Consider the following 72,089-nt stretch of genomic DNA (forward strand, 5'->3'; position numbering starts at 1 on the left):
ACAGTTACATTGTTCACAGAACTGTGTTTGTTTGTACTAATACCTAATTCATTCCACAGCTCTGGGGTCCTCGGAGGCGTCTGTTCCTGCGAAACAACAACAACCACCTGTGGCCTTAAGGCTCGCACGGGGAGTGATTTTTCTTCTCTCCGTGTGGAACTTGGGGACAGAGGCCCATATATTCTTCACAACGAGAGAAGTTACGACAAATAGCTTGTTACAATTGAGTTTAAACTCTGACCTGTCGATTGAGTAAAGGGGGGTTGTATTTTGAATAAAGGGGAAGTAGGGAGAAGTGGGTAGGCAGGGATATTTGAACAATTGTTTTTTCTCACACAAATAAAAGATTCCTCCTGAACTCTCATGCATCCAATCCATGGTGCCTGCGTGCTCAGGGTGAATTAAATGCATATATACTTATGGTGAATTGTTTGCTGCTAAAGTTTCTATTTCCATACCTGTGGCATTGAAAATGAAAGTGACTAGTCTGTTGGTGATTTTTTACCATTTGCTTTGTTCTTCTTGTTTATCTGTAATCTGATTCAACCATTTCTATTTGGTTAATAAATAGACCTTATGTGTGTTTCTTGTCCCATAAAGGGAGGGAACTATGAGGAATCAATTCTACAAAATTGGGGTCACAGATTCATAAAAAGAACATTATTAAATAAAGGAGAAATGTGTGTACCTGGTTTGGGGTAGATGGAAATTCCCCTGAATTAGACATCGCCCAGTTACAACATTCCACAACACACTGTCCTGAAAGTGGCCACGTGCTGTGCAGTTCTGCATTTTGATTTGAAATAAATCACAAAGGGCCAGTTTCAGAGGTCCGAGTAAAAATAGAAATGTGTTGTTCAAAGCAGGACAAACACATTTCTTAAAAGCATCCTATTCGGAAAAAGAAATAACGTGCTGTTCTGACATGAGTGTCTAAACTTTTGCATATGTCAGATTTACAGCCTGACAACAGTCCTAGCAACCATCAGTAAGGCAGAGTTTTTTTCCAGCAAAGCCCTAGTTCTGCATTTAAAAAAAAAAGAAGTTCAAATACTGCACACCTTTTTCTTTTATAATAAAGGCATTATTGCTGGAAATAACATTGAGGGGGAAATCAATATTTATTTTTAAAGGCATTATCCAACACTTTCCCCAAATATTCTAGGACTGGAGTTTGTTTATATAATTGCACAAGTCCTAAAATATGTTGGGTGAGAGTGTTTAGTGCCTTTAAAAAATAAAATGAGACGCCCTGAATGTTTTTTCCAATGATAATATTACATCTAACCATTTTATCAGTTTTTACAGCTGGCAAGTACGACATCTCCCTTCCAATCTTTCCACCCACCTCAGAATGGTGTTGCTGTGAAAGCATCATGAAGCAGGTTTCAGAGCTATGACCAATGTCGATCATTTCTAGAACCACAAGATGGTGCCCCTCACATTGTGCACTTTTGGCAAACATGACATGGCGCCCCATGCATCAGGCCAACCAACCTGACTTGGCCAACCAAGCCAGTATCCAGCGTACCTTATGCACAGTTACGCCCCGAGGGAGGAGCTCCCTCATACCCATGTAAGCCACCCCAGGAACACAACGCGTTGCAACTTTCCCCGTTGCTGGTGTAAGGAACTCATGGTGGCAACAGTAAAGACAGAGACAAGTGATCACAGTTCAAGGGTGTTTATTAAACTGTATATGCAGGGTGAAAAAGACGTCAAATAATAATAATAATAAGGCAGTCCTGGTAGCGTCTTGTCAAATAGAAAGGGCCTATACTAAAAAAATCCTATTGCCAATCCTTACCACTAAGTTACAAAAAACGTGTGGGATAATGTTCACCAAAAAAGAAAAAAGTGTTCACAAAATGATAAGTCAGGATGGTATGGCGGGGTCTCCCTTCCCCACCTTTTTAGCACGGGACACAGCGAGACTCCTGAGCACAGCACACTTCTGGGCCTCTCCAGCACAAGATTCACAAGTCTATTTCACGATACCAGAACCTTCAAGGGTCAAGTCTCTTTCCTCAAGGTCTCTTGCCTTAGAAGTCCTGCTGGTTCAAAACAACAAACAAACAAAAGTTCCTTTGGTGGTCTTGCACCTTGGGGTGATTTCTCTTTGCCAGGCTTGCATCCTCTTTGCAAAATGGACCTCCCTTCATCAGGTTTCAAGTATCGCTTGTAACATTCAGGAGCTTAACTGTCTTTTAAAACAAACACCACTGTGGACAACACTCAACTGGGCCGACACACTGTTCCTGGGTGTATGACTCTTCACCCCAACTCGTAGGCCTCCCTCAGCCGGGTTCACGTTTGCCACTTATACTATTCACTTTACTTTATTTCACTGCAGGATTCACTCTTGGTAACTTTCCCCTTGGCATCCCTCTGTCGGGTTCACACTTGCCTTATTCCACATTTCACAATCTTATCAGAAAGCGGGGTTCCCTTCCCCTAGCTTTCTTTATGTAGTGGGTCAGAGACTTTTGATTGTACAGGGGATTTGACATGACCCCCCTTAGGTCCACTCTGACCTCCCACGCCTCCTCTTCCTAGGGCCTTCTGGTGCTTGATTGATATTTTCAACACACAAAGGGGGCCAGCAAGAGTCCTTCGAATGAGCACTCCTGTGGCACCTGACCACTCTGCAGATGGCCCTTGTCTGAGCTTTCCCAAAAGTTCAAACACACACACAAGTTCTTTCTTCTCAAGTTCCTTGCGTTCATGTAATGTTGCCACTTGCAACCTTGGGCTCAACACAGTTCGGTTTTCTATCAGCTTCCTCCGACTCACAGGATGTGTTGAACACGTTTGCATGCATTTATTTATTTATTTATTTATTTGTTTGTTTGTTTGTTTATTTGTATAGCGCCGACCGCCCGCAGGCATCGGGGCGCTCACATAAAGACATGGACAAGACTCAGAGAGAGTCTGTAAAAGTGCAACAGGACAGATACAAGGATACTGATTACCTAATTCAAGTCGGTCTAGACAGAGGGTTACTTAAAAAGCTTGGTTTTGAGCTTTTTACGGAATGCCATAAGATTTGGCTCCAATCTAATGTGCTTCGGTTGGGGAAGCTCTACCCATTCCAAGTTCCTTCTTATGTATCTGGGGAGTCATAAGTCTGTTTGCTTCTGATCTTAATGGCCTGGGGGATGGTAGAAGGTAAGTTTGGACTTCAAATAGGCTGGGGCCTTGCCATATAAGCACTTGTGAGTCAGACACATGGACTTGAATTGGATGCGATCCTCTATTCTCAGCCATTGAAGATCACGTCTAGCTTCACTAATGTGTTCACTTCTTGCTTTCTTTTTTTACCATTCTGATCACATTATTTTGGACCAACTGGAGTTTTTGGATGCTTTGCTTACTAGCTCCTGCCAGGAGGGCATTACCGTAGTCCAAACGCGACATGATGGTACCTCTTGCTATAGAGGCGCAGTTTTTCTCGCTCAGTAGAGGTCTGATAGCTTTAAGAAGCCTGATGTAATAGTTGCAGCTTCTGCTAACATACATAGCCTGAGCATCTGAGTTGAGGGAGGCTTCCAGCGTCATGCCCAGTGTTTTAACTTTGTCTGCCACTGGAATTTGGGTTTCTTTAATTTGAAAGGCCTGATAGTCAGCAGAGAGTTTTGTGCGAGCATGGGTGGAGCCAAAAACCATTAATTCGGTCTTCTTGCCGTTCAGGCACATCCAGTTATTGTCCATCCGATCTTCGATGTTTTCGTATAATGTGTTTAGTGTCATACTATCTTTAGTATGATCTCCACTTAGTTCTAGAACCAGCTGAGTGTCGTCAGCAGAATTGGTAAAGAATATCTGGAGTTTTTGTAGTAGCTCACATAGGAAACGGATGTATAGGTTAAAGAGCAGAGGGGACAGACTGACTCCCTGTAGGATCCCACAAAAGATGTTAAACTCGGATGAGAATTTGTCACCCCAGTGTACTCTGGATATTCTGTTTTCCAGGAATTGATGATAACCAATTTATAGACTCTTTTGAGCAGTTAGCAATCTTCTCGAGTGCTCGCTGTAGGAGTTGGTGGTCTAGCAGGTCAAAGGCAGCGCTAAAATCTAACAATACCAGAAGGCCAGCCTTGCCCTTGTCCATAATTTCCAGCATTCTGGACTGTAAGTCCAGCATAGCAGTCTCGGTGCTGTGAGCTGCTCTAAAGCCAGATTGTTGAGGGAGTAAGATCTCATGGCTTTCCACATACTCCTGGAGTTGGGCTGTTGCTATTTTATCCAGTATTTTGAGAGTAAAATTACAATTAGTAATAGGTCTTAGATTGTTGGGGTCTCGAGGGTCTAGAGTAGGTTTTTTCACTAGCGGTGTGATTGTGACCTTTTTTATGTTGCTAGGCACTACTTGGTCCCGACAAGAAGTGTTAACAATTTTAGTGAAGAGTGGGGCAAAGATTTCGGATGTTGTAAGATGATCTTGGGAGGGAGTCTTGCTTGTCTTGCTTCTGGAGTCAAGGATGGTGATATGTTAGCCAGCGTGCCTCCCCGCCTGTGTTATCAACGCGGGAGGCCCCGTGCACCGTTGACTTCTGCTCCTCCACACGCTAGCAGTAACTCCCTGTCTTATGAATTCCCTTTCGGAGGCTTCACGGGTCTGAATTGCTAAGGGCAAGGGCAGTTCCCCCTTCGTCATCCCTCCGGGTCTCTCCGCCTTCCTCCTCCATTTGAACTGCCGGTCCGGTACAGCTGTGTCCTCATGCGTTCGGCCTTGCTCGTTGGGTGTGCGTGGTCATCCCTACAGGTCTCGCCGCCTTCTTCCTCTGTTTGAACTGCTGATCCGGTACAACTGTGTCCTCATGTGTTCGGCCTTGCTCGTTGGGTGTGTGTCAGGTGTGCGTGGTTATTGTCAATTGCCTGACTCTGCCTGACCCATGTGTTGGGACATGTCAGGTAAATGGCTTTGGTGTTAGTTGCTTAGGTTTGTTTCATCGTGCCCATGCTTTTCCATTCATTCAGCATTCATTTTGGTTTCCCCACAGCCCTCAGGAGCGCCCTGGCTCAAGTGATTTTGCCTCTTCACATCAGATCTTTCTTGGTTTTTGGAGTGTGGGTATGCGAGAACAGCTCTCACCTTCTCTTGCTGTGGTTGGACAGTACCATTCCCCACAAAAAAACAAATACTTATCCCCAGATTGGGTCAGCTTGCATTTTCTGGGATTTGCGGTCAGACCTGCTTTTCTTAACACTCTCATGACTGTGTAAAGGTGTTACAAATGATCTTCTCATGTTTTTCTATGTATCACAATGTCGGCTATATAGGCTCTGCAAAGATCTGAGTATGGCTGTAATATTTGACGGTCAATAGTGTTGACGGTCCAAGAACCACCACATTACCTGAGGATTGGATTCCTTCCTCTGACTAATCCACAACAAAAGGGAATCTTATGACTCAAGAGGTAGTACCTCAGATGTATCACTGCCCACTTGATTGCCAGTGCCTCTAAATCGATGACTGAGTAGTTTTTCATCCGGGGGAACAACTTTCGGCTGATGTTCTAAGTTGGGTGTTCCAAACGTTCGTTATTTTGTGATAAGATGGCTCCAAACCCCTTTAAGGAAGCATCAGTCTGGAGGATGAATTCCTTAGTAAAATCTGCCACTTTCAAAATGGGGCTCTGGCATAGGGCATGTTTCAAGGTCATATAACAGATCTCGTCTTCCTCCTCCCATCTGATCTTTTGGGGCACAGCGTTCTTCAATTTGTCAGTTAACCTTCATGTTTTACTGGGGAAATTTGGAATAAACCTGCAGTAGTAACTGATTAGCCCCAAAAAGGCTGTCTGATCTTTCTTGGTTTTTGGAGTGGGGGTATCGAGAACAGCTTTCACCTTCTCTTGCTGTGATTGGACAGTACCATTACCCACAAAAAAACAAATACTTAACCCCAGATTGGGTCAGCTTGCATTTGCTGGGATTTGCAGTCAGACCTGCTTTTCTTAACAGTCTCATGACTGTGTGCAGGTGTTACAAATTATCTTCTCATGTTTTCGTATGTATCACAATGTCATCTATATAGGCTCTGCAAAGATCTGAGTATGGCTGTAATATTTTATCCATCAACCTCTGAAATATTGCGTTAAATGTTAAACCAAAAGGCAGGACTTTAAAATGAAATAATCCTATGGGAGTGGCAAAGGCAGTTTTCTCTTTATCAGGTCAATACAATGGAACTTGCCAATACCCTTTTGTTAGATCCATTGTTGAAAGGTAGACGCCATTACCCAGCCTGTCAATCAGATCGTCGATACAGGGCATTGGGTAAGTGTCTAAGGCAGAGATGGCATTCACCTTTCTAACGTCTATACAAAACCTCCAACTTCCATCGGGTTTTGCCACCAACACGATAGGGGAGGACCAAGGACGAATAGAAGGTTCGATGATGTTAGCCTCAAGCACGTTTTTAACTTCCTGGATGATGGTATCTTTTCTAGCATCGGGTAATCAGTAAGGTTTTTAATGTATCACTTTGTCTGGGGGAGCGCGGATATGATAAATATCCTTCACTCTTCTGGGCACCTCTCTAAACACCTCAGTAAACTGTCTTATAAGGTCATACAGGTCTTGTTTTGGATTGTTACTGAGATTGGCGGAAATTAAGGCATTGTTGGCCATGTCCTCTGGTAATAGACAGGACAATATTACAGCCTGGGATTCTGAAGGATTTTCCCTCCATTGCTTTAACAAGTTTATATTGTTATTTATTGTATTGTATTTATTAAATGTATAGAGCGCTTTAATCCAAAGCGCTTTACATAGCAACAACAAGATTACATAGAGAAATTGGAAGCATAATTATAAACATGAGACAAACCTTAAAAAAAACAATATGTAGAACAATTTAACTAGGTCTGTAACAGAGAAACAGAGCAGAGAAGGAGTAAGAGGAAAGTAAAGAGGTTAACAGAACGGGGAATGAAGAAGATGAGATTTCAAGGATGACAGAAGGAGGGGTATGAGGAAATGGAGCGAATAGAGAGACGGGGAGAATTCCAGTTTAGGGGGCAAGGAGATGAAATGATCGGAAACAAGAAGGGGAACAGGGAGGCGGGGGTACAGTGAGTAGGAAGAGGTCTGCGGATCGGAGGGGGCGAGAGGGAGTGTAGAATGAGAGGAGAGTGGAAAGGTAGGGGGGCGAGATCGTGGAGAGATTTAAAGACGAGACAAAGGAAGTTAAATTTAAGTTGAGAGTGGAAGGGGAGCCAGTCAAGAACAGAGAAGGAGGAAGAAATGGAATCGTAAGGAGAGAGAAGACAAAGGGTGCGGATAACAGCGTGATAGAGGGATTTGAGGGGAGCAAGATGAGAGGCAGGAAGACCGAAGAGGAGAGAAGAGCAGTAGAAAAGATGAGAGAAGATGAGGGAAGAGATTAACACGTTGATTCATGGAGCAAACGTGCGCCGAAAATCCCAGAACAAGCAGGCGCAAGGTAGCGCAAGCGTGAGAAACGCAGCGCACGCGTGCGATTCAAGGAAGACGCTGCGCGTGTTTCCTGCTGTCCGTGCGCCCAATCCTGCCATGGCGCACGCAGGCACACACGGCGTGCGCTACGCGCACAGCAAAAGCGCACATAGCACAGCGCACACAACCAAAGTGGGTGGAACAGTGGGCATAACACGCGGAATGGGGAATAACGCGTGAAAAAGAAGGCGTAACTGGGGAAGTACTGCAGGGAACTACACAGAACGCCCACACGCACGCCAACAACCCGTATTCATGGATTCGAATACGGGAAACCCGCGCACGGCAAAAGACGCACACAGGCGTCAACGCGTCCGCCACACGAAGGCAGGCGGAAGCGTCCCCGCGCACAGTATAAAAGTGTGCGCAAACAACAAACACGTATATACAGCTACAATGAATGCCCCATTTGTCGCAGCACTGATCGTGGGACACCGCAGGAGGAGGAGAATAGCCAGGGCACGCATTTTCGCACCACGGACAAGCCTTTTTGGGATGCCTGACAACCAGGACTACGGCAGGTATAGGTTTCCACCCCATATCATCCTAGACCTGGTCAGGGAGTGGGAAGATGACCTTACATCCCCCACCCTTTGCTCCCAAGCATTGAGCCCCTTGGAGAAGGTGCTCAATGTCCTGCATTTTTTGGCCACTGGGTCATTTCAGCGGACTACTGCCATAGTGGGGGGGGTCTCACAGGCCACGCAGTCACGCTGCCTACACCAGGTACTGGCAATCATGACAGCGCGCCCCTCAGTCTGCAGGCACATATACATGCCCAGAACACCCGCAGAAAGGCAGGCCGTTGTCCTGGATTTTTTCAGGGTGGCACACTTCCCCAAAGTGCTCGGTGCCATAGATTGCACCCATGTGGCCCTACGTCCACCTAGGGCCACTGAGCACATCTACCGAAACCGCAAGCACTGGCATTCCATCAATGTACAGGTGGTATGCGATGCAAAGGGAATCATCACCTCTGTCTATGCAAACTACCCTGGCTCCACCCATGACAGTTTCATATACAGAATGTCCGCCCTGAGCCGGGCCCTGGAAGCTGGGCAGCATGGCGACACCTGGCTCCTAGGTGAGTACAAATGCCCTTGCACATGCATGCATGTCACACACACACACAAAAATACACAAACCCCAAAAATCACAACCATTTACACCTCCCCAGGGGACAGTGCCTACCCTCTGAGCAACCACATGATGACGCCAATCCGGAACCCCACCACACCACCCCAGGTAAGATACAACACCGCCCATATTGCAACCAGGGCCATAGTGGAGCGCACATTCGGAGTGCTCAAGTCACGTTTCCGCTCCCTTGACCGATCTGGCGGGCAGCTACTCTATGCACCACCAGTAGTGTGCAGGATCATTGTGGGAGCATGTGTCCTGCACAATGTTGCAACACGGCAGGGCGTACCGGTGGACATGGTGGTGCCCCCACATCCCCAACCACAGGCACAGGTGCTGCCCATGGGAGGGGACAGGGCACGTGGCGAGGAAACCCAGACCCAGCTTGTGGCCACATTTTTCACCTAAACTCCCACCCCTGCGGAGTCCACACATTCCTGGCACATACCAGGTGACAATCGATGATGACAAAGAGACAGTCAACTGTCACAACCCTACCACCCTGAGATAGTTGCCATGGAAGTGCCACATTGTCTGCATCCCTAGCTACTTAAACACAAGCTATCCTGTGTGACCAAAAGGCACACATATGACATGACATGATATGGCCTATACACAAGTATTTCAAGGTGCGATGAGGCAGGGAGGGGGGAACAAGGGAAGACAGACAACGATACTACTAGGCCAGGTGTCATTTAGATTGTGCAAGTGCAGGGGTAGGGGGAAGGGAAAAGTGCAAGGGGAAGGCGAGGGGGGGAGTGCAGTACAGGGTAAGTAGACTAAAAAACAAATACATAGGCCAGCTGGTGGCAACTGCAAAGGTAAGTGCAGACAAGTGCTGGGAAGGGGGGGGCTGTAGGGATAGAGAGACAGTCCCGCAGTGCAGGGGTTGCCAGGGAGGCAGTGCAAGTGGAGAATGGCTGGGCCAGGGACCGAGGTCGGTGAGAGTGGCCCAGTTGCAGATCCAGTGCAGTTCCAGTGAAGAATTTTGCAAGGGAGAGGCAGAGAGAAAGCAGAAGCAAAGAGGAAGGTCTTTAGGTGCTTCCCGAACCAGGGATGGTTCTCCTCAAGTTCCAGTGAGGCAGGAAGGCTGTTCCAGAGGGAGGCCCCTGCCGCGGTGAGAGATCTACCCCCAGCTAGTTGCTTTGAGAAGCGGATGACCCTGACATGCAAGGTGTGCATCACACACACCTGCACAACAGGCCATGGCCATCACTGTTATGTCACTCAAACCCTCCCAAACCACAACATGACATGGCAAGCAATACCCATACACCGACACAGTAACAATAAGGTAAACATTGCCATGTCCAAAATGTACAGTGGCATCAGACAATGATGCCTGACATGGAATCAGATGAAATGACTGACCAACAACCTCCCACCCAAAATAAGTCATTTCCAAATGCATTACAAGAGTTAAAGACGTAACATAACAATGAATGCCTGTCTACATGCACATTGTGCATTGCAAAATCAACACTGCAGCTTCTGTGTGCTGTGTCCAACTCCTGCAACACACTGCTCAGCGCACAGCACAGTGAACAGCCATTGTGTGTGATGCACACCCTGAGCATTACATCTAAGCGACAGACCACATCAAAAAGCAAATTAGGCATGTACAGAATCCATAATTGGTCACAGAACATGTGCTGCAGGGACACAGTGGGCACCAGAAGGCAAACAGTGTACACGTGGATATGCAAGGGTGGTTGTACATGTAGTGCATCAGAGTGCAAGTGTGTGGGTCAGTAAGGACATGCACTCAACATATGCATGTGCAATCAAGTGACCATCAGTGTCCTCTACACATCACATGTGAACATTCACCATGTGTACACCCCAGCATGTCAAACCACAACTATCCCCTCACACCTGAAAGGTAAACACAACACATGAACAGGCATTGATCAGCAGAACACAACATGTACATAGGATACCACCATTACAATGTCAGGGTTCCCATCACACTGCAGGGCAAGGCAACTATCAACAACACCCCCCCTCCCTCACAAATGACCATGACCTACTGAACAACTGCACCTGGGTCATGGAGCCTTCAACCCTCAATTCCACCTGGCCACAGGATCACCTTTCCCCTTCGTCACCATCTCCCACCTTGTGTGTAAAAAGGTGCCTGCACCCTCAGGGTCCACACTCATTTCCAAAATCACAAAATACAAGCCAGAAAAACGAACCAGAACACCCTCCAGTAGATGACTTGACGTAGCAGTACCTCACAAAGGCCAAGTACTACCACAATGATGCAACAACCAAGGTAGCACACTAAAACAATGTCACAACAGGATGTGAACCATGTGTGGTGCATAACATAGAATGATGCACCACGAACGGATGTGTACTGTCACAGCTCCCATGTACAGGCGCAGGAGTGGCACGAAACAACCACCCCCACCGTGTCCCGGGTGCCTGCAAGGTCAAACTCACACAGGCCCCTGAGACCCTGGTGGGGAAGGAGGTTCAGGGATATGCAGTCGGGACAGGTGTTGGCACACTGGATAACTGGAATGAGTGGCAGGAGAGGGGAGGAGGAATGACACATGAAAGTAGGGAATGCACGAAAATGTACGACCTGCATGAACACATACACAATCCAAACAAACTTGGACATCATTGTCATGGCCTTCTGTAGTCCAGGCTTAGGAGTGGCACGAACCAACCACCCCCTCTAGGGTTTTGGCGCCTGCAAGTTTTGGGCTTACACAGGCATCCACAACCCCAGCGGGGAAAGAGGGTTAGGGAACGTTGCTTGGATAGGTACAGGAAGCAGGAACACCAGGTAGAGGGTACAGGGTTCAAAATTGCATAGGATTCCGGTTGATTAGGGGGAAAAAACATACCAAATTGAATTACACATTCATCCATGCATTAGTGCACCCCCCAGCAAGCCTATGCAGAGCAGTTTGAAAGAAAAACAACAAGACACTTAGCTCTGGTTTTGAGTGCTGGCCTCCTGCCTGCGCACTCTCAGGTCCGGTTACAGGAGCACTGCAATGCTGCAAAGAAAGCCACAGTCAAAAACCTGTACGTGCCCATTACACAAAAACACACCACCAAACATGCCCCATAGCAACAAACTACTCTACAAACAGACAATCTGGTGTAGATGCTTCATACCCATATATAACATGACCCCTGTGATGGGTCATACACAGTCAATGCAGTAGGTCAGCCGCCGGTGGGTGCGTGGCAAATGGAACACCAATGTGTCACAATTCACACTACATGCAATGTTCCCTGGGTAAGCAGACAGACCCATATAGCAAGGCATGACTTCAGAGCAAGTTGTGTACCACCATGACCGAAACAAAGTTGGCAGTGCATTTATCAAAATGTACATGGAAATGAAATGCACTGCACCCGAGTATGTCCCTTGCTGTATGTCCCTGTGAGCTGCCCCTTTCCATGTCTCGGAAGGCTACATGGTTGATACAAGTGCCTCAATGGACCTTGGTGTACCGGAGGGTATGTGCCACTGCCCCTGCAGGTGTCCCAGACAACCTTACAATCAACAGCCATCAGTCCACCAACACATCTGAGCTGCATTGTGTGCTTCAACACCAATATTCGTCCAAGCTCACCCTCAGTGCTGTGACTAAGCCTGCATGTGCAACTCGCCTGGTGCAAGCTTTGCTGTGTTGTGGCCCCCCCTGTGCTGCTCACCTTGCCTGGAGTTCCTTGGAACACGTCAGCAGTTCTAGGATGTAGGTCTGCAATCCCTGTGCCTCTGCTTGTGCACACATGTGCATGTGGGCACCAACAAACGTGTCCAGAATTCCGACGTCCAATGGGCCATGTCTCCTGCAAAGGTGCTCTGGAGGCTCATCCCCCTGCAGAAAGGGCATAAAACACATGATTAATGCTTTAGAGTCATCTGTGTGTGTCTCTTCAGGCATCTCATTACTTGACCATGTCAGAGAGTTACATCAGAAATCACACCATCAGTCCGTCTTTCACATCCAAAGTGTGGAACACTATCTACGGCATGAATTGCAACAAGCACGTGTACAGTAAAGATAAGAAACATACTACACAATGCATAGCAATGAATGTACACATTAATCATGAAACACCCCATCTAGCAAAAGCTGAACAGTGGACAATAACACCAAAATCATCCCCACTAGGGGTGTAAACACAAGTCACACAGCACCAGACATGCCACAGATATGACAGTCCAAAGCCCTTGTGTAATAGGTTGTGACACCGAACCATCCTTGCGAGCCCATGGATAAGGGAGGCAGGAGTGGCATATGTGAGTCAAGGACCCCAAGCAGCAAACACATACACAAGACAATCCTGAAGGGCCCAGCTGGAACAGACAGTGGATGCCTTCAAAAGCCACAAAGCACCGCACCGTCACATGAAAGCACAATAGACAAGCAATTTTAAACTATATTAACTAATTACACTAACTATGGAAAACCTACATTACCTAATTAAACTAACTATCAAACAGAAACTTAACTAACTAACCTAAAAGAAAAATCAAAAATGGCCACATACGACCCGGGGGGGAGGGGAAGCACCCAGGAGGGGGAAGGTACAGGGTGCTGCTCAACATCCACATGCGATGATGCTGAGTCAAAAAAAAACCTCCATGGGCTCAACGCCTGCACAGCCCGACCTATGTGGGAGATAGATGGTCGTCCGAGTCTGGCTCATCCTGGAAAGGAGGACGTGGCACAGTAGCCTGGCCACGCCTAGCCACAGCTTGCCCCTCGTCGGCAGCAAGTCTGCCGGACGGGTGAGCCTGGTTCTGTGTGGCGATGTGACGCAGGTCTGCATGCAGAACCTCACGTGATACACGTGCTTCCTCTTGCAAGGTAGCACGTGTAACACGGAGTTCCTCGTGAAAGGCCTGGCTGGACAACCGCTGCACCTCCTGGCAAGCCTGTAGCTCAGCCGAGATGGTACGCTCAAGCTGTGCAAACATCTCCTCTGCCCGCTGCCTCTGGGACATCATAAGGACACCCAGAGTGGATTTGAGGGAAGCATATTCCTCCCTCAGGGCATCCATGTGCGCCTCTGCGTGAGCAGCAATTGCTTGACGCAGAGACGACATTTCAGCCTGGCGTGCCCTGTCTGAGGCCACCATGCCCAGCCTGAGCGAGCGGGCCGTGGACCGTGCCGCCTGCTGCAGGGGGAGCACAGATCGGGCCACACGCTCCATGCTCTCAGCGATGTTCTCCATTGCTGCCCCCTGCCGTTCTGAATTGGCAGTCATGTCTTGCTCCCACTCAGAATACTGCAGTTGCGCACGGCGACCGCGTTGCCGGGCTTGACCCCTGCGGGACCCAAGGACCGGGGTCCTCGCTGTGTTGGCACCGCCCGCGGCTGCACGACTACATGCCCCCGTCGACGTGATGTCCCAGGCACATCAGTGACTGGTGTGGAGGGTGACCCTTCGTCCCGATCCACCACGGGCGGAGGAACCAAGACTGTCTGATCCCTCAGTGCAGGTGTCGCAGACAGAGGAGTGTCCACATCAGAATCACTCACCCCTGACACATGGACTTGATTTCACTTGATGTGAAACACACACGTCCTCAACAAACACGCATCAACACTCACTGGACTGGGCATCAAAGTCCAGCATCTCTCCCACTCCTTCGACCAATTCAGGTGGTATGAACTCCGCAACGAGTGCCTCATGCGGAGTGAGCTCTTCTTCCTCTGGTGCAGGCCCACCGCCAGTCACCAGAGTCAAGTTGTAATTAGAGGCACGCTTATCCTTAGTGCTGAGTTTGATGTCATTCCAACGCTTTTTGCACTCTTGAGCCGTGCGCACCTCATGGCCGAATGAACGGACATGTTCCGCAACATGCTTCCAGTGGGTGTCACGTTGGGCAGCCGTAGTCTGACTATTGGCACCCACTAGCATGTCACGGCTGTGGCCCCACATGTAGTCCACGAGGAAGTCCAGTTCCTGCTTGCAGAAAGGCTTCTTCCTCGACATGCAGGAGGTCGTGGCTGTGTGTGGGGTCCCAGCCTGTGCTGCAGGTGCAACCTTCCTCCTCTTGGACTGTGGCGCAGACCCTGGCTGGCTAATGCTGCCCTGACCAGTATGGCCAGTGGGTTCGGTGGATTGAGCCGAGGGAGTGGCAGGTGGAGGGACGACCAAAGGCCTGACTTGTGTCAGTGGCAGCTGGATGCCCTCTAATGGACCCTGCGCAGCAACATCAGCTGTGGCAGGGTCATTGACCGCAACGGTCCTGGTTGGCAGACTCACAACCGGGGTGTTGTTGAGTGCATCTGCCCCTGCACTTGCCAACACCCGGCTGTTCGGGGCAGCAGATGACATGACTGCCGCAGGGACACGTGTCTTGGTCTGAGCAGCCCGGCCTTCCCCTATGGTTTCCCTCCTGGCCTGTTGGAGATCTACCAAGGGCTCCTCAAGTGCCAACGCAGCCTGCGCTGGCAGACCCTGAGCCTGGGTGGCGGTGTCCACAGCTGCACCTGCAGCTACCACTACCCTTGGGCCCGTGGCAGTCGATGGAACGGACTGCCGGGTCACACGGGCGCCAGTGCCAGATGCAGAAGCTGCATCCCCCGGAACCACAGGGGGTGGTGGCATGACTGCACCGACACATGGCACAACATTGTGCTCAAGTGGCGCACCCCTGCCTCTTCCCCCTCTGTGGCCGCCCTGGACACCCTGGAGTCCCCCTACTCCCTGGTCACCATGGCCACGTCCCCGACCACGCCCGCCATAAGGAGTACACCCAGCTGAGGCGCCCCTCACCTTTGGTGGCCTCCCAACCATGGCACAGATGTAGTAGTGCCGGCACAGATGGAGTGGTGCCAATGGGAGGTGTACACCACAATTGACCTGGGCAATTGGGGTGAAGGGGGTGGGAAGCAAGATGTTAACAGCCCCCCTGCACCTGCAACGCTGTATGTGAACCCGGTGATGTAGTGACGGGTCACGCAACGCTCAGGCACCCCAAAACTGCAGTAAAACCGTACACGCACCCTGCAGCCTACGTGCGTGGATTCAACCTCCCGCAGTACGCGGTGGCACCCAGTAACACGAATAACGCGTACGCGTGGGACACGCAGGCTACTATGACATCGAAAATGGGTGCGATACACAGGGGCACCCGCAGTGGGAAAAAGAGCGTGTGCGACTCACCGTCTGACTAGCGCGATGCAGAAAAACACGCGTAGCCAATACCCCCGCCAAAAGAAGAGATACGTCCTTGATAGCTGTGAAGTTGTGATGGCGCGCGAAACAACAGGAAGCAGCAACACACGTCGGTCTCCACGAAAGGCACGTACAGCGAACTGCTGGGCCCACTCACCTTTAACCCGTGCTTAGGGAAACGCCCGCGCGCGTCACGTCACTTACGCGCATGGGCCCTTTCCTCGGATTACACGCGGACGTGCAGTTTTTCACGCGTGCTGAAATGCCATGCGCGCCTGCGCGCGTAACGTCACAGGGGCGCTTGCGCTTGAGGGGCCTTCTGTCCAATGACGCGCTAAGGGCCTTTCCTCGAATTACACGCTGACGTGCATACTTTTCACGTGCCAAATCACTCCGTATCAAGCTGGCCACGCGTAAGCACACAGAAGACCACGCTCCTGCCCAGAAGGCTGAATTACTGCCCCCCAGAGCCCCGAGCACGCTCCCACCTGCCATCTGCTGCTGCCTGACTGCCTGCTGCCCACTTGCCCTGCCATTTGCTGCCTGCACATCAGTCAGGGGTGCTGTTGCTGTGACCACCCCTGCTGGAACCGAAGACTCCCGACTGGGATTCCATCGCTCCACAGCCCAGCCCCAGGACCCAGTTGCCCACCCACTCCTGCCTCTGGGGTTGTCATGTCGGGCACTGCAACATCTGGCACCACTGACAACCCCCGGCCACAGAGGCAGAGGGGCACCAGCTTCAGTGCCAGGGAAGTTGGTGTCCTGGTGGAGCAAGTCCTGGGGCAGTATGATGCCCTCTTCGGAAGTTCCCACGCCTACAAGGAAGGACGGACTCGGATCTGGACGGACATCGTGACTGCCATCAACGCGGAGGGGGTGGCAGTCTGTGACTTCCAACATGTCAAGAAGCGCTGGGAGGACTTCAGGTCCAGGACCCCGAACAAGGCCCGGCGCCTCTTGTAGGCAGCGGATGCTAAGGGGCACCGGGGCCACTTGTCGGAAGATCAGATGAGGGTCCTGGAATGCATATCCCCAGCACTCCACGTCCAGGTCCTTGAGAGGCAGACCCGTCTCGAGTCGCGCGGTAAGTGTACATGCATCCTGATTGTGAGCTGTGCGTGTGGTGATGTTTCAGTAGTGTGCAGGTTGCACATGTGTTTGTATGGGGTCGAGTATGGGTGGGGGTGTACAGGGCCGTGAGGCTAACACATGCGAGGGCTGTAATGTGTGAGACATGGATGGTGCTTATGTGTGTAGGCTTGCATGCCAAATGCAGTTGTGTGGGCACACATGTTTGGATGAATGTGTATGTAAGTAGACATGTTCGTGATGTCACGCATGTATGTTGTTTTCAGCTGCATGTATCAGCACTGTGTACATGTGCATGTGTGTGTATTTGACAAGGGTGCAACAGTGATGCAACATGGATGCATGTGACAGCTGGATGTGGAAGCCTGATTGGCAGATGTGACATGGATGCCCATCTGAACACTGCGACACTTGGCAGAGGTGTACACATGCATGCAAGTGTGGTGGTGTGTGTACATGTGTAGTGCACTCCCTGTGTTGCATGTGATGTCTGGCTCACCATTGCCTGCTCATGCTGTTGTATGTGTATGGATGGTGCTGGCAGTTGCGATATGGCTGTGGTATGGCTCATGTGTGCAAGTTGAAATGACATGTGTGTTGGGGATTGTGATGGCATGTCTGAGGTTTGCCAATGCCACTCATGTACAACTGTCATGTGTGTATGTGTCCATTGTACAGTGCCCTGATGCCTGTGTTTTATTTCTCCCTGTCTGCAGCGTCAACTGATGAAGAGGGCGGAGAAGGTGCTGTGGAGCACAGCAGCGGGGATCCCACCGCCAGCCGGAGACGCAAGGCCCGGCTCCCCTCCCAGGTTGTGATCTCGTCGGGGAGTGAGGAGTCCGGTGCCGCTTCCCAGGCCGCAGCTGCCGGGGGGAGATCCAAGAGGCGGAGGTTGGAGTTAGACTCCTCGGCAGCAGAAGGGGCAGCTGGGACCCCACAGGGCCCAACGGGGGAAGATATCACGGAGTCATCCAGGTTGGTGGGGGGTTTGGTGGAGGAGGAGGCCGTGCAAGCAACAGAGACGGGGTCTGGAGGTGGGGATTCCACTGGTGCTAGTGGTGCAGTGCAGGACCTGGGACAGGAGGTAGCACAGGCCGCCGCGGAGGTGCCTGTGTGCAATCCTGTCCCTGATCCTGTCCCTGCATCATCTTGCACCAGCAGGGATGCCTACGTCCAGACCCGTTTTCAGGCAGGGGATGAGCTCACGACAACTGGCCTTCCTCTGCCTGCGGACGTGGCTATCCGGGTCCGGGTTGAGCCTGTCCTGACTGGTGTGGCGTTGCGTCAACGGGCCATGCGAGGTGACCTGCAGTCTTTTCATGAGGAGACTGCACGTCATTTCGAATGGCTCGTTGACCGCGTCGGCCTACTGGGACAGGTCACCCAGGCCGGATTCCTCCGTTTGATGGGGCTTGCTACGACCCCCTCCTCAACTGAACCCCCTATGCGCCAGTCGTCCTCCGTGCCATCTTCCCACCCATCAGTCACCTGGGTGCCCTGTGGAGCTGCCTCTGACGGTGCGGCCAGGCTGGTGGAGGAGGCATCCCTGCCACAGTCGGGAGTCGGACGTCCAGCAGGGGTGGCCACATCAACGACTGCACCCCAGCCAGCGGAGGATGTGCAGGCAGCAGGAGGCAGTGCACGGGCAGAGGCACAGCAGCAGCAGCAACGTGGTGGGAGCCATGATGGCTCGGGGCCTTTGACATCGGAGGGGCAGGCATCAGCCGGAGGGCAGGAGGACCCAGGACAGAAAGTGTCTTCCGTGTGGCAGCGGTTGGGCCACGCCATAGATGCGGAGCGGCAGCGGGCGGAAGAGGCACGGCTCAGGATGGTCAGGGCGGAGAACTCCATGCGGAGGGCCCTGAGGCGGGCCGAGTGCCTCGAGGCAATCCACAGGGGGTTGGAGGTGGACACGTCGACGGCCCTGCGGACCCTCGGGGCCATGGAGGAGGACCGCCTCCGGGACATTGAACAGGAGTTCGATGATGCCCTGGACCGGGACATCAAAAAGTGAGCCGTCGGACTAGCCTGCTGCCCTTTTAAATAGTTCTGTAGTTAGTGTTAGGTTTCCTTTGGTTTTGCATTTTTTTTGGACCTTTTGGACAATGGGCCACATTTTTGTATATAGTTTTTTTTTATTAGGTAGTGTTATTAGATAGGTTTCATTTCTTCTGTTGGGATCATGGACCCTGGCTTGTTCATCTGTATATAGTTGACTGTTGGATTTTTATTTTTTTTTACAATTTACCCATGGAGCAATTGCTTTCAATTATAATTTTCCATTGATTTTCTTTTGTGGACTGTGACTTTGGACACCATTCCTTTGGATTATGATTTTTGGTTTTGCATTATTTCACGGACATGCTGCTTTTTATTTTTTTAAATTCCCATTTCTGTTTGTTTATTTTTGATTCAATTTAAGTTTCCTTTAATACATATTTTTTTATCACACTTCAATGTGTAGTATCATCTCATCGGTTTCATGCATATCATGATATGGGTTTTGAGATTCACTGACACCCATTGGGTGTATGTGAGGGACATGTGTTTGTTTCCAAACTTGCAATTGGTGTTCTGTCATGTAATTGCCATTTCTGAGTGGGTGGATGCAATACTCAGGTGGGTGTTTGGCATTTGGAGGCTGACCATAGGGACCAGGGATCTAGATTGTGATGACATGTTGGCTGGGGAACATGAGTTGGGGCCTGGTGGAGGGTGCCCCACAGTGCTGGGGGGTGGGGGTGCAGGGGAACATGAGTTGGGGGCCTGGTGGAGGGTGCCCCACAGTGCTGGGGGGTGGGGGTGCAGGGGGACATGAGTTGGACATGAGTGGGGGCCTGCTGGCAGGTGCCCCACAGTGCTGGGGGGTGGGGGTGCAGGGGAACATGAGTTGGGGGCCTGCTGGCAGGTGCCCCACAGTGCTGGGGGGTGGGGGTGCAGGGGAACATGAGTTGGGGGCCTGGTGGAGGGTGCCCCACAGTGCTGGGGGGTGCGGGTGCAGGGGGACATGAGTTGGACATGAGTGGGGGCCTGGTGGAGGGTGCCCCACAGTGCTGGGGGGTGGGGGTGCAGGGGGACATGAGTTGGGGGCCTGGTGGAGGGTGCCCCACAGTGCTGGGGGGTGGGGGTGCTCGGGGACATGAGTGGGGGTGCAGGCTAGTCCCCCGTGGTGTGGGCTGCCTGCAGGGGCCGTGGACGTTGTGGAGCGAACACCTGGGAGGACCCACACGGCCAATTCACATGTGGTACTCCACGGAACCCCTGAAATACACGTACCCTGCTGATATCGCGTGTGAAACTTCCCGCGCACCCCAAGATACACGTACCCAGGACATTCACGTGTGGAACTTCCAGCGCACCCCAGTAATACATGTACCCTGCTGATATCGCGTGTGAAACTTCCCGCGCACCCCAAGATACACGTACCCAGGACATTTGCGTGTGAAACTTCCCGCGCACCCCAAGATACACGTACCCAGGACATTCGCGTGTGGAACTTCCAGCGCAACCCTGAAATACACATACCCTGCTGATATCGCGTGTGAAACTTCCCGCGCACCCCAAGATACACATACCCAGGACATTCGTGTGTGAAACTTCCCGCGCACCCCAAGATGCACATACCCAGGACATTCGCGTGTGGAACTTCCAGCGCACCCCTGAAATACACGTACCCTGCTGATATCGCGTGTGAAACTTCCCGCGCACCCCAAGATACACGTACCCAGGACATTCGCGTGTGGAACTTCCAGCGCACCCCTGATATACACGTACCCTGATGGAATCGCATGTGAAACTTCCCGCGCACCCCAGTAATACCGGTACCCTGCTGAATTCACGTGTGTGAGTTTCTGCGCACCCCGAAATACACGTACCCAGGACATTCGCGTGTGGAACTTCCAGCGCACCCCTGATATACATGTACCCTGCTGAATTCACGTGTGAAACTTCCCGCGCACCCCTAATGTACACGTACCCTGATGGAATCGCGTGTAGAACTTCCCGCGCACCCCTGAAATACACGTACCCAGCTGAAATAACATGATGTACTTCTCGCGCACCCCAGTGATACACGTACCCCGCTTGCCGTGCTGGTGCAGGGTTAGCGCAGCCCTTTGCGCTGGATTGGGGATTTTGATGCCTTTTCCCTGCACAAGGGGCGTTCTTGGGGGTGTAACTGGCGCTGCTGCAGGGTCGCTGCGCCACTGTGCGCCACGGCTGCTTTTGGTGGCTGGAATCCATGAATACGCTGTGCACGGAAATGTATTTTGGCGCACGCGGCTGGCGCAGGGATTCGCACGCGCACACTGTGCGCCAGCCGCGTGCGCCACTTGTGCGCTAAATTCTATGAATTACCCCCTAAGAGTTTAGTGGCATAAAAGGTGATAGAGGAACGGATTTTATGAACATTGAAAAGGTTGGTAGCGACTGGAGCAGGAGGTGAGAGAGATATGGTGGTTAAAGGATAGGGCACTTGTATATGGTAGACTTGGGTTTTAAGGCAGCGGTCTGGTTGTGGGATCTTATAATTACACAGGCCCATTTCTTCCAGTACCTCATATGGGCCATGCCACTTAGATATAAGTTTATTTTCATAAGTGGGCAATAGTGTCAGCCCCTTATGACCTATGTAAAAGGATCTTAAAGAAACCTTTTTATCATAGGAGGTCTTTTGTTGTTCCTGTGCTTTAACCATGTGAGTCTGTAATAAAGATCAAACAGCCGACATATGTTCTTTAAGCTTAGTTGCAGTTTGGGAGAGTGGAATTGAGGTTTCCTCTCTCTCATCCCATGTTTCCCTCAACATATCCAAGGCTTTCCAGGGTTTCCAAGGAATTCAAACGGGGAAAATCCTGTAGATGCCTGAGGGGTTTTCCTAACTGCAAACAAAGCCCATGGTATTATTTGATCACAGTTTCTACCATCCTGTTCCACTGATATTCGTATTATAGTCTTTAGAGTTTTATTAAATCTATCCACAAAGCCATCTGTCTGGGGATGATACACTGATGTTCGTAGTGTGGTGATATGCAACAGTTGTTTAACTTCCCCCATCAGCTTGCTCATGAAAGTAGAGCCCTGGTCAGTACATTTTCCTTCATAAACTCTACTCAGAAAAATAAAAGGAGTAAATGTTTCAGGACTTGTTGTGTTGTGTTGGCTCTCAGGAGGAAGGCCTCGGGATATCGTGTAGCGTAGTCTACAATGACCAGAATGTATTTATTTCCCAGTTTGGAAGTTACCAGTAGTTCTACCATGTCCATACCAATCCGGGAGAATGGAATCTCAATTATTGGTAGCAGATTTAAGGGAACTGCTGGTGGTATATGAGTGCTAGTTTTCTGGCAGATTTGCCATTAAAATGTATTTGGTATTTGAGCCTGAGTTTTGCACTGTCCCAAATGGCCCCCCATTAACTGTGAATGGGCTATCTCTAAGACCACCTGCGTGTGACTTTTAGTGATCTCCAAATGTGTTTTCACCAAGCACTCTAAAGTGGTGTCTCCTCTATATAAGAGTTCATGTTTCAAAAAGAAAAAAGGTCCCCCTTTCTCACGACCCTCAGGCTCAGATAGGACTTGTAAAAATGCTTCAGTTAATAAGGGATAGTTTGTTTGGGCAAAGGCTAGGTCTGGCAGTGTCTCGGGTTCATCCTCTTTAGCTTTTTTGTGTTCAGGGTTGGCAGGACCAGCAGATGTGTCATCCGCCTCTCCAAAGCCTCAAGTTCCTCTATCTGCTTTATCTTTCATGGATTCTTTCTTAACCCTAGGGAACATTGCTTTCTCAAGCACCCCTTGAGCAATTGTATCCCATTGACGAATATCCAATGGGTTCTTCCAGTGATTTTGTAACAACACCTTAACATCACCTCTAAAGTCTGGGTCTATAACTCCAGCTAATACATCAATACCAAACCTCAATGCCAGCTCAGATTTGGGTGCTAGTCTGATGTATCTATCAGGGGATGGAATTAGTATCAAATCAGTGGGTATCAGTCTTCTTTCACCTGGAGAAATAGTATCATCCCTACTGCTACAAATATCAAACCCAGTAGAGCCCTTGTGGCCACTCAGGGCCTGATCCTCTGACACTTAGCTTTTAAATTTGTGTGTACCCCAACTTGTATCGGTTCAGCGGCATTCCACTCCTGATACAATTTGTGAAGGCATCATGAAGCAAGACACAAACTGTTTCAAAGTTTAAACAGAATTGTTTTATTAACTCAAATGTCAGGATGGATCTTGCCCTATACTAAGGTGGGATTTCCTTACCTAAAGAAACTAAGGAAAGTGTGAGTCAGAAAGTTCAACTTACAAGTCTGTCCGTGTCCAAAACCTATACTTGCCCTCACAGCTAAAGCTAGACAATGTGTAAGCATGACAGCAATAAAAAAACAGTGTTCAAAATAAAGTTCTGAGCTTCTTCCAGCTTCCAGCTTACTTTTCAGCTCCCCTTCCACAAGTTCAAGAAAGTCCCACAAATGTCTCGGGATTACCTTTACCAAGTTCAAGATAGTTCCACAAATCCTCAGGGTTCTCTTCCCCAAGTTCAAAGACAGTTCCACAAAACTTCAGGGTTCTCTTCCCCAAGTTCAAGACAGTCAACTTGTGCTTATTCTCAATCTTTCAATGTTCAAAACAGCTCCAGATCAACTTTACACTCATTCTGGTTTCTTAATAGTTCAATCAGAGTACTCTCGCAATCTTCCACACTTGCTTTCTTCTGTTTTTCATATGGTTCGTACTTTGCTTTCCAATAGGCAATACCTGAATTTCACATACACTTAGGTCATGGTTTTGCTAAAAGCTTTCATTTAGTTCGGTATTCAATGTCTGTGATCTTTTACTCTGCCACTTGCACATTATATTGTCCTTAATTTTCTCTTAACCCGTGGCTTTGGGTTTGTTTCATGTTACACATACTATTCCATTCATTCAGCATTTATTTCGGTTTCCCCACAGCCCTCAGGAGCGCCCTGGCTTGAGTGATTTTTCTTCTTCACTCACAGGTCCCTGGCGTCTCATCCGGGCATCTGTGCTTTCCGTTTCGACTCCGCCTGCACGTTTTCCTACAACCGCGAGCCCCGCTCGCACTTCAGTCTCTCTCGTTATCCCGCCTGCAGCTCAGCTTTCTATCCACAGATGCTGTCAGTCATTTTGCTTCTTTCTTCTGTGTCCGCAGCTCTGGCCGCGCACCTCCGACCATTGAGCTCTCACACCTGTGGACTTCTCGTGGCCCGCCTGGCCCAGGGCTTCACAGTTCCTTGGGGTCATCTGCCGGCGTCCTGGCTCTCCTTCAGGACCCGCCTCGGCTGCCCCCTAACATACAGGATTCCCTGCTGGTCCCTTTGCTGCTGGTCTCCTTCCTTCTTATACATCTGCAACCACTTGACAGGTTGCAGGTGTGAGTCCCAAATTATATAATTGCCTGGTTGCAATTAGTGGAACAACTGGGGAATGCCTGACATTTACAACACTCTGCAGGCCTCTTCCTCGTCTCAGTACTTGTCATGATGCCTACCCCCGGGCATCCGGATCAAGCCCATCAGCCCCGGGAGCAGGCATCCAGGTATTTAATAAAAGCCCAGCAGCCCCGGTTGGGGGCTGTCTGGGTTCAGTCCTGGCGCCTTAGGCGCCAGGCTCATAATAGAAATCAGTCCTGGCGCCATAGGCACCAGGCTCATAGACTTTATTCACCTCCTGTCAGACCATGCTGCAAATTAATCCAAGCCAATGTGAGGCCTGGATGGGACTATTTTTCTACAGGGACTATTTTTCACTCGGGTGTGGTTCTAGGGACTTCTTACCTGGAACTACTTTGGAGGCTTTTTAAACCACGCCCTGAACAGCAGCACATGCTTTGTGTCATTCTACATCCAGCAGCGTAACGCTCACCGTGCCTGCAGTCAGCATCCAGTCTTCAGCCACGCCCGTCTCGAATCCAGAGCTCCTAGCAATAGAAGAAAGAAGAAGGAAAGGTTAGAAAACAGATATTATTTCAATCCTTACCTGAATTCCAGATCCATCACGTCTTCGAACTTGAAAAGGACATTATTCTACACACGTCGCATCGCCAGCTGCAGCGCCGCGCCATACTCACCAGTCCTCACAGCATTTTTTGATCCTGCACAGCCTCCATCATTTTCTCTGCCAAATTCCACCATCTAGGGGACAAAAGAAACATAAGGTGAGCCGAGAGAGCCAACAAATACAACCTCTCCACCATAGACTTACCTGATTAACAACCAGAGGCATTATTCTGTAACAAACCGCAACTTCTTATGCCTCATCTGTAAGGAGAGAGAAACCAGCAATTTAAACACACGCATCTTTTGCCGGACAGTGTTGGGTAATACAGACTCTTACCTGAACACCATCAGCTGCCACAAGACAATCTTCCCTTGGACCCAGATGCAACACAAGAAAGGAATGTACAAGAGTGAACATCGGACATATTGAACTCTTTGAACTTTATACTTACGGGTTCTCGCCTGGAACCTTGGAGACAATATTCATCCAGAACTCTTCCAACGCCCTCAAACCAGTGAAGTAACTGGTATCTACGCGGCCCTGCATTCCACGCAGGATGGAGAGCTCATCATTTACAAACATAAGTTGAGCTTACATAAAGTGAATATCGGTGGTGATTAGTGGAGAGAACAGTGGGGTGCCATTACCAAAATCCACGGGTGGCTAAATCCCTTTCTCCACTTGCAGGAGAATATTTCTATGGGTCAAGCAGACAAGATTAGGCAGTCCAGTCCAGTCTGTCATCTCTGCATTACGCTTCACGTTGGAGGAGGTTGCAGCTGTCCGGGTCCGATCGACGCCCCTGTGGGAGCCAGGTGAGCGTAACAGTACTACAGTGGTGAAATGGCTTACTAGTGTTCCCTACTCGTAGTTGCCTCTTCCTCGTCCCAGTACTATAGTGGTGAAATGGCTTACTAGTTTTCACTACTCGTAGTTGCCTCTTCCTCGTCTCAGTACTAGAGTGGTGAAATGGCTTACTAGTGTTCACTACTCGTAGTTGCCCCTTCCTCGTCCCAGTACTTTAGTGGGTTGAATGAGGGCAAATTAGGAGAGATGTTTTGCAATAGCTCATAAAAGCCGGGGGATGGTTAGGTTGGTCCTCATAAGGGAAAGGGAGATACCATGTCTCACCTGTGGATACCCTCTTTCCAATCCCCAAGGACCCTCCACCCAGGTGATCCTCCATCGCTTCTCTGCCCCAGGGTCAGGATGCAAAAGCTATGGCCTTTCCCTGGCTACCTGAGGAGAGGATCCAAGGGGTGTAAGTGTGAGGGTGCTCTCAGGTTTCTCACAGTGCTTAAAACTGGAGGGGAGAATGTCACCTTCCTACATTGTTTTTCAACCTGAGCTCAGAATTGGTCCCTGGGTGTGCAGTGATCTGGTGCTATGTGTTTTTCTGTGGTATGAATCGCAGTAGTTCTTTGGTTCACTTCACAAGTCTGGAATGGGCCAACAAGAAGGGGTGTGGAGGTAACGGCTCGATTACTCACAGGTAATCTTCATTACTCCTAATCCTACTCTTCTTTGTCCCAGTACTTACGCCCATCTCTATCACTCAACTAGCGATTCGTCCTGATGGGTGTGGACCAGGAATTTTGTGGGTACGTTCCTCCACATTACGGGGAGGAGCACTGAGATGGTGGAGGTTTTTAAAGGGATAGTAGTTGGAAAGATTTGGAGGACAGCGGATGACCTTCATGTGTAAGTGTAAGACCTAGGATGAAGAAGAGTAGGAGTGGGAGTAGCGACGATTACCCATAAGTGTTGCAAAACAGCATGCACATGCTCATTTTTAAATGATAAAAACCTTAAGCTTGTAAATTTGCAGGAATCATCCACTCTTTAAGTACAAGCACACTTAATAAAATATGGGCACCTTGGAATCGGCACTTTCACATGTCCTTGCAACACAGACAAAAAGTTACGCACATGTTCCTGGAACAGGGCTGTCAACTGACCCACGACTCGTGGGTTTCACCTGCAGAAAAGCCACAAACCTTTCAGACCACAGACAGTGTCAGGAAACACATAAGCAGGGCATACTGAGAAGCGCAGTCATCAATTTCTAGAGTGACATACAAAGAGAGCCCTTCCTCTCTGTGCAATGGGTTTACTGCAGTGGTCGAAGCGGTCGAGAGCGGTGCTCCTCTACTTCTTTGGATTAAGTTTTACCTTTCCTATACTTATATTTTAAAAAGAAACCGTTTCAGAATGGTTTTGTTTTAAAAATAAAAGTGTAGGAAGAAGTTGAAACTTGCACTTTCTGCGCACTGCAATGGACGTTCCCTTAAACAGCAGGAACAGGGTTTTGAGGTTTGTATTCTGCATGGGAGGGGGTGTGGCGATGGGGTTTGTGGGGAGCAGTGCAGGCCAGTAGGGACCATAGTTCCACTACTTCTTTTCGTACACTTCGACCACTGCTTTGCTGTGGCCTGCTTCTGCCGGTGACAGAGCTTTCACCTCCTGTGACTGCCAATCTTTTCAGACTTCTCAGCCCAGAAGTGTATAGTCTTGCTGCCACAAAACTTTAAAAAAAGATGTATGTGCTTTGGAGTTAGGCACACAGGTTATTGCTGGGGCTGGGTTGAAAAAGAAAAGTGATTTCTAACAATGAATCATGCACTAATATAAAAGTGTTTACAAATGTGTGCATTGTAAATCCAGAAAATTGTGTTCCTCCGTCACTACATAATTTTATTACTGATGTTTAAACTTGTCAAGGAAGTCACTGTCGGTGAAGACACGTTCTCAGAACAGTTTTGGCCAAGATCACAAGGCACTCCAGTGTATTCCCATCACTTCTCAATGACCTATTAAAGTGTAACTCGAACGTGCAATGCAGTGCACGCTTTAGCTGAGTGATGCAAATAAGATGAAGTGCTTGTCTTTCAAACTAATCACAAATCACAACTAATTGCCACCTTGTTAGGGAGAATTCTCTCTTTAGGCTGAATTTCCTAACCTAGTGAGTCCCCCAGATGCTTTGCTGGATTTCTGGAGTTTGTTTTTTTCCTCCTGCCAAGAGTGAGACTCTTTTCCTCCCACTCTTGGACATGATTAATGGTATTCCTTTGACTGGTAATGTGTTTTATGGGCTATGGGGTCCTTTACTCCATAGGGTCTCATGTGTTTTTCCTATGTGTGTTACACCGCACCCTCCGTGCCGTAACACTGGGGTGTCCTAGAGGATCCCCACCATAGACTCCATACCCTGGGACTGACTACTGTCTCCCAGGGCATGTAAAGTCACCATTGCCTTTACTAGTCCCAAATTATTAACAGAAACCAGTACAAACCATCATATTGTGGACGTACTGGTTGGGGCAATTCGATTGCCCTGGGGTCTGTTAGTCGAGGGGGCACGTCTCCGTCCCCCTGGTCGAGTTTTGGCTGGTGGCAGTGGAAACTACTTTTTATATTCGACCGCGAATATTTCCCCATGGGATTTTTCCATTGTTCGAGGCTACCAACTTTAATTATTTAATTCTCATAGCCTCGAACATACAGCCAGTTTATTTAATTAATATTAATTCTCCGGTTGGTATTTTTTGCCAAGACTCGATTCTAAAATGGCGTTTGTGTTCTCTTCTGTGACTCCAACCCAAGTCGAGCCCTTTGTTCCACTTTTTGGCGGGCTTCTCCACAGAAACCTCCAAAAGTGGTGCCACTCTGTCTGGGTACCACAGGGGGTGTGGGAGGGGGTTTAGGCACCCTGGACTGAGTTACCTTGGTAACTCAAGTCGCACTCTTGTGTGATTGGCCCAAGTGGTGAGCCGGCCGGCTCACCTCTTAGCATGTTTGAGTGACAGCTAGGCTGAGTGAATGGGGGTTTTCTGCATAAAAGCAGGGCTTTGGGGACTGGAACTTCAGAAGTCGCCACAGGACCTGAGAATCCGACGAGGGAGAAGCTGAGCCGACCTACCACGACGACACCACCGGTGGAGCCCTGCTGAACCGTCTCACCACTTCCCGACGACAGAGAAGATCTCCCGGCTGGAGTGATTGCTTTCCCTGACTGGTGGGCACAACCAGTTTTCCTTTCTTTCTTTGCACCCCAGCCTGGTTTGTGGTCGAACTGCCAGTGCCAAGCACCCCGGCGGCCGGATAGCCACTCACCACGGAACCGCGAATCACCGGACCGCTCCTTGTACCTGAGAAACTCCACGGCTGGTTTCTTCCCTGGCAGTGCAACGGGCCCCTGTCTTCCTCCACGACGAGATCCTCTCTTCCCCCGGACGAAGCACCGACTTGCACCCGCTGCCAGGAACAACTGCCCCCGCTGGAGCGTTCTCACCACTTTAAGGTACCGTGTCCGCCAGGCCTCCCTTTCTAAAGATTGCAACAAGGTAATAATAACTCCTTAACCTTCTGGACTGGGCTGGCTGCCTTGACCCTCTAACTGGTCCCTTTCCTTGGTCCAACTCCTTTTTGAACCGTTACAAGACTTTTGTGCATTGCAACCGTGTGACCTTGGACACATTTCGTTTCGATCCTCTTAAAGCGCATCCGGCCTACTGACTCTGAATTCTTTGCCTTCCTCTTGTGTTCTGTTCTTGTAAAAGTGTTGGGATCTGTTTCAAATTGTTCTCTGCTTTTCACTCCCTTTTAAAAATGAACTATTAGAGTGCCATCTACGTTAAGCGCTCACTGCTGTCTGAAAATAAGTGGGGCTTTACTTAAGACTTGTCTGATATTCTTTTAAGGGAGTGTATATCTTTTAGTGACCGTGTTTTTGAATTTCTTACTATTAGTGCCTGTGTGTTTTTCTAGATGTGGTTTTAAATAAATAATGATATCTCTTTTACACCAAGCCCTGGTCAGTGTTTACTTGTTCTATTGTGTGCTCTTGACCTATTGTGAATACTCTGTATACTGCCTAACTCTTCTTGAGGGAAGTCTGACTGCTCAGCCACAGCTACCAAGTGAATCTGTGTGGTACAGACTGCTACCAAGTGGGTTTACTGCCAAGCACCTGTAGTCCTAAATCGTTTGCAGTGGTCCCAGAGGGAACTGCACAGGTTTCTGCCTAACACACCTCTATTGGGGTAAATACACTTATCTATGATATTAAAAACAACTAAAAAAATGTCGATAAAAAGGGAACTGTGCTTGTTTCTAATACTCATGTTATTGTCCTCAATGTGGCGGGTTCACGTGCATTTTGTCCTTTTAGTGGGTGGGCAGAGCTATGCAAATTATGCACATTTTTCGAGTGTGACCAACACATAAGTTGCCCTATAGTTCACTGTGAAAAGTTGGCATCCACGGCTTAGACCTGTGAGTTTCGGCATAGGTTGCCTAGATTCCTGTTGAGTGGCCAGGGCCCCCCTCTAGTGGTGAAATTGTGCAACACAGCGTTGGGATTGTGAGCACTTAGCGTGGGGATGTTTTCCTTTCTTTTCGTGATCTGTATCTGCAGCGCGGCAGCGCCACCTATAGGACGGCAGGATGTTACTGCAAGAACACACACACACTGGACAAGCATTGGCAAAGCCAATTGTCTTTTGTAGAAGCAGGGGATCCGCATTTGCTAGGTACTGCCGTAATGGTACTTACTAGCTAGCCATAAAATGAGAATGACTGGAAAATGGTGTGTTTACCTGTGCATATCATAGCAGCGTCTGGCAAATGCATGTCTTATACCTACACACAAGCCAAAACTGTTCATTTTTTCAGTGCTTGTCTTTAACACGACGTCAGTGCAATTAACATATATTAATGAAGTGTCTGAAGGCACACTTGATGTCGAGATTTTTACTACACCAATAGCGCATTTCAAACTGCAATTAAGCCATCATCAGACTGCATAAAAATCACACTGGCAGGCCAACGTTTGATGTTACTGCTTGATAGAGTTAGTTCAAAGAGATCCCAGGAGGATGTGTTTTGGGTGGGGGGGCCAGGTAGTGAGTTGGAGGGAATAGCTCTAGGGATTAGCATGGCCATGGGTGGGTAAATAACCAAACAACACTTGGCTTAGGGGGCACTTACGCACCACCTAATAGCAAAAAGTGAAAAGGGCGTCGGGAATAAAGTGGAAATAGAATCAGTTTATTCGCTGCACCCACCCTCTTCTGTCATTCCATGCAACTAAGCTTCTCATGTTCCCTTTGCTCATCTTATCTCTTGCTCTGCCATGCTGCTTGGCCTCCCTTCTTCTCACCTGACCCCTCTACGCTCTGTCTTTAATTAGAATATGCGTCTCCTCTTCGGTCTCCCCCCACGGTCTTCTGTTACGCCTTCTCTTCTCGCTGCTTCTTTACTTTGCTTCACTTCCTTTGCCTTGTTTTGAATTGTCTACATGGACCTCGTCCGTCTTATCTTTCTTCTCTAGTCTCTTCTCTCTTCTTACCCCCCCCCCCCACCCGTCCCCTTCGCTCTCTGTCTCTTAGCCTCCTTGTGCCGCTGATGGATGCCACTTCTGCGCTTTGCTCCCCAACACTGGAACTCTTCTCCAGTGGTCGAAGTGTAGGAACAGAAGTAGTGGAATGTTCCCTGCTAGACCGCCCCGCTCCCCACAGACCCCATCACCACGCCCCCTGCCACGCGCCATCCAAAACCCCAAACCAACACACCTGCTGTTTATGGGAATGTTCAGTGCAACTTCTTCCTACACTTTTATTCTAAAATGAAACCATTCACGAATTATTTCTTTTTAAAATAAAAGAATAGGAAAAGTAAAACTTAAAAAAGAAAAGTAGAGGAACATCGCTCCCAACCACTGGCGCCCACTTCCTCTTCCTCCTCTCCCCCATGTCTTTCGGACCCGATTCAAACATCATCTCCTGTCTGTTCTTTCTAATGCTTACACATGTGCTGTCTCTCTTCATGGTCGGCCATCTCGTCCACTGTATTTTGTACCATTGTTTCCTCTGTTTGTAAAGTGCTTTGGCGAAAGCGCTCAACAAATATCAATGAATACAAATAGAAATACACTCTGTCTGAAAATAAAAGAGAGGTTTCTTTTTGCAGCAATGGGAGTAAATTCAAACAAACAATAATGCCTGCATTGATGCCAGGTGGGCTGCTTCCAAAACACAAAAATATCATATCAAAATACTATTTAAATATAAGGAGATACACTGGTACATAGAACATGGGCAGAGAAAAAACTGACTACGCATTGGCACAGCCAACAATTTTGGCGTTTGTGTAGGCATTTGCCAGGTACTCACCTTGAGACAGCTATGGGTATCAGGTGCCCAGATGTTGGCATAAGGTGCTCTCGTGTGTTGACTACCATGCCCCGGCTATTAACATCAACATTGGTGCAGCTGGTGAATTGCTGAAGTGACCAGGGGCGTCATTCTTTCCTGCCACTAGTGAGTTAGGAACCATCCCAGGGTTGTCCAAGGAAGCTACTCTGCCCAAGATCATTTAAAAAATAATGGCTTGAACTGGTACAGTTATAACACAATTTTCACAAAATGGTGCTAAAAGCCGTACAATTTACAATTGGTTCTGTACAATAACCAATTAAATAGATGCCAAGTCACCAACAGGAGCAATTTCCAACTAATTTTTATGATGTTGGTCCCCACAAAATACTACCGCGTACCCACTGTTAAACACCCTTTCATGATGCCTGTGCTCAAAATATATGCCAGCATTGCCAATGTAAAATAAACTTCATGATGCCTGTGCACACCATATATATCAGGAGTGCCCTGTAAAACACATCTGGGGCTCATTGTAAGTTTGCCAATCTGGAAAAAAAGTGCCAGTAATACTGTTTACCGGCACTATTCCAGACCGGAAAACTACATGTAAATCAGGCTGACACCGGCAAAAAAAACGCTGGTATACCGACAAATTTCCTCACAGAGTCCTATGGCACTCCATGGAATGAGGATTTACCAGTATTCTTGCTGCCTCTAATATGCCGGTAATACTGGTATATTAGGCGGTGGGAACGGTTATACCGTTTGCCGGTATCCCATCAAATTTACCGGGAGGATACCAGCAACAGGGACGCAGGGGTAGACTGGGAAGCATCAGGGACCGCGGGCAGAGGCCTACCAGGAAATCTCCAGAGTTCCCTATAGGCCAGTTCAGCCCTGCCCAGGGTGCAGAGGCCTACTGGGAAATCTCCAGAATTCTCTGTAGGCCAGTCCATCCCTTATCCAGGGTGCAGAGGCCTACTGGGAATTCTCCAGAGTTCCCTATAGGCCAGTTCAGCCCTGCCCAGGGTGCAGAGGCCTACTGGGAAATCTCCAGAGTTACCTATAGGCCAGTCCATCCCTTATCCAGGGTGGAGAGGCCTACAGGGAAATCTCCAGAGTTCCGTATAGGGCAGTCCAGACCTGGCGGTGCAGAGGCCTACTGGGAAATCTCCAGAATTCTCTATAGGCCAGTCCATCCCTTATCCATGGTGCAGATGCCTACTGGGAAATCTCCAGAGTTTCCTATAGGACAGTCCAGCCCTGCCCAGGGGGCAGAGGCCTACTGGGAAATCTCCAGAGTTCCCTATAGGCCAGTCCAGCCCTGCTCAGGGTGAAGAGGCCTACCAGGAAATCTCCAGAATTCTCTATAGGCCAGTCCACCCCTTATCCAGGGTGCAGAGGCCTACTGGGAAATCTCCAGAGTTTCCTATAGGACAATCCAGCCCTGCCCAGGGGGCAGAGGCCTACCGGGAAATATCCAGAGTTCCCTATAGACCAGTCCATCTCTTATCCAGGGTGCAGAGGCCTACCAGGAACTCTCCAGACTTCCCTATAGGCCAGTCCATCCCTTATCCAGGGTGCAGAGGCCTACTGGGAAATCTCCAGAGTTTCCTATAGGACAATCCAGCCCTGCCCAGGGGGAAGAGGACTACCGGGAAATCTCCAGAGTTTCCTATAGGACAGTCCATCCCTTATCCAGGGTGCAGAGGCCTACTGGGAAATCTCCAGAGTTCCCTATAGGCCAGTCCAGCCCTGCCCAGGGTGTAAAGGCCTACCAGGAAATGTCTAGAGTTCCCTATAAGCCCGTCCAGCCCTGCTCAGGTGCAGAGGCCTACTGGGAAATCTCCAGAATTACCTATAGGCCAGTCCATCCCTTATCCAGGGTGCAGAGGCCTACAGGGAATTCTCCAGAGTTCCCTATAGGGCAGTCCAGACCTAGCGGGTGCAGGGGCCTACCGGGAAATGTCCAGAGTTCCCTATAGGCCAGTCCAGCTCTGCTCAGGGTGCAGCGGCCTACTGGGAAATCTCCAGAGTTACCTATAGGCCAGTCCACCTCTTATCCAGGGTTCAGAGGCCTACAGGGAAATCTCCAGAGTTCCCTATAGGGCAGTCCAGACCTAGCGGGTGCAGAGGCCTACTGGGAAATCTCCAGAATTCTCTATAGGCCAGTCCATCCCTTATCCATGGTGCAGATGCCTACTGGGAAATCTCCAGAGTTTCCTATAGGACAGTCCAGCCCTGCCCAGTGGGCAGAGGCCTACCGGGAAATCTCCAGAGTTCCCTATAGGCCAGTCCAGCCCGGCTCAGGGTGAAGAGGCCTACCAGGAAATCTCCAGAATTCTCTAGAGGCCAGTCCACCCCTTATCCAGGGTGCAGAGGCCTACTGGGAAATCTCCAGAGTTTTCTATAGGACAATCCAGCCCTGCCCAGGGGGCAAAGGCCTACTGGGAAATCTCCAGAGTTCCCTATAGGCCAGTCCAGCCATGCCCAGGGTTCAGAGGCCTACCGGGAAATGTCATGAGTTCCCTATAGGCCAGTCCAGCCCTGCTCGGGGTGCAGAGGCCTAGTGGGAAATCTCCAGTTACCTATAGGCCAGTCCACCCCTTATCTGGGGTGCAGAGGCCTACCAGGAACTCTCCAGAGTTCCCTATAGGCCAGTCCACCTCTTATCCAGGTGCAGAGGCCTACCAGAAACTCTGCAGAGTTCCCTATAGGCCAGTCCATCCCTTATCCAGGGTGCAGAGGCCTGCCAGGAACTCTCCAGAGTACCCCATAGGCCAGTCCATCCCTTATCCAGGGTGCAGAGGCCTGCCACGAAATCTCCGGAGTTCCCTTTAGGCCAGTCCACCCCTTATCCAGGGTGCAGAGGCCTACCAGGAACTCTCCGGAGTTCCCTATAGGCCAGTTCACCTCTTATCCAGGTGCAGAGGCCTACCAGGAACTCTCCGGAGTTCCCTATAGGCCAGTCCACCTCTAATCCAGGTGCAGAGGCCTGCCACAAAATCTCCAGAGTGCCCTTTAGGACAGTCCACTCCTGCAGGGACGCCATTTCACCAAAATGCCAGGGGTAGCGGAAGTGACGCCACACAACCCTTGACCTCCCTGATGCTATAATCGGAAGGGATGTAATTGTACCCCGTCCCCAAGTGAGATCGCTGGTGAGACTGCACGATCCTGGTCATCGCAGTAGGGTACCTGCCCGGGACATCTCCGGAAGTTCTGTACCACCTCTGATCTCAAATGGGAAACTCAGGGGAGTTTCTGTCTGAAACTCACCTGAATGTTTTGCTCCTTGATTACTACTGTCTAGGTGTCATCTAGTGTCAATCTTGTTTTTATTGCATGTCTTTTATATTGTTATTATTACGTCTCCTAATTCTGTTTAAATCACTTGTCTTTTTGCATGCAAAGGCCCCTCTGGCCGAAAGCTGAAATAAAAATGAAAAACTCATAGGTCCGCCATACCCCCCACCCCCGCGGTCTGCAGCAGCATCGTCCTCATGATGTCCAAGGCCGTCACGCGGAGGGTGCAGGGGGGGCAAACGGCCCCGGGCCTCGAACTTGCGGGGTGCCTCGCGGCCCCCTCTCTTAAGTGGAAGGCAGCACAGTCTCCCGTGTCCATTATTCACACGGGGGACTGTGTTGTCGCCTCTCTGCCCTTGCAATGATTTTTTGTTGGGAAGTCGTTTGGCTCCGCAACAAACAGCAAAATAATGGGAGGCAGAAGGGCTCAGAAGTGGGCTCTGCTGCCTCCCGTCATTCAGCAGACAACGTGGACATGATGCATGACAGGCGATGACTCCTCTCCTGTCAGTCAGTGTGTTCACGTTGCTCAGCGTGACCACGCTGACTGATGGGAGAGGAGTTCTCTCCTGTCAGTCTATGTGTCTCCTGTCAGTCAGTGTGTTCATGTTGTCAGCGTGATCACGCTGACTGATGGGAGAGGACTCCTCTCTTGTCAGTCAGTGTGTTCATGTGGTCAGCGTGTTCACGCTGACTGACGGGAGAGGAGTTCTCTCCTGTCAGTCAGTGTGTTCACGTTGCTCAGCGTGACCACGCTAACTGATGGGAGAGGAGTTCTCTCTTGTCAGTCAGTGTGTTCACGTTGCTCAGAATGACCACACTAACTGACAGGAGAGGACTCCTCTCCTGTCAGTCAGTGTGTTTATGTGGTCAGCGTGATCAAGCTGACTGATGGGAGAGGAGTTCTCTCTTGTCAGTCAGTGTGTTCACGTTCCTCAGCATGACCACGCTGACTGACACGAGAGGAGTTCTCTCCTGTCAGTCAGTGTGTTCACGTTGCTCAGCGTGACCACGCTAACTGATGGGAGAGGAGTTCTCTCTTGTCAGTCAGTGTGTTCACGTTGCTCAGAATGACCACACTAACTGACAGGAGAGGACTCCTCTCCTGTCAGTCAGTGTGTTCATGTGGTCAGTGTGATCAAGCTGACTGATGGGAGAGGAGTTCTCTCTTGTCAGTCAGTGTGTTCACGTTCCTCAGCATGACCACGCTGACTGACACGAGAGGAGTTCTCTCCTGTCAGTCAGTGTGTTCACGTTGCTCAGCGTGACCACGCTAACTGACGGGAGAGGAGTTCTCTCTTGTCAGTCAGTGTGTTCACGTTGCTCAGAATGACCACACTAACTGACAGGAGAGGACTCCTCTCCTGTCAGTCAGTGTGTTCATGTGGTCAGCGTGATCAAGCTGACTGATGGGAGAGGAGTTCTCTCTTGTCAGTCAGTGTGTTCACGTTCCTCAGCATGACCACGCTGACTGACACGAGAGGAGTTCTCTCTTGTCAGTCAGTGTGTTCACGTTGCTCAGCATGACCACGCTGACTGACAGGAGAGGACTCCTCTCCTGTCAGTCAGTGTGTTCATGTTGTCAGCGTGATCACGCTGATGCTGACTGATGAGAGAGGAGTTCTCTCTTGTCAGGCAGCATGTCTACGTGTCGGCTGCATGGATGCTTTTTAAGGGTGCATGGAGGTAAGGTAAGTGTTTTTTATTTTAAATTAAAATTGTATATGTGTATTTAAATTAAATGTGTATGTATATGTGTATGTATGAATGTATGCGTGCATGTTGGTGTTTGTGTCAATGCTGTGTTTGGTTTTATGTATACATGCATGTATGGAGTTGTGTAACTGGTGGATGAATGCATGGGTGAAAGTGTTTTTTGTGAGTGTGTGTTCAGCACCACCCCTAAATGTAGCCGCCCTGGGGGCCACTTCATTAAGGGGTGGGTTCTTGGCATCAGAGGTGCACCTAGGCTAAAATGTCAGGGGGCTGGGGGGACTAACACTTCAAATGTTGAGAGAGGCGCTAACAACACAGGCTGTGTGGAAGGGGCAAACATCCTTGTGTGGGGGCATCTAACATCTTTCCACATTTCGAATGAGACTATTCTGGTGAAGCTTCAATGTTACAAGCAGCTACCTCTTGCCTTCATTTCTGAAACGTCACACTTAAGGACTGCTGTGAGAATGAGATGTCTCATGTGACCACTTCCCTTCTAATCACTCCCCTAGCATGCAAGTGTTAACCCCACATCACGATTTCAATTACCTAAAAATGTATGGATATGAATGAAGGTGCTAAAAATGAAATGACTTCCCATGGCCATGCTGATCCCTATGGCAATTCTCACCCAGTTCCTGCCCTCCCCACCCAAAACACCTCCTCACTGGAACTCTTTAAACATGCCTTGCCATCAAACTTTGCCCTCAATGGGCCAGCAAATGTTTCCTCAAAGGAGTCTTCTGAGAGTCGATGACTTAATTGGAGTTGTAAACATGGAATTGGTGTAATAAAAATGTCTTAATCAGGTCTGCCTTTGGCCTCTCAATTTAAAAACACCCTGCATGTCTTTCACTGAAATTCTTTTAAAAATAAGAATTGGCGAAGCCAACAGTTTTGGCTTGTGGATAAGTATTAGGTATTTACCAGGCACTGCTATTAGCTGCTCAGGTACTCAAACCATTTTGCCCTGGCATAATCAATGGCCAGCTAATACCAATACAGAAGTGCCTTTCCCATGCCTACACGAATGCCCAAACTGTTAGCATTGCCAGCGCTCTTTATGCTTTACCCTTGATGCACAGGACTATGTATCAAGGTTAAAGCAAACATACTACTTGGCTAAATTGGCCCACATTGAACGTAGGCCAATCTAGCCAGTAATAACACTTATGGTACACAGTCAGCCTGGATATACTTTCTGTGGCATGGCATTTTTACTGGCTGGGAGTCCGTACATGGTAATAATGGCATATATTGATGCAGCCTGCATGGACATACATGGGAACAACCAGCATGAATATATTTTTATACTAGCATATCTCGCATGGAAAGGCAGCATGAAATGTATTGGAGAATGTTCCTATGCACAATTTGTGATTTGCAACTATTGAGAATTTCCATGTGCTTCCATACAAAACCAATTGCAAACTGTATGGATTTCTACCCAATTTTGCAAAGAAAGTGCTGTAAAATGCATACTTTTAACCCAATGTTTCAAACATTTTCTTGGGAGTGAGAACCCCCTCAAGCAACCCTTATTTGGTTTGGGCTCCCTCACTGTGCTCTGTTGATCCTGCCTAATTGGCACAAACATGTAAGCCTCTTAAGTTCAGAAGTGTACGTGCCTCCACTGTACATCATTTGTCACTGTGTATGATGTGTGTTTTAATGAGCACACAGGGGCAGGGGGCTCCTTAATGATGATATGGCATTTATAACGTGCCTGTACACAAGTGTTTCTAGTCGTGACAAGGCAAGGAGGGAGAAACAAAAGAGTAGGACAAAATATCTTACTAGGCCTTGTGTCATTCAGATCGCGCAAGAGCAGGGAAGTGGGGAGGGGAGAAGTGCCAAGGGTGGGGTAGGATGCAGAAGTGCAGGAACAAAGGAGAAACAAGAGTGCAGCCAACGGGTGGCAAGTGTGGGTACTCATAAGTGCAGCCAACGGGTGGAGAATAAGTGCAAGAGTGGAGACTATAGGGTTACGGATACAGACGACAAGTGCAGGGGAGCCAAGAGGCAGTGCGGGATTGCAACAGGACAGGCAGGGACATGGGTCCGAATTCAGAGCATGATCAGGTGACCAGTGCATGGATCAGGCATGTGATCAGCAAGGGAGAGGAAGAGAGAAGGCAGAAGCAAAGAGACAGGTGTTGAGATGCTTCCGGAACCGGAGACGGTTCGGCTCACGTTTAAGAGCGGCAGGGAGGCTGTTTCCAGAGGCAGGTCCCAGCTGAAGAAAGAGACCTGCCCTCAACTCTTTGCTTGGGAAAGTGACAGACCCTCAGAGAATTGGAGGTGGCGCAGTGGAGAGCTCATGCCATCTTATATATATTTACTCATATGATACAAAAGTTAGTCCGGCATAAACCTTTCTTCAGTAGAGAAATCTAACTTTGCTGTAGTCGATTTGGAGTTGTAGTAATAAACCATATTTGGGATCCTTCACACAAACTCAAAGGGAGATTTGTCGAGTCTCCTGTTTGCGGAGGTGCCGCCGCTGGCCTAATGCAAAGAATTGTAAGGGGACCTCACGAAATGTTTTGCCCCGGGCCTCACCACATCTTCTGACAGCCCTGCAGGCAATGTGATCCTTAGTTATGAGACAATTAAGACGACTGGATTCCGGAATTACTGTCTAAATGCTGATAGTGTTCCTGACAAGAGACTGTACGGTGCAATCGCACTGCAGTCTGCAGCCATCATTAGAAAGTGTGTCGGCGACAGAAGGCGCGCCACTTTACCCTGGTCTAAATGTACACAGTGTCAAGACACAAACTGTATTTTGCATTAAAGTGCTGGTAAGTGTGGCGACATGCAATGCCACCTTTCAGCACTTCATGACTTGTCAAGCAGCAGCCACCGTTCTCCATCCGGACGCCAGGACACCGTGTGAAACAGCGGTGCTCACCTAAACCTTGGAAGGCCACTGCCGCTGGAGCATGAGTGACTCCTGTCAGCCACTCTCTGTCACTGCTCGTAGAGTAATACACACATTCTCCAACAACTGGCAGCGAGCAAGGTGTCACACTCTAAACACACCGAGAGTCCCAGCGACGCACTCTCTGGCACGTGCGCCACGTCCTACACATGGACCTCGTGTGCTTGCCTCCCACATTTATACTTCTGTGGCCCACAGTGCCAAGATATCTGATCTCAAGACGCTGTAATGGTGCTGGCTCTACGGCTAACAGATGGCTCCAACAGGGCGTCAAGGAAGGAGAATGTTCAGTGCAGTCACCAGTTAGCCTTGTGATCTTGGGCAAACACTGAGCCCTTTCTTCAATCTGAATGCGTTAAACATCATTGATATTTAGCAATATAGAAAATTATAATGCCTAGTCCTGAAATCAACACCATTTTAAACGTGAGTACTGTTCACTCACAAACCCACTCTCATGCCCAGTCTCGGTTTTAGCTTTCTCTTAAAAATGAAGCATTTATTCTGGGCGCACAGGTAGTGCCAGCCTGGCTATCAGCTCCACTGGCAATGTTCTGCCCGAGCCGGTACCTTAATAGTGAAGTCACTCAGTCACTAAGTAACAGTGAAAGCATTAGGACACGACCCCCACACATTGTACCGCAATCACACATCCCCCTATTCACACGCACCTCCCAGCAAACCTTCATCAACTTCTCAAAAAATGTTAGTTCCCATTCAATGGCATCTTCATCCAGCACCTCTGCCTTGCCCTGAAGTTCCCCCTGGGAGGAGGCATGTGTGGTGTCTCTTCATAGCGCCCCCTGTTGTGGAGAGAGCTCCGGTGTCATTAATGTAGCTCTAATGAGACGCGTCACACCAGTGTTAGCGTTAGCCCCGAACTGACGGGCTCCGCCCATCCGGGTCTTTATTGACACGTCACGCCGTGCACGTTGACTTGACGCGAATGCAACATTCCTCTTTTCCTCCAACTAAACAAAACATAGATGCACAATCAACGAATGTCACAGTGTTACTGCTTTCACTAAATTCGAGTCGTTTTAACATACATAGGGCCTCATCACGAGTTGGGCAGTATTGATACCACCGGGCTAATAGCCTTACCGCAAACTGGTCCGGTGCTATTAGTGCCAGATCAAGGGTTGGGCGGTAATGGGTATTCCCCATTCCCTATTATGAGGCATTTTCAGCGCAATTAGAGTTAATTGCATCCAAAAAAGCCATTTTACGTTGGCGTATTTACCCCCATCTGAAAGCTGGGCAGACTCGTGATTGGGCGGACCCTTAAATGCAACGGTAATAGCGTTACAACCACATTTAAGGGCTACCGCCCAACTCGTGATGAGGCCCGTAGTCTCTCAGCTTGCCCGTGGCCCACAGGGTCACCCTCAAGTCATACCCACTGCAACATCGGCAGGGCATGGTGTCCATAGGCACTTCATCTTCTCGCTCGCCTGTCGGAATTGAAACAATATTATGCCTCCTATCGCAGCAATTGTATGTGTATTGGCCTACGCCAAGTTGTCTAAACATCATATGCGAACAGACTCCGCGGCAAGGTCTTGACCTTAGAGAAAGTAATGTAAGTCGCCATCTTGGATTAAGCCGCCATTTTAGGTTCTCTTGTAATGTGGAAGTCACCCTGAACATCAAAATGGAGGTCGAATGACATTCTGAGTAAGATTCTGGCCGTAGTGACCTCCGTATGCACGAATGATTAATATGCCTGCAGGCCACTTGTCGGGGTCGCGAACTGAGACCTTGTCCTATTGTTGACCTATGTGTAAATGTATAACTATATCAGCGAAACTAATCAAAATGCATATATTATAGGATTGACCTGGCTAGGAACGCATAGGCCCGACTCCTAGAATGGTTAACCCGCGAGGGGGTTGGCCAAGGGCTGGATAAAAAGTATAAAAAGCTCAAGTATTCCAATGTACGGTCTCTCTCACTAATGCATCAAACCTTCGTTGAAGTTCATTACGTTACTCTGAGAGCCGAATAGCTATCCGTTTGTCAATTGACTTTGGTAACTGTTGTAGCTTTTGAATAAAGCACTTGTATGTTCTTTGTAACCTGTGTTGGTGTGTTTCTTTCTGGGCATCCTGGCCTCATATTATTTTTCTGTTTCCACAGTTGGCGCCCGAATAGGGACCCTCAAGATTGATGCCGGATCATTGAAGGTTGACGCAGGCTATCGAACCGGGATAGGACGGTGTGATACTGCGGGCCCGACCGAACGAGACGCAATACCTCGGCAGCGCTGCATGATCCGATCCTTGGACGATAGTCGTGTGGTCTGACACGGCATCTTGACGAGGGTCCATTTTTGAGGCGGGCAGATTTGTCGAAACCACCAAACACAAGGTAAAATTCGTTAGGTAAGTTCTTTGGTAAACCGTACGGTCCTCCTTAGGTTTGGTCAGGTGCAGTCGTGACCCGGCTCTTAATTTAACCCTGACAATTTGAATTTGGCGTATTGTATCTGCAGACACAATTATTGACCAGGTAACACCAATTTTTTGTGAAATGCCTGGGAAATTGTCTAGCTGCTTTAGGGCTCTGTTCCGCAGCGATCGACAATCTTTGGAATTTAGCCGCCCGGCACCACAGGAGGGGTCGCCGGCATGTACTATGTACTGTAAGTATGGCATTGGAAGTATAGAATTTAATGATATTTGGCACAGACAAACCAGACATGCCTCCGAATTTCAGTGGCCAATCAACGGTAGTTTCGAGATCCCCCGTATTGAATACCTAGAATCGGTCTTGCTAAAAAAGAAGGCCTGACCTGCAGCATTTGATGTTTTGCAGAATTGGAAAAAAGAAGCATTGCAGCAGCTTAAAAGTAGGGATAAACATGCACGCCGTCACAAGACAAATGCCGAAAAGGCGTTATTATATGATGAAGAAAAACATTTGGAGTCAGTTAGAAATATGGATAGGGCTTTCTCACTAGGTATCCAGAAAATGTATCCCTCTAAAGATTTCCATGTTTCCCGAAGAATTTATTGAAAAATTGTTAAACGAACGCAGGCCTGGTGCCTCCGCGCCACCTCCGTATGAACCTCTCCCGGGTGCCCTGCCCATTCCTGCTGTTATTCCTGCTGTTATTCCTGTTCCCCCTGTGCAACCTATTTTTCCTATTCCTTTAGTTGTTGTTCCTCCACCTATCGCACCACCCCTTCCTCTTACGCCGATCGTTGTACCCCCATTGAATTTGCTCGCACCTTTGCTCCCGAGTGGTTCTGTATTGACTGAAGTTGATCGCGGTGCGGGGTCGAAGATTGCCACTCAAAATACTGTTTCTACAGGCAAGAAACAGGAATTATTTGCATGGGCTAAGCACTGTATGGAGAAAGGTGATCAAGTTAACGTTTTTTCCACATTATCAAATATGGACAATTTTCCCGAGAAAAATGTTTTTATCGAAGGTTTGGGGACTCATTTATGTGTAATGTGGGGTAGATTACAAAATTCGGATCTCCCACAAGGGATGAGGGATCTAAATACTTTAGCGCTTTCGAGGGACACAGAGGAGAAAGTACAAGGTCATGTTGAGAGTTTGTTTGAGTATAGGAGGGACTTCAAAGATTACGAGATGAGGATGAGGAAGACGACAGTATGTATGTACAGAAACGGTTCCTTCTGTGTCGCAGATCGGCACCTGAGGAAGTACGAATTTGTACCAAAGATGCGATTTGATGGATCTCGGATTCATCGATACCGCCAGATGAAGCATATGACACGTATAGTCAGTATACAGTAGAAATGCAGAAGAAGGTGATTCAGGTGATGGTACAATACCTGCAAGATGAATGTGTAAGGAAGAAGGTTAGTTGTCCTATAGAATTATTGAGTATTTGTAAGAGGGCTTTTTCGCCCGACACTTCTTCAGCTGCCTTAGCGCTCGACCTGGCTCTATTGCTTAGTAAGCGGTCAGAGTTACCTACATCTCAGTTGCCTATGAGAGAGGTTCCTCTGACATTTGTCCCCAAGGTTGAGATTCCCGCTAACGCTGGGACTGGTGCACCCGCCCGTGGACATCCCTGCACACTATGTATCGCAATTTGTTCACGTCCCGTTTTCACGACAGGAAGTGAACACTATTAGACAATCAATTCCCAATATTAGAAAGAACCCGACAGGATTCTACAAAGAGATAGAGTCCGTTTTACAGTCCTCTGTGTTCACCTTAAGTGACATTGACTTACTATTCCCTGTACTCCTGCCCGTAGATTTATGGAAGCAGGTTCGAAGAATAGACGATGTGCCAGGGTTAGGAGATACGTGGGCTAACATGACTAGGTTCGATGGGGAAAGACCAGCTGGTGAGAAACCACCTCAGGTAATACTTACTTTGCCTGATAGAATTGTCGCAAAATTGAAAACCATAATTCCTGAGAAAAGAATTATTTGGGAGAAGCTTACGGCCTGTGTTCAAGGGAAAACTGAAGGTGCCACCGAGTTCTTTAATAGATTCGAACAGGTATTCTCCGATTTCAGTGGACAGGACCTGGGCACATAGTCCGGGAAAAGGTTGTTTGTGGACAAATTTGTACGTGGATTGTTGCCCGACATCCAGTCACATATTATGTCCTCTGAGAGCGCTTGGCAGGCGAAATCCCAATCTGAAGTTTTGCACATGGCTCAGTATTATGAGAACCGTGTGAATAATGAAAAAGAGAAAATAGAGAAGAGGAAAGGAGATTTGAAGACTAAAGTATTGTTACAACAAATTGTTAGAAATCCCAGAGGAGGTACGTCACAGACCAGAGGTCAGCATGTCCCAAAAGGAAACGCTCCTTTGGGTTCTGTGAATATTAATCAATGTTCCTATTACCGCCAGGAATGTCATTGGCGAGCACAGTGCCCCGTCCTTCGCCAAAGGTCAAACAATGCATTTGGGAGTATGGGTAGACGACCTAGAGGTCGCCTCGGAGCGGGGGGCCCTGATAGAGGTCAGTTTTCGCAAGATCCTCAGCAACCTTTTCCACGGGAAAATCAGACTTTGAGTGTGGACACAAGAAACATATTTGATCACCCTTCTGCTGCCTACCTTTCTGAAGAGCTTCCTTCCGATGACATCTTGTTTCGTTAGGACTGCCCGAAACAGGGTTTGGAACCTTCACCTATTCCCGTTAATCAGAAAGGTCCCTACGTTGAATTGTTAGTGGGGATTAGGAAACATCAGTTTTTGATAGACACTGGAGCACAGAAGTGCTCCATTGATCATTCCCAGGTTCCAAACATTCCACTGTCAGGGCAAACAAATGTTTCTGTAGGGTTTTCTGGTATACCAATTGTCTGTCCGGTTTCTTCGCCGGTGTCTGTTTCTTTGGGTCCCTTTACGGACCATTGTCCCTTCCTTCTGACTTCGAACTGCGGAGAGAATTTGCTGGGGTTAAATCTGCTGAAAAAATTGAATACAGTAATTCATTGTTCCTCTGATGGAGTACGACTGACGGTTTCACCACAGCAACTTCCCAATTCTCAGTTTTTGACTCGACCATTGCCTCCTGAGTTTAGTGTTGTTCCAGAATGTTTATGGGCGGTTGACGACTATGATGTTGCGGTGCTACAGATTGAGCCCGTTAAAATAGTTTTAAAGCACAGAGTTAAATTACCACGCATTCCGCAATATAAGATATCAGTTGAGGGTGAGCGTGCTTTGAAGTGCATTGTCTCCGATTTTGTGCATCGAGGGGTGATTGAAGAGATTGCAGGTAGTCTATATAACAGCCCGATTTTGCCTGTATACAAGAAAGGCGACAATGCAATCCCATACCGTTTTATAATTGATCTTCGTGCTATTAACAAAGTTGTCGCCCCACAATTTCCAATTGTGCCTGATGTAACAACGACACTAACAATGATCCCTGCTACAGCTACGTATTTTAGTTGTGGACCTAAAGAATGCTTTCTTTAGTATTCCTATACACAAGGAGAGTAGATATTTGTTCGCGTTCACCTTGGGTGGACGTTCATTCACATTTACTCGGGCACCTCAAGGGTATACTGAAAGTCCAAGCATTTATAGTAGAGCGTTGAAAGAGCAGCTTGACACCCTTGAATTGCCACCTACTTGTACACTACTTCAGTATGTCGATTATTTGCTTTTGGCTGCAGATTCTGAAAGTGCTTGTAAAGAAGGCACTGTATTGTTATTTATTCATCTGGCCGAAAACGGTCATAAAGCTTCGCTCAAGAAATTTCAATATTGTTGCCAGGAGGTCGCCTATTTAGGTTACCTCCTGTCAAAGGAGGGGAGAAGATTGACACCTGAAAGAATAAAACACATTTCTGGCATGTCTGTTCCAAATACGCAGAAGGAAGTCAGAGCCTTAATAGGTATGGCTTCCTACTGTAGGTTGTGGATCCCGAACTTTTCACTAGTGATAAAACCGATGTTGGCTTTGACGAAGAAGGGCATTTCTCTTCCACTGCCATGGAAATCGGAACATCAACGATCATTTGAGCTTCTCAAAACCGTGTTATGCTCTGCACTGGTTCTGGGTACTCCAAATTATGACAAGGCCTTTGTGTTGTTTGTGCATGAATGTGATGGATGTGCTTTGGCTGTGTTAACGCAGGAACATGGAGGGGAGAATAGGCCGTGCGGCTACTACTCCTCCGCCCTTGATCCTGTCACATGCGCTTTGCCGAGATGTTTGCGAGCTGTCGCTGCTGCTGCCGCGTCCGTAAAACAGAGTGAGGGACTGGTCCTAGGCCATGATTTAATTTTGATGGTACCTCACTCTGTAGATGTCCTATTGAATAAGACTCAAACGCAACACCTAACCTCTGCACGGCTGACAAGGTATGAATTAATTCTGTTTGCCCCTCACATTCAAATTAAGAGGTGTTGTGTTCTTAATCCGGCTGAACTTCTACCTTTCCCACAAAATACTGTTTGCGGTGACGAAGAATTACATGACTGCCTGTATACCACTGAACAGGAAACGAAGGGCAGGATAGATCTTATAGATATTCCTTTGGGCAATGCAGAAGGGGAGCTGTTTTGTGATGGCTCCTGCTTCAAACTTCCAGATGGTACATCTACAGCTGCTTACGCAGTTACTACGTTAAGTACGGTTGTTGAAACTAAGGGAATTCCGCATGACTCCGCGCAGGACGCAGAGATTATAACGTTGACCCAAGATAGTGAACTCTCCGAAGGGCATACAGTAAACATATATACTGATAGCCAGTACGCCTTTGGGGTGGCTCACAACTTCAGGAGGCTCTGGTCGGAAAGAGGGTTCCTAACCTCACATGGGACCAAGATTCAGCACGGTCCCCTGATAGTGCAATTGCTCTCGGCACTCTCACTTCCTAGGCAGTTAGCGATCATGAAATGTGCAGCACATCGTAAGGTCATAGATGATGTGGGAAAAGGGAACGCTTTTGCTGACCAGATAGCCAGGCAAACGGCTACAGACCTTAGCGCAGACATGTATGCTCTAAGGAAAACAAAAGATGCCTATGTAATGGATGAGGGTATCGGGTCTGTGCGAGATATTCAAACTGATGCCACAATAGAAGAGTCTAAAAAGTGGGCCGAAGGAATGGGGAAACTGGATGACGATGGGTGTTGGGTGTATACATCTGAAGGAAATTGGTTGCTCCCTGATTTATATGTGCTGGCAATGGTTACGATGGCACACGGTCCTACGCATGTGTGTGCTCAGCAGATCACGAAAATGTTAGAACAAGTGTGGGTGAATGATAAAATTTCGAAGATTGCACAGCGCCATGTTCAGAATTGTATGATTTGCTTACAGCACAATGTGGGGAAGGGGACAGTAACTCCAAGGAGAAGCTTTGGGCCCCCTTCTGTTCCCTTCGAGGTCATCCACTTCGATTTTATTGAGATGGAACGGTGTAACAATCTAAAATATGTTCTTGTGATTATTTGTGCTTTTAGTAAATGGGTTGAGGCTTTCCCTGTTAAAGATTCTACTGCCATGACCACTGCAAAGACTATGGTAAAAGAATTCTTTCCACGATTTGGGCTTCCGAGGGTTATTTGGTCGGACAATGGTCCCCATTTTGTTGCAGCAGTAATTTTGCAGATATGCACAGCGTTACACATTGAAAAACGATTTCACTCATCTAGGCATCTTCAAAGTGCTGGGTTGGTAGAGAGACATAACGGCATCCTAAAGAATAAGCTTGCAAAAACATGTGCCGACACCAAACTGAAATGGCCAGATGCCTTACCTATTGTATTGTTAGCCATGCATACCACACCTCAAACTAAGACTGGGCTCTCTCCCTTTGAGGTAGTGATGGGGAGACCTGCTAATATTTGGGGTCTTCCGAGGCCTAAAACATTGAGGGAGGCTGACAATGTATTGCTTGTAGACTACTGTAAACAGTTGACTAAAAATCTGTATTTCATTTACCATCAGGTCCAATCAGCTTTACCTGTACGGTTTACGGGCCCAGGACATGATATTCAGCCTGGAAGTTGGGTCCTAGTGAAGGCCTACGAAAGGTCTTCTTGTCTTGCTCCTCGCTGGAGGGGACCCTACCAGTGTGCTGTTGGTCACCCAGACAGCAGTGCGGGTGGCTGGAAAAAAGCATTGGATCCACGCGACGCATGTCAAGAAACTAACTTCCTCCCCGACGCCACACGTTACAGAAGAAGCAGAACCCCTCGCTGATGCTACAATCTCTGATCCTGGAGTAGCAAACAGCACTGTGAGTGCATCGGAGAATTTCCCTGGGCCCGTGGAGCTTGGGGAACAGTCCATTTCGTCTCTGCACTCTTTGAAAAAGTCACTTCCGGAGAACATTGTTTCAAGTTCTGCGACTTCCATCGCCTCCGATACGTCAGTTCCCTCAGGAAGTGACGTTACCTTGTTTCCAGATCAAACAGTTCTGGGTACCACGAGGTACGACCTTCGACGAAGAAAATAGAACTACCGCACGGGTCTTTCCGTGCATTTGGAAAGAAGAAGTGATTGAAAGTTTTCTCTTGTAAAAGAAAGTTCCTTTCGAACAAAAGGAAAAAAAGGGATTCTGCTGGCTAGGGTTGGGAAGGACTAAGAAGTTGCGCGACCGTAGTGTCGCCAGCAACGAACATTGGGGTCGTCGATTGAGAAACTACGATGCTTGCCACCTCCACCGCTGCTCCCCACACTGGACTTGTAAATAAGGGGGTGACCAACTCAGACAACGAACAATGTGCCTGGGCCCCGAAAACGTATTGCTGTGTTGTGTTAATAATAATTGGAATTTGTGTAATTACTGCTGTGGGACTTTGGTACTTCGAAGAAATGTACCCTCTAAAACCTCTACTGCCAATTGAGATTGTACCGACTGCTTTGACTCCCTCTGTACACCTTCACACCTTGTCACCTAGAGACTCCCAGCATAGACGAAAGTATCATAATAACACTTTAATGATAGTAATGAATGCAGCGCATGCCATTTTTAATAAGAGTAATTGCTGGATTTGCACCCATTTACCGCAACATGGGAACAAGGGGCTAGGATGGTATATTCACCCTTTACCTTTAACGACTGCTTGCTATGCTTTTCTTAGAGCACTATTCTTTGGGCGTTGGAATGATAGCGTCTCAGGGAACTTTGATGGAACTAATCTAAATGATTTTGAGAAACGTGAATTGACTCCCCTGGGATGCTTGCTTTTTGCAAATAGAAGTAGACCTAATGTCGCTTCTATTAGGCCATCTGATAAACTATCTCTTCCTTTCCAAACTCTAATTTCCTTTAAAATGGCTCAGATAGGCAATAAGGACGCTGTGCCCCCTTCCTACTCTATTAACCATTGCCCCAATTCAGTCCCCTTTTGTGTACAAAGAAATGGCACTCGGCCAATGGGAGATTTTGAAGGTTGTGTGAACATTGTAAATTTGACTGGGGAGAACAGACCTCTGTATGTAGGGGGGCCTGTTTATTTTGTTTGTGGTAGTTCAGCATTTCCCTGGTTGCCCAAGGATTGGCAGGGAACCTGTTATTTAGGAATCCTGTTACCTGGGGTATTTGTAGCTAGTACATTGGACGTTTCTAAGGCTCGCCCACGACGGGACGAAAACGGAGATACCCCAGGGCAAGTATTGGGAGTATAGCGAAATCAGTTGTGCCCTTTTGGGGACAGATAGCAAACTCTGAAAACATTAGGGGGCTAGCAAGAGTACTGGATAGAACCATCAACCGGACCACGGATATACTCTACAATATGACACTAGAACAAAAGGCAATAAGGTTGGTAGCACTCCAAATCGGATGGCATTAGATGTCATCCTGGCAGAACGTGGTGGAGTATGCAAATTAGTGGGGTCCGCTTGCTGTGTTTTCGTACCAGATTCCTCACCGACAATTTTCTAAGCAATACAGAACTTGCACATCCTTAGTTCTGAGGTGCATGTTCCTGTGGGAGATTTGAATATTCGCGTCTAATTCTGGGATTCTCTATGATCCTGGGGTTGGAAGGTGCTTTCTGTCATCCTGGTTATTTTGGGAATCCTGCTATTCCTTTGTTGCAGTTTCCACTGTCTACCCAGTATATGTGCAATGCTAGGGGGGTGTTGTGCTCAAGCGGTGAGCACAGTAGGGCACAAAATGTACGCCCCAGATACAGCATCTAAAGAGTTTGTGTTACAAGAGGTTCTGATGAATGACCTAATGGCTATAGACATTACAGATAATGATTGAGGATGTATAGACGACAATGCATGGAGTTATTTACAGAAGTATTAGAAATATTAGCACTTGGCATAGGCCAAAAGGAGGGTTTGTCGGAATTGAAACAATATTATGCCCCCTATCGCAGCAATTGTATGTGTATTGGCCTACGCCAAGTTGTCTAAACATCATATGCGAACAAACTCTGCGGCAAGGTCTTGACCTTAGAGAAAGTAATGTAAGTCGCCACCTTGGATTAAGCCGCCATTTTAGGTTCTCTTGTAATGTGGAAGTCACCCTGAACATCAAAATGGAGGCCGAATGACATTCTGAGTAAGATTCTGGCCGTAGTGACCTCCGTATGCACGAATAATTAATATGCCTGCAGGCCACTTGTCGGGGTCGCGAACTGAGACCTTGTCCTATTGTTGACCTATGTGTAAATGTTTAACTATATCAGCGAAACTAATCAAAATGCATATATTATAGGATTGACCTGGCTAGGAACCCATAGGCCCGATTTCTAGAATGATTAACCCGCGAGGGGGTTGGCCAAGGGCTGGATAAAAAGTATAAAAAGCCCAAGTATTCCAATGTACGGTCTCTCTCACTAATGCATCGAACCTTCGTTGAAGTTCGTTACGTTACTCTGAGAGCCGAATAGCTATCCGTTTGTCAATTGACTTTGGTAACTGTTGTAGCTTTTGAATAAAGCACTTGTATGTTCTTTGTAACCTGTGTTGGTGTGTTTCTTTCTGGGCTTCCCGTTCTCATATTATTTTTCTGTTTCCACACGCCCTCCTGGCTCGGCGGCGTTTCCTCTGCGTCTGACTGGTTACTGAGATCAAGACCTCGCTCGTCTTCTTTCTCATCGTGTTGCCGCTGGGTGGGTGATATGCCTTTGCTCCCCCTTTGTGGCTGGTTCTGTTATTCTATCCACATGCCATTGGAACTCGCTTGAACCATGATGCATTCCTTGTGATGGTCTCTTGTCCCAGGCTGGCAGTTATCATAGTTCCTTCCCTACGGACCACCCTCCAGGGTGTAAGGTCATAGCAGGTTGATAACTTTGACTTTGATGCGTTTCTCAACAATAGTACCTGGTCCCCACCTTGAACCTTGATTCCTTTGAGTGTCGTCTGGTGCTCATGTGCTTGTTGGCTGCTCCTCGCTTAGCATGAGTGCGCTCCATGTCCAATTCCTTCACCGTCCTGCTGTGATGGTGCGGTATTGACAAATTCAATAGTGTCCCATGCATTAGCTCTGCCGGGGGTATGTCCGTTGACCCGTGCGGGGTCAGCCAATAGTTTTGCAGGAACCGGTACAAATCAACTCTCAATGGACTGTTCTGAGCTTCGCTTATGTGCAACAATTTGTTTATCGTTCTCGTAAAACGTTCCACGTCTCCGTTGGTTTGTGGCCACCTTGTAGTGATGTGGTGGTCATCCATGTATTTTGTCAGTTTTTTCCTTGAAACGTTGGCCCATTGTCGCTGTTGATGTACTTTGGTAGTCCATGTGTGGCGAACATCTTTTCTAGTGCTGGGATCACTGTCTCTGCTGCTTTTGATGATATGATTTCCACTTCGGGTTATTGTGAGTAATCGTCAATTCCCACTAGAAGTTAGGTACCTTCCTGCACTGTGTAGAAGTCGATGCTGATTGCCTCCCACCATGCTGTGCCCCTTTTCAAGGACTGTATTGGTTCCGGTCTCTGCTGTGCCCCAGTTACTTGGCACGGATGGCATGACTCAATGCTTTCTATTTTTGCGTCGATCTGGGGAAACCACACCCTGTTTTGTATCCTTGCTTTTGTTCTAAACATTCCCTGGTGACCCTTGTGTGCTAAACTGACGATGCAGTCCTGTAGGCTGGTGGGGATGAGGATGCGTGAGCCTGTTAAATTCAGCCCCTCGCTTGTGATAGACAGTTCCTGGTGAACCAGGAATATCCGTGTGAGGAAGACTTTGGTGGCGGCGGCCGTGCAATTGTGGACATTGCGGAGGAATTACTTCCACTCTCCAGCCAGCACTGTATTTTTTATCATGTCACAGCATGGGTCAGCTTGAGTTACTTCTAGAATGTGGGCAACGCTCACGATATGGAAAATGTGATCCTCGGTCTCCCTCGACTCTTTTACCTCTCCTGGAGTGGCTGCTCTCGGGTGTCTGGACAGGAAGTACACCAAGTCAAAGTCATATTGTTGGAAGCGGAGAAGCCATTTTCCAATTCTGGCTGGTGGGTGCGGGGGGCGATCCTGTGAAGATTGGTAGTAGAGGCTTGTGATCGGTGTATGCCTTGTTTCTCCCATAGAGATGCAGATGGAAATGTCTACAGCACCATAGGACTGCAATGGCTTCCTTCTTGATGTGTGAATATCGCTATTCGGTCGATGTCAGAGCCTGTGAAGTGTATGCCATTGGCTTCACCTCTCCCGTGTGCAATGGCTGTACTAAGGTGGCTCCCAATCTGCCGGGGCTGGCGTCTACATATAGTTCCGTGTGTAGCATGGTGTCGTAGTAAGCCATGGTGGTGTCCACTGATAACGATGCCTTGGTTTGTTCGAAGGCGTCATGGCAATGGGCATCCCAGTCCCACTTGGTATTCAACCTGGTCAGCTCCCTCAGAGGTTCCGAAATGGTGGCCAGATTTGGGATAAACCTGCCACACTAGGTCGCTGTGACTAGGAAGCTGTGCACCTCCATGGGTGTGGTGGGATGTGAGGCTCCTTTGACATCTGCCACTTTGAGGGGGTCAGCGGATATGCCATTGCTGTTGAACACAAACCCAACAAAGTAATTTCTTCCTTCAGGAATTCACACTTTTCTCTGTGAGTAATGAGTCTGGCTGCTTCTAGCCTATCGAGTACCATTTCCAGTCTGCGTAGGTGCTGCTCTTTGCTGCTGGTGTGTACGAGGATGTAATTGTTGACATTCAGCACTCCTGGTGTTCCTTGGATGACTTCTTGGATTGCTTGCTGGAACACTTCCGCTGCAGAAGATATCCCGAAGCTCAGTCTTTTGTAGCATCTCAGGCCCAGATGTGTTGAAAACGTTGTGATGTATCTTGAATCACGGTATAGCTTCAACTGGTGATATTCAGCGTTGAGGTCAAGCTTTGAGAAGAAACGGGATCCTATGAGGTCTGACACGATTTCTTACAGGGTTGGAGTTATGTGCCATTCTCTTCTTATGGCCGCATTGGGTAGGCGCATATCGATACAGATCCGCACTTTCCCTGGTTGCTTGTGCTTCTTCGTGATAACCATGGGGGATACCCATGGTGTAGGACCTGATACTGGTTCAATTATGTCTGCCTTCTCAACTTCGCGCAGCTCCTTGGCAACTAGCTCTCGCATGTGGAATGGCATCCTCCTGTGTCGCACTGCTCTAGTATGTACTGTCGGGTCAATGTGCAGCTTAATCAATTTGCCGTTCAGGCACCCTATACCTTGCAGGAGGCTGGGTTGTCTTGTGAGTAGATCACTGATGTCCGTGGAGTCGGTGACATCACAGATTAACTTGATTAGTCCCAATTGTTCTTCCGAGTCCCAATTTAGTAGGAATTTCTTGCCCGCATTTATGACGTACATTTTGGATCGGATCTCTTTGTCCCCTCTTCTCAGTGTTGTTCAGAACTGTCCCACGACAGGTAATGGAGTTTTGCAGCCATATGCGATTAGTAGTGTGTCCATGTGTTTCAGCTCCGGCTGCAGTTGCATTTGTTTGAAAGTCTCGACTGGAATTACGTTCACCAACACTCCTGTATATATCGTCATTACGGTTTGCTGGTCTTGTATGTGGATAAGGCACCTGGGTCTCCTTGTTTTCTGTGGTGTCCTACCTTGTTTCAGTGCTGAAATAAGGTGGATCTTGCCTTTCCTTCTTGTGCGCCCGGACTCGACCGCTGCCGCCACCCCATTGTGGCCATCCCCGGATTTGTCCGTCTATGAGTTGTCCTCAGCCATGACAAGCTGTGTGTCTGCTTGTTTCTTTTTCTTGGACTGTTTCCTTGGCAGTTGAGTTTGAGCTCACTGTGGTGGACCTGATGACCGACACACTTGTGCGTAGTGATCTCGGCGGCCGTATGCACCACACGTGGTACCCTGGGCTGGGCAGTTTCTTTTCCCGTGGCGCACGTCTCCACACCACCCGCATTCGTTCGGTCCAGGTGTCCTTGGCTGCCATCATGGGGCTGAGTGAGGTTCATTGTTCTCATCTCTGGCCGCTGGATGGTTAGTGATTTGTGCCACCATGGTTGGTGGGGCGAGTTGTAGTTTTTGCAGTGTGGTGTCCATCTGAGCGGCTCTGGTGTGCGATAGTTCCAGCTGGCGTCCATAATCCAGTATTTTTGCTAGTGGGATTCCCTTCTCACTCAGGACTATTGATCGTAGTTTTTCAGAGTTCATGACTTCCTTTTGTACATCCTCAAATGCATCCTCAAACTCACAGGATAGAGCCAATCGCTGGAGTCTCGTGTGGTAGGCGTCAAGTGTTTCTTTGTCTGTCTGGACTGTGGTTCAAAAGTTAAATGTCTCATAGTCTGGGTTTAGTTGCGGCATGAAATGTGCCGTCAGAGCATCCTTTGTAGACCGATATATGTCTGTGCCATCTCTTACAGTCAGGGGAGTGAAAATGTGCAGTACATCATCCCCCACATTTAGTAGCAGGTGTGCCCTCATCTTCCTCGCCTTCGTCACATCTTTGCAGTCCATGGCCATCTCAAACTTTTGTATCCAGATCATTCACCTGGTGTCATGATTCGACATTTCAGTCCCTTTTGGACTACATGGTCCATAAGACACTGCTACATTCTGTCCAAGGTACAACCAACATGGCCGATGCTAGAGCATCACAACCGCTCTAGTGGTTCCAGGAGCTCGCCAGATCCTTGAAAAGAGACACGCCCCGCGGCGTGGCGCATCTCATCGCTAACTTTATGAACTTCGGCAAGTGTGTTGTACTTTCGCTCGCGCTTAGTACTTCCTCCTTCCAGGTTTAATTCAAGCCCCCAATTCCTCGTAGCCCTCTAGCGCTCACCCATCCTTGGGCCTTGTTGCCCTTAGTGCTATTCCTTTCTGCCTTGCTTCCGTCCTGGTTCGTTCCTGGTTCCCCCTTTTCCCGAGACTCTGCATAACATTGCTTCCTTCCTGGAGCTGAACGCCCACTCTCTTCGCGCGGATCCACCTGCACGCTGGCGACGGAGGATACGCGACCGTGTCTCTACAAGACCCGAGCTGTCCAGAAAAAAGAAAAACCGCTGACCAAGTCTTCAAAAGATAAACAGGTGAGATTCCAGGCAAAGTGTGACAGTTTGAGACGCCAAGGAATTAATATTGATTCTACTATGGAAGCAGCCGTTCAGGACCTCATGAGGGGTATGCAAGAACTGACAACTGAAGTACAAAATTTAAAAGCCGAAAATGCAGCATTAAAACAACTTGTTCTATCTAGGGATTCGGCGTTCCAGGAAAGTGCCATAGTAGGGGGTATTGTGGACAAATATGATGGAACCGCCAAAACACTGCATTCCTTCCTTGACTCATGTTTAGTACACTTTACCTTCAAACCCTACTATTTCTCAACACCCAGGGCTAAAGTAGGATTAATAATCTCCCACCTTTCAGGAAACTCCTTGCCTGGGCAACGCCCTTAGTAAACGCTGGGGACGCACTCCTGGACAATTATGAGGGATTTGTGGATGCCTTTAAAACTATGTTTGATTGACCAGAACAGGTATACAGTGCCCAAGAGAAATTATTGGAGTTTCAATAAGGTTCTCAGGATATATTGTCATACGTCAACCGTTTCAAACAATTGGCCAAGGAGGCTGACTGGGTTCTAGAAGCATGTTTCACTCTGTTTCGCCGTGGATTGAATGACGAGATCAAAGATGAACTCGCCAGGGTGGCCCGTCCAAGTTCCTTCCAGGCTTTACTGGATTTGTCCTTGCAAATAGATTTCTGTATCCAGGAAAGGAAGGCTGAAAAGAAAAAGAACCGTTCCTTGTCAGCAAGGGCTCCCTTGGATTGTTCTAGTCCGAATGGGACAGTGTCTAACTCTCCGCCGGATCCTGAGCCAATGCAACTTGGCTCCATACGGGGACCCATTTCTTCTCAAGAAAGAACTCGAAGAATCAATACCGGACTCTGCATGTATTGTGCATCTAACAAACACCTTGTAAGAAATTGCCCCCTAACTCCGCCTAGGCGTTCGGGGAAACGCCAGCTCCCGATCTTGAATGGAGCCTGTTAGACAGAATCCTGTGCAGTGCCCTTATGGACCACTACCCACAATTAAGACCACAGGTGGCAATACAAGTTTACCTTTGGTACAAGCCTGTACTACTAAGTTATAGTGGTAGCAGTAGCAAAGCAGCCAGGCTTATCTCAAGAGTATATGAGCAGTAGCAGAGATTACACAAAGGGACCAGAATTACTGTGACTCAAGCAAACACTGACTCAAGGTTTCAGGCAGCAAAATATAAGTAATTTTATTTTTAAACCGTCAGTTATAAACACAACACGTCTATTAAACTTTAAACAAAACCACATGTTAAATATACTACGATTAACCAATTCACTTTGTACAGTATGTCTCAAGGTAAGTACCCTGTGTTTGAATGAACCGGTGTTATGAACAAAACATGATACCGCGGATATGGTTGCAATCACTTTTTGACAGTTCGGTCTACTAAATAAACGCGCATCCGTTACATGAAATGCTACCGGGGCAAAAACACACTTAGCACCTGAGATACCCAGAGGGAGTTGGGGGCAAAAATCCCAGGCAATATTTAGGTTAGGCAGACAAGATAGCGAAACACTCAGAAACAGGAGTTCAAAAGTCAAAGGGCCGGAGCCAGGTTTAAGTGACACCGAAGACCTGTTGCCGAAGATCACACCATTAGACAGTTCACGATTCAGCGTAGCCAAGAGTACTTTGATATTGTCAATGTTCGGAAGCAAAAGTTATAAGAAGGAGGGAAGACAAGGGCAAGCCTTGAACATGAAGAAAAGGGATTCACCCTGTTTCCTCGAGCAGAACACAGTACCTTATTCCAATGGTGCAGCTGTTGCCCTGGCAGTTGTTTCTCTTGGTTTCCCGCAGACCCACGATTCCTGGAGCTTCGTTGTGAAGGAGGTAGTCTGAAGGGGGCCTGCACCACAAAGGGATGAAGCCGGCAGCAGCGACAACAAATTGAAGGTGTGCTCCTTAAAAACAGGAGAGGCTCGGCAGGTGGCTATCCGGACCACTACAGCAGTGTGCAGCGATTTCGACCATGACGGAGATCTCTGGCTGAAGAAGATGAGCTGGTTATCCCCACCAGGCTCAAGGGAAGAAGACTCCGGACTGGATCTCCTCTTAGTTGTTGAAGGGTAGATAGCTCAGGACTGCAGCAGGGCTTCACCGGGATGGGGTAGTTGAGCAGCCGTTGTTCTCTCCGCTTCTCTTCGGTTCCTTGTAGTTCCAGAGGCGACTCTGACTTCTAGCCCAAGAGACCTGCCTTTTATGCGCAAAACCCCCATTCATACAGCCTGGCTGTCAATCAAGCAGCAGGGGGTTGTCCAGCCGGGACAACCACCTCAGCCAATCATGGCAAAGTGCGACTTGGGTTTTCTAGGATACCCTGTGCAGGGGGTGACTACACCCCTTCCCCACATTCAGTCTACCTAGACACCCAGGCGCCAAGAGGAGGGCTTCTCTGCAGAAGCCCTCCAAAAGACGATGAATAAAGAAGGTGAACCTTGTTTGCCGCACAAAGTAAAACACAAGAAGGACTTTAACAAAAAGAAATGGCGAATAAACCCAACCGGAGCCAAAAGAAAGACGATTTGGTCAAGCGGGTTTATGCTTAAGGCTCCAAAAATAGGCAAAAGTATTACCACGTTTATCTAATATAATCGTGGTAGAAAAGTTAGGTAGATACCACTGCCACCAGCCAAGTCTAAATGTTAAAAGAGCAAAACAATGCTCAGGGAGGTACAGACAGAAAAGGAGTACAGATCAGCCCTTTCCAGTACTCCATGTAAGATGGGGTGTACTGGGTCTGTGGTAAAAGTGACTATGTAAAGTAAATGGCAACTTTACCTTTCTCTCAGGGACAGTAGTCAGCCCCACCGAAATGGAGTCAGAGGGAAGTCCAAAAGACAATCCTGGGTTACTACATTAAAGGTGCGGTGTAACCCGTACAAGAACAGGGGCACCTGGAGTGGTGTGCTCCAGTGCCCAAAATCACACAATGAGTAAAACACATAGGTCAAAACACATGTAAGAGTGAAAAAAGGATGTACACTCTTACCAGGCGGAATAAAAAAACTCCAGAAATCCAGCAAAGCTGCTGGGGGACTCACTAGGTGAGGGAAATTAGACCTAGAAGGAGAATTCTCCCTAACAGAGCCAAGCTTCGGGAGAAAGATTTGTGCTCCAAGTCTTCTCCAAGCAAAATCAGTCAACCCACAAATAGTTTGGTGATTCTTCAGGTATCGTTGTCAATCACAAATAAAGAAATCTTTCCCGTCCTGGCCCTGGTAGAATGCGGAGCAATGGGCATATTCCTTGACCATGATTGGGCACTGAAACATCATATTCCCGAAAGGCAAAAGACATCATACAGGCAGTCGAAGGGATCGATGGAAAACCGTTTTCTTCAGGGCCCATAACTCAACAAACCACGGAACTGCTACTAACTATAAACAATCAACAAGAGATGTTAGACTTCGACATTATAAAGGCTGCTCATTACCCGATGGTGCTCGACATGCCTTGGCTTCAAAGGCACAATCCTTTTATCAATTGGACAGCAGGTTCCTTGTTCCTAGGATCAGAATATTGTCTTTCACATTGCCTGTTCTAGGGGGCACAACCCCCTTCCTCGGAAAGTCTGGAGTCTAAGAAGTTGTCCATTAGTGTGTCTAATGGCACCCAGGTACCTGAGCCTTACCAACAATTCTCGGATGTATTCTCATCAGATATTGTTCAAGCATTACCTCCCCATCGACCTGAGGATTGTGCCATTGAAACCAATGATTCTGCAGTCATACCATTTGGAAGAATGTTTATACTTTTGGACATGAGAAGAGAGCCCTACGTGAATAGTTGGACACTAATCTGTCCAACGGCACTATACGCCTATTGAAATCCCCTGCAGGAGCGTCCTTATTCTTTGTGCCGAAGAAAGATACCAAGGAACTTCGACCTTGCCTGGACTACTGAGGTTTTAACCAATGTACACGAAAGGACCGTTACCCACTTCATTTCTGACATCCTGGAAGCAGTTCGGAGAGCTGTCATTTTTACCAAACTTGATCTTCGGGGTGCATACCATCAGATCCGCATAAGAGAAGGGATGAGTGGAAAACTGCCTTCAGAACACCCTTCGGCCATTTCGAGTACTTAGTGATCCCATTCGGTTTGTCTAATGCCCCAGCAGTGTTTCAACGCTTCATGGACAGAGTATTCTCAGACATGTTGTTCCTCTTTGTTATCATCTATCTGGACGACATCCTGATCTACTCCAAGAATCTCGCTATACTTCAAGAACACGTGTCTCTAGTGTTACAACGTTTACGAGAGAATAACCTACTCGCCAAACCAGAAAAATGCATTTTTCACGTCCCTGCTGTTCGCTATCTGGGTTTTGTCCTAGGTCCTCAAGGAATTGAAATCGACCCTGCCAAGCTCTACTCAATCCTCTCGTGGCCCACTCCCACATCTGTAAAACAAATACAATCCTTCCTGCAAACTTCTATCGGAAATTAATTCCTACATTTTCTGCTATTGTACAGCCCATAGTTGCACTACTGAAGAAAGGCGTACCCTTCAACTGGACGAAAGACCAAGAATATGCCTTTCACAAGTTAAAACAAAGGTTTACTCAAGGACCCATCCTGGCTCAACCTGACATTAACAAACCCTTCCTCTTGGAAACTGATGCCTCAGACTACGCTATAGGGGCTGTCTTAAAACAAGAATCAGAAGATAAGAAAGAACACCCCATAGCTTATTTGTCTCGTACTCTAAATTCCAGTGAAACTCATTACTCTGTGTTGGAAAAGGAATTGTTTGCCATCCGTCAGGCTTTTACCGAGTGGCGTCATCTGCTCTTGGGTGCTAAATATCCAATCCAAGTCCGGACCGATCACTGGAATCTACAGGTTCCTCAGTCATTGGAGTGTAGAAACAGTCGTCAGGCTCACTGGGCCTTTTTTTTGCTCAGTTCCAGTTTCAGATACACCATGTCCTAGGAGTAACCAACGTTATTGCTGATGCCTTGTCCAGATGGCCTGACTATGAACCTGAGCAACCCTGTGCCCTTCCTAAGATGTTTCCTGATTCCGTTGTTATTGCCCAGGCCAGTTCCTCATTGGATAAGATCTGCTCAGAAACTCCTCCTTCGGATCTGTGGAAGGAATACCTTAAGACAGACATATGGGTGCTCTCGGCCAAAGACGGTTTCCTTTTTAAGGATAAGAACCTAGTGGTACCTACACAAGAACTAAGAACAAAGATAATTAACCTCTGTCATGATACCTTCTATTCAGGACATCAGGAATTTCAGCAACACTTCGGCTTATTCAGAGGAATTTTTGGTTGCACAGAATGGTCGAAGTGTCACGACTAACCTCAGGGTAAGATCTTTGTGGCATCGTTTGCGTTTTCCTCATAGGTTAAGGATTCAATACTCCAACATGGCGCCCAATGCGAGGTGTAACGGTCCAGTCCTTCGGACGGGAGACGAGAGCGAAGCCCCGCCTCTCAACCCGGAAGCAGTACTTGGGCCAGCAGTTCCCGTTCAACGATGCGTTGCTACTGCAATCAGTGCCTACGCTCCGTGAGTTCCGTCTATAGTACTGAGATTCGATACCCGTTCTCTTGCCTGTTCTAACCTTTTCTTTATCTTTCCACATTTACACGTAGGAAAGCTCTGCTTCGCCTGAAACCTTCAATTAGGTTGCAGCCCGTTACTCACTCCCCGGTACAAGTCCGAGACTCGAAAATCCTAGTAAGTCCGTTCCAATTCCAATTTCTCTCGACTCTGGTTAAGCCACTCCCAGCTCCCCCCGGACCTAACCATTCTGCCTTTCATATTCACCGCTCCCATAGATACCGACAAGAACTTTCCTCCCTCCTGCCACCCGTACGATCGCGATAACCTCAGAACCTCCCTGTCAGGCTCCCCGTCTGAAACCAGCGTTGGTAGGTGCTCTCCCCAATCACAGTTTAGTTCCTCCTTTCAGGGTTTTGTCCACACTCACTTCCTTCTGTCTTTCTCTACTTCAGAGTGAATCCTCCTCCCTATTATTCGATCCTCTCCACAACAAACCACGCTGGGTTACTTAGCAGGTATATCCATTATTCAAAGTTGGTAGCAGACTAGACTGTGACACGCGCTAACCCTTTCATATTCTTCCTCCACTTGTCCAAACAGTGACGCGTTCTGCAAGCTCCCCCAGCATCCAAGGGTTCTTTTTGTCCAGTGATTCCAAGAGAAGTCCAAATTCCTTCAACGCACTCTACGACCATCTCTGGGTTTTCTTTCCCACGAGGGTTTCCCAGAGTCTCTTCTCTCTGCACCTGAGATTGAAGGTGCGGACAGATCAATACTGGGGGATCTCTATTGACCTCGTTAAACCCGAAGACCAGGTAGGAAGTCTGGCCCTTGTTGATTGTTTACCGAACTGCCTTGTGGAGCTCCCTGAGGAATTTAAAAGATACTAAGCAGGCATAAAAGATAACAGATAGCAACGCCCAAAAAAGAATGAACTTCTTTAGGGATCTTCAAGCCCAGTTTGGTGGAGATTAACAATGGAACAACAAGTCCAACAGTTAGTGGCAGCTATGCAGGCCATTTCTGCTGAAGTCCAGCAGGTAAAACAGGAAAACGCGGTTCTGAGACAACAAGCTAGTCGCGCCGCTCAGAGTTCTGAAGTTCCTCCCGGTCCACTTCCTGGGGAGCGCTTTGATGGCAATCCCCACACCGTTAGAGAATTTCTGGAATCTTGTATGGTGCAATTTGCATTCAAAGCTGCATTATTTCCAACAGATAGAGACAAAGTGGGACATATGATTGCCCAAATGACAGGGGCAGCCTTAGCTTGGGCCACTCCCTTGGTAACCAACAATAATCCTATTCTCGACTCCTACCCGGCTTTCTGCAACAGCGTCCGGAGTATGTTTAGTCGACAAGAAGTGGTAGTTGCCTCCCAAGAACGACTTCTTGATCTAAAACAAGGGAATCAAGACATCTTGACCTATATCACAAACTTTAAGAAGATGGCAGCTGAGACCTCCTGGGCCGATGATGCCCTCATAACCATCTTTAGAAGTGGTCTTTCAGAAGACCTCAAAGACGAAGTGTCACGCGTTCCCCGTCCACCAAACCTCACTGAATACATCGAACTAGTCATGCAATTGGACTACTGACTTCAGGAAAGGAATAGAGAAAGACACAAGGGAAAAAACCCTAAAACGTATTCTCACATCCATTCACCTCCCCACAAAACCATACCCATAGAGGAACCCATGCAATTGGGAACTGCACGGGGTCCTTTGTCGGCAGAGGAAAGGGCTCGGAGGAGAACGCAAGGGCTATGTATGTATTGTGGATCCAGCAATCATACAGTTAAAGAGTGCACTCTAATTCCCCCTGGGAAGCCGGGGAACGCCAGTGCCCAACCGTGAAGGGAACAACGGTGTCCGGTTCAGCTTCTGCAATCAGTTCCCTCCCCATTGTATCATTCAGCCCATCTCCGACTACTGCAGATACTACCATGATTGTTCTAAGCATTACTCTATCCTGGAACGCTATTACTCTAGTCAATATCCCGGCTCTGGCCAAGGCAGTCACTGTCCCTGTCGAAAGTGTCGACGGCAGTCCATTGACATCTGGACCCATCAAGGATAACACCTGTTCACTAAAGATGACAGTGGCGTTACACCAGGAGAGGATTGTTTTTGACATCATTAAAACAGTGCATTATCCAGTTATTCTGGGATTACCTTGGCTGAGAAGCCACAACCCATATATTAACTGGATGGCAGGAACTCTCTTCTTAGGCTCTGAACAATGTATTCACCATCATCACAAGCCAGAAAACTTGACATCTAAACTGGAACAAGGTCTGGAACATGCCACTGCAAGAGAAAATGAGATCTCTCTACTATCCAAGGAGTACCACTCCTATCAATCAGTCTTTTGCCAATCGGAATACTCTGAACTTCCCCCACATAGGAGAGATGACTGTGCTTTAGACCTGATACCTGACAGTCCTCTCCCCTTTGGAAGGATGTATATTCTGTCTGCCAGAGAGAAGAAAGTACTGAAGGAATATCTTCATTCTCATTTAAAGAATGGCCTAATCACAGAATCAACCTCCCCTGCAGCAGCATCTTTATTTTTTATTCCCAAGAACAATACATCAGAACTCCGCCCCTGCATAGATTTCCGTGGATTAAACAAGATCACGATCCCGGATAAGTATCCCATGCCACTGATCCCGGATATACTAGAAGCAGTACAAGGTGCAAAAGTATACACTAAACTTGATTTAAGAGGAGCCTATCACCTCATCCGTATTAAGACTGGAGATGAATGGAAGACGTTGTTCCGAACCCCTTTTGGTCACTACCAATATAGGGTCATGCCCTTTGGACTAACCAACACTCCTGCCGTCTTTCAAAGATTTATGGATCATATTTTTTCTGATATCAATCTCCGTAACGTTTTTTTTAAATAATAACGTTATCGTCTATCCTGATGATTTTCTGATTTTTTCAGCATCTTTGGAAGACCATAGAAAACATGTACTTGAGGTGCTAAATCGTCTACAACGAAATCACCTGTTCTGTAAACTGGAGAAATGCGAATTTCATAAAACCTCTGTCGCATATTTAGGCTATGTCCTTTCCCAGGAAGGGATTGCAATGGACCCTGCAAAGGTATCTGCAATCACAGAGTGGCTGTCCCTGAGATCTGTCAAAGAAATCCAGAGATTGTTAGGATTCTCCAATTTTTATAGAAGATTCATTCCTCAGTTCTCCGCCCTCACAAAACCATTGACTTATCTATTAAAGAAGGAAATTCCATTCCTCTGGTCAACAGAAGCACAAGACTCGTTTGACCGTCTTAAGTCTCTTTTTGTCCAAGCTCCCACTCTTGCGGTTCCAGACCAACATCATCGGTTCATCGTAGAATCCGACGCTTTACAACAAGCCTTGGGAGCGGTCCTTCTTCAACCGGATGAACAGAACATAGAAAGACCGATTGCCTACCTGTCTAAGTCTCTATCGCCTGCAGAAATCAATTACACTGTCTTAGAAAAAGAACTGCTCACAATTAAACGAGCTTTTGAGGAATGGCGCCATCTCCTTTTAGGGGCTCAACACCCTGTTGAAGTCCAAACTGACCACCATAACCTTCGTACCTTACAATATGCACAAACGTGCAACAGTAGACAAGCGAGATGACAAGCGAGATGGGCTCTTTTTTTTCACCTTTCTGCATAATTTTCACCTTCATTCCAGGCAGAACGAATCTGAAGGCGGATGCCTTATCTCGAAAGACTCATCTGGAGAAGGTTCCATTTAAACCCGAGCCTATGTTCCCAAAGGCAGTTTTCATTCCTCTTGTACATCATTTTCTACAGGAATTGGAATCCAAGTCCCGAGACCTAGCTACATCCCATCCAGATCTCTTTACAACATATGACCTGACTAAAAACCAAGGTCTCTGGTTCAAGGATCAAAAAGTTTTTGTCCCTGACAAAGATCTTCAGAAAGAGGTACTACGGCTATGTCATGATTCACAAGCAGCTGGACATCGTGGATTCAATAACACTCTTGAACTTATCCAAAGACATTTTTGGTGGCCGAAAATTCGAACTAATGTACAAGAGTACATCGCCTCTTGCACAACCTGTCTTCAGTCTAAGACTCCCCGGAACCCTCCACTGGGGGAATTAGTAACTCCTACACTTCCAACAAGGAGATGGCAAATCATTTCCACCAATTTCATAGTGGACTTACCTATGTCTGAAGGTTGTACCACCATCATGGTCACAGTGGATACACTAACAAAGATGGCACATTTCGTCCCTTTAGCCTCCGTCCCCTCAGCAGCTCTCATGGCTCGTATCTTTTTGAATCGTATATTCTCCCTCCATGGTCTTCCCAAAACAATCATTCGGACAGAGGACCACAATACACCTCTAGGTATTGGAAACAACTCTGTCATATTTTGGGAATCTCCAGAGCCTTACGTTCTGGATTCCACCCACAAACCAATGGGCAAACCGAACGACTAAATCAGATTTTGGAAAGTTACCTCAGATGTTATACCTCGGCAGCGCAGGATAATTGGGAAGGTCAATTACCCTTAGCAGAATTCGCCTACAATAATGCTGTACATTCTACTATCAAAGCCAGCCCTTTCTTTTGTACCTATGGATTTCATCCTACCATATTCTCCCTTACTACGTCTTCACCTTCCAGATTCCCAGATCTCGAAGATCTGGTGGTGGATATACAACGGGGACATGCTAAAGCATATGTAGCCTTGCAAGATGCCCTAGCAAGGAGCAAGCGACAAGCCGACAAACATCGGACCCCAGCTTCTCAGATCCAGATCGGCGACTGGGTATGGTTAGCCAGTAAATTCTATCCCAGGAGACTGGCTCCTTCTAAACTGTCTCCCAAATATTTTGGCCCCTTTCTGGTTTTGGCCAAACATGGTCGGGTGGCATTTCGATTACAACTCCCTAGTTCCTGGAGTCGCATCCACCCCACAATCCACGTCTCGCAACTGAAACCAGATGTACGCAATCATTTCCATCTACAACCAATCCACCTCCTCCGGTGTTGACCGACACAGGTCCCGAATACGAAGTTTTGGGAATTTGTGACTCTTGCTACCACTGAGGGAAACTACAATACCTGGTGGATTGGAAGGGGTACTCACCTTCGGAACGTTCATGGGAACCTGCTACTTCAGTCCATGCAGGTCGTTTGATCCGTTCCTTTCATCGGCTACACCCGTGGAAACCGGGGTTTGCCTCCCATATGAGGGGGCATACTGTCACGACTAACCTCAGGGTAAGATCTTTGTGGCATCGTTGGCGTTTTCCTCATAGGTTAAGGATTCAATACTCCAACATGGCGCCCAATGCGAGGTGTAATGGTCCAGTCCTTCGGACGGGAGACGAGAGCGAAGCCCCGCCTCTCAACCCGGAAGCAGTACTTGGGCCAGCAGTTCCCGTTCAACTATGCATTGCTACTGCAATCAGTGCCTACGCTCCGTGAGTTCCGTCTATAGAACTAAGATTTGATACCCGTTCTCTTGCCTGTTCTAACCTTTTCTTTATCTGTCCACATTTACACGTAGGAAAGCTCTGCTCCGCCTGAAACCTTCACTTAGGTTGCAGCCCGCTACTCACTCCCCGGTACAAGCCCGAGACTCGACAATCCTAGTAAGTCCGTTCCAATTCCAATTTCCATCGACTCTGGTTAAGCCACTCCAAGCTCCCCCGGACCTAACCATTCTGCCTTTCATATTCACCGCTGCCATAGATACCGACAGCAACTTTCCTCCCTCCTGCCACCCATACGATTGCGATAACCTCAGAACCTCCCTGTCATGCTCCCCGTCTGAAACCAGCGTTGGTAGGTGCTCTCCCCAATCACAGTTTAGTTCCTCCTTTCAGGGTTTTGTCCACACTCACTTCCTTCTGTCTTTCTCTACTTCAGAGTGAATCCTCCTCCCTATTATTCGATCCTCTCCACAACAAACCACGCTGGGTTACTTACCAGGTATATCCATTATTCAAAGTTGGTAGCAGACTAGACTGTGACACGCGCTAACCCTTTCATATTCTTCCTCCACTAGTCCAAAGGTGACGCGTTCTGCAGGCTCCCCCAGCATCCGAGGGTTCTTTTTGACCAGTGATTCCAAGAGAAGTCCAAATTCCTTCAACAAACTCTATGACCATCTCTGGGTTTTCTTCCCCACGAGGGTTTCCCAGAGTCTCTTCTCTCTGCACCTGAGATTGAAGGTGCGGACAGATCGATACTGGGGGATCTCTATTGACCTTGTTAAACCCGAAGACCAGGTAGGAAGTCTTGCCCTTGTTGATTGTTTACCAAACTGCCTTGTGGAGCTCCCTGAGGAATTTAAAAGATACTAAGCAGGCATAAAAGATAACACGAAGACATAAAGATGTACATCCAAGCTTGTGCAGTATGTAGTCAGAATAATTATGACAACAAGAAACCAGCAGGACTTCTGTATCAACCAGCTTTACCGGATTGACCTTGGGCGACAATTGCTACTGACTTCATTGTGAAACTACCTCCATCCAAAGGCTTCACGACTAAAATGGTTACCATCGACCTGTTTTCCCATATGGCCCATTTCACTCCCCTGGAAAAGTTACCTTCAGCGCAAGAGATGGCAGGAAATTTCATAAGCCATATCTTCAGACTTCATGGTCTCCCTTCTAAAATCATTTCTGATCGGGGTCCACAGTTCATCTCACAATTCTGGAAGTATATGTGTAAGATGTTGGGCATTCAACGTGCCTTGTCTTCAGGGTATCATCCCCAAACCAATGGGATTACAAAACGAGTCAACCAAACACTCGAACAATATCTACGATGTTTCGCCTCCAAAGTACAGGATGATTGGTCCGTCCTGATTCCCTTGGCCGAATTTTCCTACAATAATTCCGACCATGCTGCCATCAGGACCAGTCCATTCTTTTGTTCCCAGGGGTTTCATCCATATGTCTTACCAACAGTTCTGCCGCATTCCACCCTGGTTCCGTCAGACGATTCCTGGATTGAGCATTTGGTTACAGTGCAGAAGGACATGAAAGGACATTTGGAAAAAGCCTGAATGGATTTTAAACAAAATGCAGATACCAGGAGAAGACCCGGTCCAGAATATGCCATTGGTGATAAGGTCTGGCTTTCCTCCAGACTCTTGCCTCGACATCTAAGGCCCAACAAATTGGCTCCACGATTCTATGGGCCTTTTTTGATAAAAGAAATCATAAACCCTGTAGCCTTTAGATTACAATTACCTGGCTCATGGAAAAGGATACATCCTGTTTTTCATACTTCCTTGCTGAAGCCTTATTTACAAACCACTAGGACCTCTCCTCGTCCTACCCCTGTGCTCAACGATGAACAAGACGAATTTGAAGTTTGCAGGATTTGCGACTCCAGATACAGAAGGGGTCGTCTACAGTATTTGGTGGAATGGAAGGGATATCCACCCAGTGAACGTACTTGGGAACCTATGTCCAATATGAATGCCCCTCGATTGCTACAACGGTTCCACTTGACCCATCCGGCCAAACCAGGAGGATCGCAGTTTAAGAGAGGGCATGCTGCCATGATTCGATGTTTCAGTCCCTTTTGGATCACGTGGTCCATAAGACACTGCTACATTCCCTCCAAGGTACACCCAACATGGCCAACGCTAGAGCATCACAACCACTCTAGTGGTTCCAGGAGCTTGCCAGATCCTTGAAAGGAGACACACCCCCCTGGCGTGTCTCAAGGCTAACTTTCTGAACTTCGGCAAGTGTGTTGTACTTTCGCTCGCGCTTAGTATTTCCTCCTTCCAGGTTCAATTCAAGACCCCAATTCCCTGTAGCCCTCTAGCGCTCGGCCATCCTTGGGCCTTGTTGCCCTTAGCGCTATTCCTTTCTGTCTTGCTTCCGTCCTGGTTCCTTCCTGGTTCCCCCTTTTCCCGAGACTCTGCACAACATTCCTTCCTTCCTGGAGCTGAACGCCCACTCTCCTCGCGCGGATCCACCTGCACGCTGGCGACGGAGGATACGCGACCGTGTTTCTACAAGACCCGAGCTGTCTGGAAAAAAGAAAAACCCCTGACCAAGTCTTCGAAAGATAAACAGGTGAGATTCCAGGCAAAGTGTGACACATGGGTCCTACAGATGAGGGGTGTGTGTAGGGGTCAAATGGCCCTAGTGCCCCTGTAACACTGCCCTCATTGCGGGGTGCTGGTGCAGGTGAGGCGGGTGATGCTGCTAATCTTTATGGGTCGCCTGGCCTAGGTGTCGACATGCCTGTAGCCATGTTTCCCTTTGTGGTAATCCCCTGGTAAGGTGTGACTTTCTGATGGTTGGGAATACTTCCTCTTACCTTGTAGGTAGCTGTTCGTGGAGTTGTATGCTGTAGGTTCCAGTTTTTATATTTTATTTTCAGGCTTTGATGTAGCTTGCAGGGCTCATGTAGGTTGATGCTTGGACCTGTATGTGCCCGTGATTATCAAAACGCTGCACGACACAGCGTGGTTTCAAACATTTGCATAATGCTCTCCAGATTATGTGAATCTGTTGTTGCGTGCATGGTTCTCATCCCATCCTTCTCTCATCATAGGGCCCCCTGTTGTGGAGAGAGCTTCGGTGCGTCAATTATGTAGACCGCAGAGCCGAGTGTGCAGCTCTAATGAGACACGTCACACCAGTTTTAGCGTTAGCCCCGAACTGACAGGCTTCGCCCACCCGGGTCTTTATTGACGCGTCACGTCCCGCCGTGCGCGGTGATGTGACGCATATGATATAATATGATATTTTATTTATATCGCGCCTATGCACAAGTGTTTAAAGGTGTGAAGAGGCAAGGGAGGGGAACAAGAGGGAACAAGAAAATGATCTTACTAGGCCAAGTACAAAGCGATCCCTCAAGTGCAGGGGAAAAGTGCCGAGGGAAGGGGAGGAGGAGCAAGTGCAAGACATAGGATAAACATTGAAAAACAAGAAGTGCGGCCAGCAGGTGGCAGTGCAAGGGTTAGGTGCAGAAAAATAGGTGTTAGATAAGAGCCAGTATGGGAGGGTTGTAGGGTTACAGATACACCCCCAAGTGCAGGATTTCCAGGGGGCAGTGCAGGCATGAACCTGGGAGGGCAGGAACCTGGGCCAGTGGTACAGAGGGTAGCCAGGTGACCAGTGCAGTATCAGACAGGACTCACTCTTAGAGGCCAACACTGCGGATGCATTTCTGCCTCTGGAACTGCTCCTTCACCTTCTCCAATAGGGCAGCAGCATATCCCTGAGAGGCTCACACGGAGACCCCCTGCCTGCGCCCTGACTGTGCACTATGAAACTTTCACCAGCAACGCCAGGCTCTGCTTTTGTGAGTAGTGACTGAGCAGGGATGCTAATGTGTAACATTCCTTAGCTTTCATTAGCATCAAATTTCCCCAATACCCCCACGGGACCAACAACGTCGTGACTCACCACAACACTGATGGTGACCTCTCACCCTCTGGGTTGGTCGGCGGTGGCTCCTATATTATAAGGCTGCCCGCTACATCAATCTTCTTCCCCTCACCTGGTAAAGTTTGATGAAGCTCCTCTCTAAGGCTCCATGTCAAGGGGCGGCGCGGAGGTGGCCTGCTGCTCACACACATGCTGAAGGCCTGCCTAAGGTTGGAAAATAAAATGGAGGGAGCCCATGCTATGCAGCCAGTACGTGCCTCTGCCTCAGTTTCAAATTAGCCATGCCCCTACATTGCAGTTCGAGGACAGGGGTCCAGGGATTGGAACAGGGTTTTCACCATAGAGCCAGAGGTCGCCAGAGCAAACTAGAACCCACCAGACATGGTGTGGCCCCCCCCCCCCGCTACACCGGAGCTTCTGTTTTTTTCTCCAAAAAACAAAAAACAAAATCAGTTTTCCCGCCATTCAATTTCAGCCAATTTTGACTCATCCAGTCCCTCACTGCTTTTAGACAGGTATTGAGATTGCCCGCTCCTGCTGGATCTTCCAGTGGGACAATGATCTGTGTATCATCAGCATACATATAGCAACACAGACCAAAAGACTGGATGAGATAGGTGAGAGGCTGAACATATATATTAAAGAGACTGGGCGAGTGTGCAGATCCCTGGGGTACACCACAAGAAGGTATGCAAGGAGATATCATGAAAGGCAGCAAAGAGAGAGTCTGCGAACCGTCAGCAAAAAAAGACTTAAACCAGTCCGACACGCCACCAAAAATGCCTGCCAATGGCAACCTGTGAAGAAGGGTGGTATGAACAATAGTCAATATCAAATGATCAATAGTATCGAAGGCGGCCGACAAATCCAAAAGTATCAGGACACCCCCTCCACACTGATCAGCTAGTCTGGACAAATCATCCATAACTGAAACCAGGACTGATTCGGGGCCCCGGCCAGGTCTAACACCCGACTAGAACGGATTGAAAAACAAAGAGCTTTCCAAATAGGAGTTGCGCATAGGCGTGACTAACGATTCCAACAGCTTCATTAAATAGAAAAGCAGGGAGATGGGGCGATAGTTGGATGGTAGTGAAGGGCCTAGCGAAATCTACTTAAGGAGAGGAATCACCATTGCATGCTTTATT

This window comes from Ambystoma mexicanum, chromosome 8 (assembly GCF_040938575.1).
Source record: "Ambystoma mexicanum isolate Mex_15411 chromosome 8, UKY_AmexF1_1, whole genome shotgun sequence".
In the NCBI taxonomy this organism is placed as follows: Eukaryota; Metazoa; Chordata; class Amphibia; order Caudata; family Ambystomatidae; genus Ambystoma; species Ambystoma mexicanum.